This window comes from Pipistrellus hanaki (assembly GCF_964339955.1).
Source record: "Pipistrellus hanaki genome assembly, chromosome: 2".
NCBI classification, from domain to species: Eukaryota; Metazoa; Chordata; class Mammalia; order Chiroptera; family Vespertilionidae; genus Pipistrellus; species Pipistrellus hanaki.
In genome coordinates this window covers 57,261,048-57,326,636 of record NC_140504.1, presented here as the reverse complement: position 1 = coordinate 57,326,636, position 65,589 = coordinate 57,261,048, and the positions used below count along the sequence as shown (strand labels likewise).

At 39.0% G+C, this 65,589-nt stretch overlaps 1 protein-coding gene across 1 annotated transcript; it reads left to right on the top strand.

Annotated features, from left to right (window-relative positions):
• The first annotated feature begins 19,277 nt into the window (after positions 1–19,277).
• Positions 19,278–20,107, top strand: LOC311616239 (small ribosomal subunit protein eS6-like). The gene has a single exon (XM_084871345.1). The coding sequence runs from the start codon at positions 19,308–19,310 to the stop codon at positions 20,052–20,054; it is 747 nt and encodes a 248-aa protein (XP_084727471.1). The 5' UTR covers positions 19,278–19,307; the 3' UTR covers positions 20,055–20,107.
• The last annotated feature ends 45,482 nt before the right edge of the window (positions 20,108–65,589 follow it).

Sequence of the window (65,589 nt, the reverse complement as noted above, 5' to 3'; positions counted from 1 at the left end):
AACTCATTATGGATTTAACAACAGCCTTATAAAATTTACTTAGTTTATATAATACTTAAGGGTGGGGAGTTGCATAAATGTCTCCCTGCTTTGCACAGAATTCCTAACTTTACTCACCTGTTTGCTATCCCCTAACTCCTGTGGCTTTCCCATAGTCATAGTGTTGTGGGATCTGACCATCTCATCTGGGTTTACCTGATATGTACCCTTCATAATTTCTTAGAGGTCAGCATTAAGGAAAATAACCATTTTAATCTGCTCTCATCCAACACCCTTTTTATCCTTATAATCACCTGCCCTTCTCTAGGCCTTCTCTATCCTCATTCCTCTCTTTTAAGGTTCATCAATCAGAATCACATATAGTCCAGGTGAACCAGGTTTTGTAATAAGGGCATTACTCCGGTAGTTCTTGGGGAAAGACAAGGTATTCATCCTAAAAAAGGCAAATCCCAGTCTATGACTTAATGTAGTACAGAAAATACAACGGAAGAGAAGACAGGCACATGAATAAAAACTCATCTTCTCTTCAGTCTTAGTCTATTCCTTTGCCTCTTTATGTCTTAACATCTTAAAAGAAAAGAGTGGGATTGGATGAGGGTATGTTAGAGGAGCTACAGTGACTGTGGAAGCAGAGATGTTCATGATTTCCAGCTGGCCCATATAGAGATGGAAGGGTTCTAGACAAAATTGTCTTTGTTACTGTCCTTCTAATTCCCCTACTTCTGGGTTTCCATCCTTTCCTTTGCCTTCCTCTTTATTTCTTTTTTTATTATTGATTTTTCCAGAGAGGAAGGGAGAGGGACAGAGAGTTAGAAAGATTGATGAGAGAGTACATCCATCAGCTGCCTCCTGCACACCCCCTACTGGGCATGTACCTGCAACAAAGGTACATGACCTTGACAGGAATCCAACCTGGGACCCTTCAGTCTGCAGGCCAAAGCACTATCCACTGAGTCAAACCAGTTAGGGCCTCTCTATTTCTTTAAAGTCACTGCCCAAAGCATACCCCAACTTGTCATCTGCTCCCAAACACTTGTTCTCACTATACTCCTTCCACCCTCAAAAGAAATGTGCAAGTTTGCAGAAATTTTGCTGAGCAGGCAGCCAGCCCTAAGGAGCTGGTGATCTGATTATGTAATTAAAGCAATTTACTGTGAGTGTGAAAGAATCTTAACCCTTCTAGGGAGCATATGAATTTTGGAAGGCACTTGTCAAACCTAAATAATTAAGATTGATCACATTTTTGAAACATCAGAATATGCATAGGTATAGAGGTGAAGGGCTTTGGGTTTTGAATAGATACCTATTTCTCTTTTTTGCATGCTTCTAGGCCAGGGTGTGGTATAACTGTGTGTGTGTGTGTGTGTGTGTGTGTGTGTGTGTGTGTGTGTGTGTTATAAGAAGAGAAAAACAGATCCTGAATTGCAACTGCATACTTGATTCAGGGAAGGCTTGGGAGAGAGATACATGTTCACTGATAGGATCTCCATTTTTCAAAAATTAAATCTCAAAATTGTGGCGGGGTTTCTATATTTTAAACTATTTTCTCTTTAACACCTTTGCCTACCCACAGCATTATTTTCCCATATTCTCCTGTAGACTGCTAATATCTTCCTGGAGTTCATCAGAAATCCTTATGTATGCCCTTTTATTTTTCTCTCCCTGCAAATCTATCTTACTGCCAACTATAAATTGAATTGCAGTCTCACAGAATTTTGGCACTGGAAAGAACCTAAGAAATCCTCCAGTGATATTTGTCATCCTAGTTTGAACAGGCCCCTGTCATTATTGCAGTCGGTTGTCGATTCATCCTTTTTCCTGGTAAACAATTAGCATGAGTTACCTTTCAGAAACGACTCCTCCATTGCCTCAGCCCAGGTAGCTTGTTTGAGCTGAAGCCCATCCTCTATGAGGGATAGTGGGCTCTGATTAACTTATAAGGAAGCAACTGACCATAGTAATTAGTTCAGGAGAGGAGACAAACCAGTTCTGTTAAGAGGAATCAGGTCTGGACTTTCAATTAAACCACTGGTAATAGAGCTCTTCCTGTGAATGTACAACACAGGGTGGAAGGTCTAAAGTGCTGTGGTCATCTTGCCACATGAAACCGAGCTCAGTTCAGAATGAAACCATGAGACAGGAGGGGAAGCTGGTCTGTGGGCATCCTCAACACCATGCACCTAGTCCCTGGGTGACTAAGCCCCCCCACTTCTCTGCCAATAAGTTTCACTTTTGATTAACATCATTTTGAGCAGGGATTTCAATCATTTGCATCAGAGAGAATACAAAATCATAGGGCCAAGATGGAAAAAATCCTTCCAACTATCTTCTTTGAATCATCTGTTCTTTTATTCAGGTCTTTTATTTAAAGCATTTCAGATATAATCAACATTTCTCTCACTGTTATCAGTCTAATATGTAAGCACAGTGAGCCTGGCATGTCCTCCTCTGGGTCTCCAGGTTTATAATTGTGTGGGGTAAATATTTGAGTTACAAAAGTTTTCTTTGCATGTCAGGCTCCCACCCATTGAATTATACACATTGTTATAGTTCTTATTTAAATGTGATTCTTGTAATGGAATACCACAGGACCATGTAAGTTTACAACCCTGATATCCCTCTCCCACTAACCCCATTAAACCTTTATTGTTATTTATGCAACCTAATAATACTATTTTTATAAGCTGCTGTATCACACTGGTGGTAACTCTGACCTCCAAATAACCCAGGAAAATTTTCACATAAAATGGCAGTCACCTCTACTTACATTTTTAGAATAACATTTTTATTACATAATCAATACATAAAGAGTATGTGATGAAAAATTAGAAGACATAGATAACCATAAAGAAGAAAATCTCATTCCTAAAATTATCAACCACATAAGCTACCGACATTGTCTTGAATATCTCTCTATATATTTTGTATATGTATGTGTATTTGCATATCTATATATCCATAAACTTTATTTTATAAAAAATATAAGTGGATAAGAGGAATCACATCTGAACTTTTTCATAAAAATCATATCTGAACTTTTTTATAAAAAATACATTTATGTTATAAAAATAAAGAGTATAACATTCTTGTGTAGTCTTTTTTTCAATCTCCTTTACATTAGCATATTTGCATGTTAAGGAGTAAATGTCTACTGCATAAGTTTTAATGACTGCTTGGTATTCCATTGGGAAAGTGCTATGATTTGTCTGACCATTTGACTATTCACCATCTTTTAGTTGGTTTTGCTTGTCTGTCACTAAACATTTTCCTTAGACTAAGTATCTCAGGTTGAATACCCAGCTTAAAGGTTTTAAATATTTTAGAGGTGCAGTTGTATATTTTCACATTTCCTTCAGGGGGATCAAACCAATGAATAATTCCATTAGCAACATCCTAAACATCACTAGCTATTATGTATTAAGACACACACGCACACACACACACACACATATACACAAACATATACACATGCATACTATATTCAGGAAATCTTCATCACATTGCTTTTGGCCCAGAAGCTTAGCCTCTCAGTATTGTCTTAAATCTTAATTCTTTCATTAATGCATTATTTATCTTCACTTCTTGTCACATTCACATCTACAACTGATAAGTCACATCTATGACATAATAACATTGATAAAAACCTTGACTAAGGCCATGTTAAGACTAGACCCTCTGAGAGGTCTTTCCACGAAGATGGTGCATTGATAAAAATATCAAGCTATACTTCTCTATGGATTTCCCTACCACATCTCCAGCTCTCCCTTGAGATTAGAATTAAGCCCAAAGTAGCAATTCCCCACTGTAACATATTATATTATACCTTCAGAAAGATGAAACTGTCAGCAGAGCAAGTCAGGTCAATAATTTATCAGAGTCTGCTTTTTAGTAGATATTTCAGAGTGAATACCCCCACCTAGAACATTTATAAAAGTGTCAAAACTGGCCCCAGGAGTAATTCCTATGAGTCCTAATTATTAGCCTTTCACTACATATAGAAATGTGTATTTATCTTATTTCTTCTGATTTTTTCTTCTTTTTCCCCCATCCTATCTCCTATTATACATTATTTCTTCTAACTCTATAATGATTCATTTTAATAGTTTTATTTTGTAAAGATATGAATGACTTCTTATGTTCTAAAAATAATCTTATACTTCTCAAGACCACTAGTACACATGTTAGAGATAGGGACAGTTCAGGTATATTCAAATTGGAATGGGAAAGAGACAGAGCTTAGGCAAGTTATTTAAATGAACTGCAATAGTCTTAGTTTGTTCCTTTATCTATCATGTAGATTAATACCTACCATGCACATCTCATAATGGTCCCAAGAATAGCAAATAAAAGAGTGTGTATGTGTGTCTATGTGTATTATCATAAAGCACCAAAGAATAGAATATGATTAACATATTTAATTCTTTGGTGCTTTATGATAATAATGTATATGTAATGTATATGAATCCTCAGTGAAGTTAGGATTATATCAATTTTAGTAAATGAAACAAGGAGACTCCAAGAGTTTGCTACCACCAAGGGTAAGGACCAGGGTTGAATCACCAGTCCCAGCACATAAGATTTCAAATGAATGGCAATTTGACTTTACAAGTTCTGAAGTATGTGGTTGCAAATAATTCACTACTTGTCATAAAATATCAAAGTCTGTGAATTTAACATATTATAATGAATACAATTTAGAATGGTTCAAATTCATATCTTTGGCTATGCCATTCTGATGCATTGGAATTGCATACTCTCCTCCAAGTGACATAAAAGGGGTGGAGGCATGGTACAGCTAGTATGAAATTAATTATTTACCCTTAACATCCAGGGAGCAAAAGATACTGACACCACTTTAATAAGCGTGTTGAATATAAATTATTGCTGTGCCTGACTTCAGTATAAATGTTGTGGTGTTTTATCGAAATCTGGGTAAGCCCATGGGAGTGTGTTGAGCAACTGAATGTCATCTGTTATCTGTGTCACAACAGAGATGGTGACCGGAAATGCTGGATAACATGAGGCTGCAGCTCTGAATGTGATATATAGTCATTGATATGCTTCTTCTGAAAGAATGTCCTCATGGAATATCTGATGTATGGTTTAGCCTATTCCCTCAAGAACAGGAGAATACCATTATTTTAAGATTTGAGCTCATGTAACTAAATTTAGCTTACATAAAGTGGATTCAATTATAATCCCTCAGCTACCTAGATCCCATTTAATTAAGTTCCTTAACACACACAAAAAAATGGATCCTTGATAGTAGAACGAGTACAGAGGCTTGGAATGACTGAGACTTCACAATATATAAACCATTAGAAAAGACACTAGAGTAAGTAAGATACATGGAGGTCAGGACATAGAGAACCTGATGTCCATCTCAGGTCTGTGTGGCCTGCTAAATTAAAAGTCTTATCTAATAAAAGAGTAATATGCAAATTAACCCACTACGTTCAGCTATACCCACCAGCCATGCCCACCAGCCAATTAGAGCCAGTATGCAAATTGAGCCCAACCAAGATGGCTGCAACCACAGAGAGCAGGAGGGAGGCTTGGGTTTCCCCAGAAATAGAGGAAGCCAAGCTTTCTGCACACCCTGACCAGCCGAGGCCTCCACTCAAGGGTACAAAATTTCAATTATAGAAGGTAAATAAATTCCAATAGAAATGGCAGCAGCCACTGAGCTGGAAGAGCAAGAAGCTATGGTTGCCCTGGGTGATGGAAGAAGCCAAGCTACTGCAGCCCTGGCCAGCTCAGCCCTTCACTACAGGCCACAAAGTTTCAATTGTAGAAGATACATAAATCCCAGATACCAGGGCCTCCACTTGGGTAGGGGGGTGTGGGGGGAGCATGGCTGGCCTGCAAACCACCAAAGGCCCCTCTCCCAGGCCACCCCACACCCCAAAGGAACCTCCACCCTCATCTGGGACACCCTTCAGGGCAAACCAGCTGGCCCCCACCCATACACCAGGACTCTATCCTATCTAATAAAAAAATAATATGCAAATTCACTATCATTTCAACACACAAGATGGCTGCCTCCATGTGGTCAAAGATCCTGCTGCCATGTGGACACAAGATGGCCACTACAAGATGGCCACCAGAAGAGGGCAGTTGGGAGGAACCCAGCCTGCAAGGGAGGGCAGTTAGGGGTGATCAGGCCTGCAGAGGAGGGAAGTTGGGGGCAAACAGTCTGGCAGGGGAGCAGTTAGACATCTATCAGGCTGGCATGGGAGTAGTTAGGAGGTGGTCAGGCTGGCAGAGAAAAGCAGTTAGGAGCAATCAGGAAGGCAGGCAGGTGAGCAGTTGGGAGCCATCAATCCTAGATTGTGAGGGGGATGTCCGACTGCCCATTTAGGCCTGATCCCATCACTGGGATAGTCCCATATTGGAGAGAGTGTAGGCTCGGCTGAGGGATAACACCCCCCAGCCCTGTGCATGAATTTTGTGTACGGGGCCTCTAGTCTACATATATAAAAACCTGTCACCTTTAAGGCACAATGGATGAATGACCAGAATGACCAGTTGCTATTATGTGCACTGACCACCCCATCAACTGATTGGAGTCTGCCAGCCAATCTCCTGGTCCCTCCCCCCAGCCACCAGGCACCAATCACCCAAATGGTGAACAGGGAACTGGAGGTGGGTGACAGCACCAGACCAAGATGGCTGCTGGCAGCTGGAGGAAGGAAGGCCCTGGCCCGCCAACCTCCTGATTCCTGAAGGCTTTTGAAAAACCTCTTTCTGGGTAGGCTTTCCTTTTCTTAGTGGCACACAACTCAAAGGTGCCTTCCACAGAGCCAACCAATCTTTCTCCACACCCAGTAGATTGAGTCTGGCATGGCGGGGGCGGGGCGTGGTGGGGGGGGTAAGACACCTGGATGAACTGCCCACAGGCGGGCACCTGGCAGGGATGGGTTGTGGAAAAAGGTCCTTGGAGCTGGACCACCCGGCCCCCCAGATCGCTCTCCACCTGCAGGTGTCTAGCTAGTTAACTGGATCAGTGGCAGGGTGGAAAGCAACCAGGGAGGAGTGAGGAAATGAAACTTGGGGCGATTACCAAGGGTGCAGTCCCCATGACCTTCCCCTCCCAGCAGTTAATACTCTGCTCCCTAACCTCCCATGTGCCACAAAATAAATGTGGATTCCCAGAGGGGTGCCCCAAAGGAGCTTCACTGGGAGAAGGAGAGGAGTTACTCACTTCTGACACCCTCACCCTTTGCTTTAAGGCTGTGTTCCCTTCCCTAATTCATGTTTCTTGAATTACATGATAGTTAGTGTTTAGATACACAATAAACGTGGGGAAAGCAATATTTTGTACTTTAGAACAAAAGAGTCTGGAGTCTTTGCTGGGGGTGGGGGGCTGGGTGTCTCTCTTTCTGTCTCTCTCATACACACACACACACACACACACTCACTCACTCATTCCTTCCTCCCCTCTTTTCTGGCCTGGAGAATCTTCACTTAGAAAGTTAACCTTAGCTCCTCAGAACCCACTCTCACTGGTGTGACCTCTGTTTTGTTTTGGCTTTTTATCTCACAAGTTTTGTTTATTTTTGTTTTGTTTTGTTTTGTTTTTTGTTTTGTTTTTTCTAACCTGTCTAAACTGTCAGTCAGATATCCCCTGAGGGGTCCTGGATTGCAAGAGGGTGCAGGCCAGCTGAGGGACACACCTTGGCCATGTGTGAATTTTGTGCACCAGGCCTCTAGTATTTAAATAATTGAAATGCCAAGTCCAATCTTGTGAACGCCCCTTAAATAATTAATAAACCTGTCATTGGGGTTTCTTAGGTATATTTCTTGATTAGTAATTCTGGATTGTAAGGTACATTTTTAACAATGGGCAGAGTTTAATTTATTAATGGTTACTCTTTCCAGATTTATACATAATTTAAAATATATTATTTGCCCACTTGGCATATTTCCATGGTTGAGCATCAACCTATGAGCCAGGAGATCAGAAGATCCCAGTTTGATTCCCAGTCAGGGCATATGCCCAGGTTGTGAACTTTATCCCCAGGGGGGTGGGGCATGCAGGAGGTAGCCAATCAATGATTCTCTCTCATCATTGATTGCTCTCTCTCTCTCTCTCTCTCTCTCTCTCTCTCTCTCTCTCTCTCTCTCTCTCGTTAATAAAAATATATTTAAAAAAATATTCGGTACTACTAACTACAGAAACTCCCTTAATTAACATCACCAGATAAGGGGGTGTTATACTAAAAGACATTCTCTTCCTAAAAGCTCCACAATGGTGCAAGCCAGGTCTACAGATGAGTGTGTAGGAGTGGGGGAGTCGGGGAGGACTAGCTTTACTTAAAATGAGGCCCAACTATGATGATAAACTTTAACCTTCTATGTTTGCTTTAACAGTAAGCATTCTAATAGCAAAGAAAAGCCATGAGCTGAAAAACCTCATACCCAAGTCTAAACAAATAATATTATGTAAGAGTGATAGACTCTAAAGGAGAGTCTGATGGGAAAATTCCCTGAACTTTGATACAGGCATAGCATATACAACTATTGGTGTGGAAAAAGTTCCTCATAGGTATAGATAAGAAGCTCCATATTTTTCCTCAAATATCACACCATGGCCAGCTCATGGAAATGAAAATTCCTGTACATAGCCTATACTCACTTGGAAACTGACTCTCCCTGCCATGCATAGGTAGGGTAGATAAATCCCACAAGATTTCTCTCTCTTTCTCTCTCTCTCTTTCTCTCTCTCTCTCTCTCTCTCTCTCTCTCTCTCTCTCTCTCTCTCTCTCTCTCTCTCTCTCTCTCTTTCTCTCTCTCTCTCTCTCTCTCCCGCATGTGTGCCACACACAGAAGAGAATGTCACAGGCAGATCAAAAATAAGCAAAAACTCTGGCCAGTAGTTGCATACACCCAACATCAAAGAATGCTCTAAAACAGTCTGGGAATATCAACTCCACAAAAATAGAGAGAAATTAAAATTATCCCTGATCTCTAAGCAGTAGAAGGATAGAAGGGACAATCTAACAGTTCTTCATCCATTGCAGGCAAGGACTCTTGTTTAAAATGATCTGAACACTGAATAATCACAGAAGCTGAGGCTTGAGTTTGTCTGCAGTTAATAACAAGGATTCTGCCTGAGCCAGCAGTCATCCTGGACACACTCTGGGAGACAGGGAAAGAATGAAAGGAACCAACATGATGAAAAGACAAGGGGAACCAGTGTACAGTGCACTGTAGGCATGCTGGACTGAGGGAGAAGAAAGTAGAATATCAGAAATCCATTTCATGTTACTGTACATATTGCCACTGCATTCCATTATGCTTAAATTAATGGTCACAAGCTATATTGAAACTTCAATCGATAGGTTTTAAGTCCCTAAATTGAAAATTCCCACCAAATATTATTATAATCCTATCTAATAAAGAGAGAATATGCTAGTTGACCTTCATGCTGTTGCAAAGATGGTGGTGCCCACAGCCAATAAGGAAGGAATAAGCTAATTGACTACCCCGCCCTCAAATATGGTGGTACCCACAGCCATAAGATGATGGTGACCAGTCCCCTCAGCCCTGCTAGGGCTTTCTGTGCACCTGCCTCTGGAGTCCCCCAATCCTCTTAGCCCTCCAGTCACCCATGGCTGGCCTGAGGCACAGGCAAGTCTCAGATGGTGGCTGCCCAGACACCCGGGGCCCACCAAGGCTTATGCTGCTTGCTCTGGCACCAGCAGCAGAGGTGTGATGGGGGCATCACCTTTTCCTAATTGCCAGGTCACCTCCCGCCCTTGAGGCCTATCAGACTGTGAGAGGGGGCAGGCCAGGCCTGTGAATTTTCATGCACCAGGCTTCTAGTATTATTATCAATGACTGTACTAGAGGGAACTTAAATGACAATTGCAGTTAACATTCTAGCATACAAAGAGGGTAGGAGTGTGATCACCAATTAGGTTATACATATCAATCCACTAAGTAGTAAAATCTATTGTTTTTCTTAGAGAGATTTGCTTACTGAAGGAAAAAGAGATGTTTTTATTTATTTTTATTTATTTTTTAAATATATCTTTATTGATTTCAGAAAGGAAGGGGGAAGGAAAGAGAGATAGAAACATCAATGAGAGAGAATCATTGATTGGCTGTCTCCTGCTGCACATCCCCTAATGGGGATCAAATCCACAACCCAGGCATGTGCCCTTGATCATAATCAAACCTGGGACCCTTCAGTCCTCAGGTTGATGCTCTATCCACTGAGCCAAACCAGGTAGGGCAAGAGATGTTTTTAGATAAGACCAATATTGTCCTACATTTAAAAAAGATAAATAAATTAAAAAAAAAACAACCTTCTGCTTTGAGTACAAGCACTTGTTTTAAAATTTAATTTGTAATTCTGATACACAGTAAAAAATAAACAGCATAATATAGTGATGAAAAGTATCAGAACTTACTATTTCCACAATGACACTATTTCATTTGTTTCTTGTTTCTTTCCTTATTTACATATGTCAGTGATTAAACTGGCTCATACTTTTAGAATGCCAAGCAAATTTAGGAGGAAAATATGTGACTTGTGTATATTGATTTAAGTTTTAAAGTTTCAATAATCATCTTATCATTTAAATAATCATGTCACCAACTCCAATAAAGATTGTGGCTTCCAAGAGTACTACAAAGAAATTAATTCTTGTCAAGGCTCTGCATATATTGAAACATTCAGGAAGATGAATTTCAAATTGTTGCCCTCTTCACTATCTTTCTTTATATTCCTATACCACTTTATGTCTCTTTTTTTTTCATTGTACATCACTTATTTTCTAGTACCTTATCCATAAAACCTTATTTTTCCTAGGCCATTATATTATACATGCTTGGCACTTCTACCCTAGGGAATACTCAGAACAATGCATGTCAAATTAAACCTTTCTTTAAAGGTCACTTATGCCTGTGGGGGAGGTAGGGGGGCGAGGGGAAGACCAGTTATGACAAGGTAGGGGTGAAGAGTTCTATGATATCAAAATATTGACAAAGGGAGCAATGAAAAGCGATATTTTGATAAAATCAAAGCATCACATAAAATAATGAACCACAGCATGTTTTACCCATTACTTACAGCACATGCTTCCTGGGAGCAAGTGCTCATGTATATGCTCAGGTATTCTCTTTATCTGTACTCCTTCCCCTCCTCCTCTGCCCTCTCTTCCATTTTCCTTGGATTCCTTTTCCTGATCTTCCACCTCTTTCCCTCTCCCACATTCTCCTGGGATCAATGGCTTACTAGCTCCCCTCTCCCTTCCTGTCCCTCTTTTCCTTTCCCTCATTTTCTTCTCATCTTTCTCTCCCATTCCCCCTCTCTCTCCCTCTCACTCTTTCCCTGCTTCGCTGACAATAAAGTCATATAGTCTCATCCCCCACTTTATACTCATTTGAGAGTGACATTGGAACACTTCAGTACAACCTAAAATAATTTCAGATTATTGTACACAAAAACACATGCACATATACTGAAGACACCTGCACCAAATTATTGTTATTTATAGTTAGTTATATACTGTTGAAGCATAATAAGGAAAACTTAAAATCAATTTAAAAAATATAAATTAACACATATAGGGCAGAAAGCTATTGGTCAATAGGAAAGATAACATGTTTATGAAGATCAAGTTTTTTTGGATCAATCTAATCACTTTCTATCCATGAGTGACAACTTAATGTCACAGATTATAGGGAGTGACAGAGATGCTCTTGATTGATACCATTAAAGCATCAGTCTGCCTGATATTCTACAAAATGAACTACAATTTAAAAGTGTCTTTACGCTTTCTACAAAGTCTACAAATTGCAAAGTTCTATAATTAAAAGTTGAGCCTCTTTATGAGGAAGATTTCAACTGACTACACATTGTGCACACTACAAACTTATCAGAAAAGATGTGCATCAATGTTAATTAAGCATTCATTAGAAAAGAAGGCTAAGTGAGCCATGGGAAAAAAGAGAAAGTAAGATCTAGCTGTTCATAATTTAGAAAGTCAGAATAACCGGTCTTGATTAGACATTAAGGGTCAGAGTTGTGGGAGGATTACTACGGGGTGGGGGTGGGGGAAAGCAGTGACAAAGGAAATTTTTTTCTCTTGCTTTTTATCTTTAAGACTTCAAGAACAGTTGTGCAAAAAGACTGAATGGGTATGTTCAAAGGGTCAGTACTATGAGAAAGGAAATAGAATGGAGTGTAAGATCTCACAAGGGCTGATTAAGAAGGCTATTGTAAGAAAGCTAATTAAGGCAATTAACCCAGCATCAGGCAGAGCAGCTGGTGGGGATTTTTCAAGCAAAACCAGAACGAGCTTAGATGTCCCACTGTCAATGGCACAGACCAGGGGCTTCTGGCTTTTACAAAAAAGATAAGAATAAATGATAATTTAGGCCTGCGGAGAAATCCAAGGGTTTGATTAAGTAAAGTAATAATTGATAATTGCTGAGGAGGAATTAAAATTGTCTAAGTGTACTTAAAAGTAATGATGTGTACTGAGAGTTCCTCAAAAACTGTAAGATGACAGGCACATTTTGACTTAATTCATCTCAGTTTGACAATAAATCTAATGTATATTACTTAAGGCAGAACTTACCTTTCTTTTGTAAAATATCATAAATGTTTGGGCCCCAAGAATCACATTATTTGATCCCATTGCCTAATTATAAGCCATTGCTTACCCATTGTCACAAACTTGATGGAGAAATAGAGTGAATTTTCTGGACTGTGGCACTTACCTTTCAAATTTGAATTGATTCTCTGCTCATAAACAAGCTTGGAAACAGCAGGTAAGAATGCTTGGCTGAACTTGGGGAAGAAGAGACAGAAATTACTTAAGGAAAATGAACTGGTAGGGACCTATTGTCCATTATCAGGAAATTCTCACTGATAGGATAAACAGAGTAATGAACAAGGATGGGGGTAAGGGAGAGAGATTAGTCAAAGGACTTGTATGCATACATATAAGCCTAACCAATGGACACAGACACCAGGGGGTGGTGAGGGCATGAGTGGGGATAAGGGGGTAATGGGAGGATAAGGAAACATGTAATACCTTAATTATCAAAAAAATAAAAATAAATTTAAAAAAGATTTAAAGCAGAGAACCTGGTCCAAAAAAGCCTAATGAAATTGGAAATTATGAGCTGAGGTGGTTTTAGCTGAGAAAATAGAAGTGTCTCATTTCTGTTATAAAAGAAGAAGAAGAGGAAGAGGAAGAGGAAGAGGAAGAGGAAGAGGAAGAGGAAGAAGGAGGAGGAGGAGGAGGAGGAGGAGGAGGAGGAGAAGAAGAAGAAGAAGAAGAAGAAGAAGAAGAAGAAGAAGAAGAAGAAGAAGAAGAAGAAAAGAATCATCTACACACTTCAAGTCTGAGGGAAAAAAATAGGAGGGTTCAAACGTCAGTTCTGGTGAATGAAATGGAAGTCTATGCTAACAATTTTATTACGGTGAACATGAACTTTCTGGCATATTTAGTAAAACTAATTAAATAGGAATTTGCATTCTTTTAAAAAATGAATGCTGAGTCAATTTTATATATATATTCAGTTTTAATAGCTTATAATTAATAAGTACTTCCTAAGTGTTTAATTTGATATGTACTTTGCAGGAGTAATCTTGCATGAGCTTTTTATAATCTTTATGAGGTTATGTGCCTTTTCACATCAATTTTCCATGTGAGGAAATGGAGGCTTAAGAAACCAAGTCACTTTCCCATAGTTATACAGTAATACTACTGCTAAAAATCTACTTATATGAAAAAAAATTGCAAAGGAAAAAGTGTTTGTTAAATATTGAGTTGTATAATCAACTTTTTAAAAGGCTGATCATTATATTTAAGAATTAGCTTGTTAGAGTCTAAAAAATACTCCCCTGAAATGTTGAATGAAATTGAATGGAATTTAAAATCTAATTCAGAGAGACTTCTACAACTTAAAATATGGAGACTTCTCAACTATACATATTGCACCCTTTATCTTTCTTAAGTGTTTTAAATTTTGCTTTATAAAAGTTGTGCTAATTTCTAATACTTTTTCTAGAAACCTCCTAGTTTTTGTTTCTATTGTGGATTTTATCCTTTTAAATGTTTTCATTTGGAACTGGTTATTGTTTTTTGTGTGTGTGTGTGTGTGTGTGTGTTTTAATATATTTTATTGATTTTTGTACAGAGAGGAAGGGAGAGAGATAGAGTTAGAAACATCAATGAGAGAGAGTCATCGATCAGCTGCCTCTTGCACACCCCCTACTGGGGATATGCCCGTAACCAAGGTACATGCCCTTGACCGGAATCGAACCCGGGGCCCTTCAGTCCCCAAGCTGACGCTCTATCCATTGAGCCAAACCGGTCCCGGCTGGAACTGGTTATTGTTGATGTAGAGAAGCATAATTGATTTTTGCATGTAGATCTTGTTCTAGAATTATCTGGTCATCCATGTCCACTCTCTTTTAGGCAAGCTCCAGAGCCACCATTCATTAACTATCAAATATTCCTTGAGGAAATAATGAAATCCCATTAAGTATAATAATCCTATGCAGAGTAATCAGTAAGAAGGGTTGAATGAAGGCTTTCACTCATCCGTAGTAACTAACCAGTATAAAGATTCAGAGGTGAAGGCATCCAAAAGCACATAAGCAGCAAAAACAGTATTAAGAAACACAACAGAAGAGGCACCTCTGACATCATCAAAGCTATTTTTCATGGAACTCCTATCTACTCCTTTTTATTTACTTAACTAGAGGCCAATGCATGAAATTCTGCATGGTGATGGGGTCTCCTGAGCCCAGACTGCACCCTCTCCAAACCAGAACTCCTTGAGGGATGTCCAATTGCCAGTTTAGGCCTGATCCCGGGGTTTGTGCCTAAACCGGCAGTTGGACATCCCTCTCACAATCTGGGACTGCTAACTCCTAACTGCCCCCCCCCAGCCCCCCACACCCCGTGGCCTGGTTGCCTCTAACTGCCCCCCAGCCAGCCTGATCTTCCCCAAATGCCCCCTCTGATGACCTGGTCACCCTTAACTGTCCACTAACTGCCCTCCCCTACCAGCCTGATCTTGCCTCTAACTGTCCTCCTCTGTCGGCCAATTTGGTTCTGATTGGTCAGTTTCTATGCCAGTCAGTATCAAAAGCAAAACCTTCTAGGCAGCTATTGGTTCCTCGCAATTCACCCAGATTTGGTTCTGATTGGTTCGTTTCTATGCCAGTTGGGTCTCTGGGCCTATCAAGGGGGCCTGATCAGAAAGGCGGGACTGATCAGTAGCCTGGTGGAGACCTGGAGAGAAATGGAGGCATGGCTGCTGGTCAGGCCCTGAGAGAAAGAGAGAGACAAGTGCTGATCAACAACTGCCACAGAGATTACAGATCAGACCCTGATTCTCTCTTCAGGCCTCATTTTGGGCCTGATTTGCAGCCCCCTCAGCAGTCAGTGCTGGGTTACCATTGAAACCCAGCACTGGCTGCAGGACTGACTTCCAGATGGTTGAGCCTCTGGTTGTGATGGACCCAAGGTTTTTATGTATTAGGATTATATGTAAAGAAACGTGAAGAAATCAAAAGTGCACAGCTTGAATTTTCAGGATGTGTCACGGTCTATTAAAACCACAAGCAGACCAATAAACATATATTCATAATTCCCTATAGATCTTTAAGTTCATTTCAGTCTGTCCAATTATCCAAGCCAGAATATCTGAAGACCCTGCTGAACTCCATTTCTACTGCATATCTGCAAACAACTCACACTTTCAGCACCTCTTAATCCCTCATAACTATCACCTTTTTCCAAGTTTTATTTTCACAGCCTACTTCCAGGCTCATATCTCTACTTCCTAGGCATTTGTGACACTTTTATTTACCTGATTTTTCTAGTCTATAGCTCCTCTTACAAACCTCATGTGACCCATGACCTGTGTGGCATCTCCTCCAAGAAGCCATTCTAGAACCCTCAAGATGAATTCTGTTTACTAATTGCCATATTTAGGTAATTGTTTGTCTCTTTCCAAAAATAGTTTTTATTCATAGTTGTACCCACAAAGTACAGTAGAATAGCTGACATCAGTAGATAGTTATCATGTGTCTATGGAACTGAAGGCAACAGGGTATAACTGCCTCTCCTCCTTTTAACAGACAATCCTCAAACTATTGCTGTTTTGTTTTGTGTGTTTTTTGCCCCAGATCAATTACATAGATGTTATGCTTTGAAATTAGTTTCCCCTCATAAGTCACTCTTTGATCTTTATTTCAATTTGATTTTGTCTGGAAAGTACTGCTGTGTGACAGGAGAGCCATAGGGTTGTAAGTTCTGCTTTCAGTCCTAGAGGAGGTATGGGGGTTGATCCTCTATGGGCATTCCTGTAATTACTATTTTCTGAATGTGCACAAAAGAATCTAGGTTTGCAGAGATAATTTTAGTAGTGCTTTATACAGAGATATGTCCGTATTTAAATTAAGAGCTGGAAAAGAGGTCATGTCTGAGACAGGACACTTTTCTGTAGTGCATGGCACTTCTAATACACAGGTTCAGCTGCTTCTACTCTTATTATTGTACAGTTTCACATCATTCTGCAGGTTTTGTTTTTTCTTCTTTTTCACCATGTGCAATGAGAGAAAGAAACACTTCAGAAATGAGAGATTAGTTTCCTAAATCATAAAGATGAGCTTTGTAATCATTTTCCTTTAAGCAAGGAATTAAAGGATAATAAAAGTCCTAATTAAGGACCTCATTAGCTTAACTAGATTTTCATATGCAAAACACTGTTATAAAGAAACTACTATAGAACAGAAATGCCTCCTGTACACAGCAAACCCAAAAAGAAGAGTTCCTGTCAGGACTTCCCTTTTGCTTACATCTTCCTATCCATCCTTCTTTTCTTGGACTGCTAATTTTCTTCACCCTATCCATGATTCATTCTTCTTCTTTTAGTAGTCTAATCTTTCTGCCTTCCTTTGCTTTAAAAAATGTCATGAGTCATTCAGTCATTCATGAAAGTAGCAATTAGTTAATCTTTAATATGAACCACACACATAGGTAGGAGTTTAGGAGGCACAGATTAGCATATGTTCTTTTCTTTCTTGTTCTCTTCTCATTCATTCATCATTAGCCTCCCATGAGATAACCATCTTAGTCTCTTTTTCTCTAAGAGCCAAATGTCTCTTCCAGAGTCAGTTTACCACCTCCATGTTATTTCTGCTCCCTTCTCATATGCAATAATCAATATTATATTAGTCATTTTCAATTTATTAAATGCCACAGTTAATATTACCATATGATGTAATACAGGCTATTCTATTCCCTTTGTTATTGGTGTATATTAAAAATAACAACTGGGTAATTTTTTAAATGCTACTTTGAAACTAAGCAGGGCTGAGCTGCAAAATGATTCTCCCTGCTTGTCTGAGAAAATGGCAATAACACAGATTGACCTCCACTATATGGTATTTGGTGAATTTACATTTAACCTAATATATTATAAGGATCATTTGAAGGGGAGCTAAATATTCTAAACATTTTTATACTAATTATTTGGTTTTAATATCAAACTGAAAATGTAAATGGAGGAATATGTTTCTCAAAGCAAAATCCCAAGATTGTATCCTAGGCTAATTGATTAAGAAACCCCTGCAGGTGGCATCTCGAGTTTGAACATTTAAAAGATATATTCAGAAACCTATCAGAGACTAAACTTTGAGAACCACTGCAGCATGTTTTGAATCCAGGAGATCCTGATGAAAATCGAGCTCTACATTGATTCTCTTCTATAAGCTTTTAGTTTCCTCACTTTTAAAGTGAGATTAATAATACCTAGTTTATGAAGTTGTTAGGATTAAATAAAATAATGTACTTTTTAAAATTACCTAATTCCTAAAGAGCTCAACAATTTAAACTATTTTCTGTGTGCATTAGAATAAAATATCTTCTATTTTTATAGTTTTAAATTAAATGACAACTGGTTTTTATACTTTCCTATTTGGCTTCATGAATCCAAACAATACCATATGGCATTAAGGAACAAAAAGTCAAACGGAAGGTTTCTTTGAAGATAGAGTAAAATGAACTAGAAAAAGTATTTGATCAAATAAAGTGGAAAAGATGAACTACACAAAAAGTGAAGAGATGGATTTTTGTTTGCTTTGACAGTTTCATTCTTATTGCTGTTCATAACAGTTGGGTGCCTCCAATGCATTAGGATCTGTTAAAGGAACAGGTGTAGAGAGAACCTGGGCCCTCAGGAGGCACATTATTGATCCAGGAAAGGCCTCACTGAAGACAGGAGCCTAACCAAGGAAGACAGAATGATCAGGGGGAGCTGGTCAGACCTCATGGTTAGCAAAGAGTTAGAGACTGCTGGGAGTGAGAAAAGGAGAGGATATAGAAATTAAAAAGCAGGCAGAGCTCATTCTTACCAGCACTATTAGCAGGCCAGACAGAGGTGCCAAAGCCAGGGAGGTAAATAGTAGCAGATTAGAAAAGAGTCCAAACCAATGGCAGAAGTAGATGTATGGTCTATTCTAATAAATGTTCTTTAAGGAGAAAAACAAAGACAAGAAAAAGGCTTTACCATCTGTATGGCATGTGGTAGGTACTGAGTAAATATTCACTGAAAGAAAAATGATAAGGAAAGAACGGGGTGATTATATAAATGCAAATGATAATTCCAAATATTCAATATTTAGCATTGAATATATGTAATGTGCAAGATTATGTTATGTGTGTATGTGTGTGGTGGGGAGGAGGGTAAGGCTTGGCTACATAAATAAGAATTCATTTCCTGAGCCCAAGTGTTTAGAATATCAACAATAATAATAATAGTTCAGACATGCAGTGTTGGAAAACACAGTATATTAAATATAAATCTTATTAAACCAAAAAACAACAGAATATATTGGAGCATCCATTTAAGACTTTTATGTCTTGAAATGATAAACCAAATCAATATTAGATTTTATATTACTTTCATCTATTTGGATATTTAATAAGATATCTTATGTAAAAAGACTGTCTCAGAAAATGTATTTTCCTTTTTTTTAGGGGTGTGGGAATCCTTAAAGGTCAATGTACCCACCAAGAATCACTTGAAATAGCACTTCTGCTTCTGCTCTTTAACCAGCCTCCTGATTAAAAATGGTTTTCAAAACCATTTACAAGGTCATATTAATGCCAACTAAGTGTGCTGAGTTATTATTTACTTTCCAGTCATTTAGGCAATATTTTTAAACATTGTCCAAAGAAATATAAAAATATGCCCAAAGAAAATTTACCCATAAAACTCATCTTGTCTCTTTTCGAGGCGCCGCGGAGGCTGTCGGCTACTTCAGGATGAAGCTCAACATCTCTTTCCCAGCCACTGGCTGCCAGAAACTCATCGAAGTGGACGATGAGCGCAAACTTTGTACCTTCTATGAGAAGCGAATGGCAACAGAAGTTGCCGCCGATGCTCTGGGTGAAGAATGGAAGGGATATGTGGTTCGAATCAGTGGTGGGAACGACAAACAAGGTTTCCCCATGAAGCAGGGTGTCTTGACCCATGGCCTAGTCCGCCTGCTGCTGAGTAAGGGGCACTCCTGTTACCGACCCAGGAGAACTGGAGAGAGAAAACACAAATCTGTTCGGGGTTGCATTGTGGATGCCAACCTCAGTGTTCTCAACTTGGTCCTTGTGAAAAAAGGGGAGAAAGATATTCCTGGTCTCATTGACACCACTGTGCCTCGTCGCCTGGGGCCCAAAAGAGCCAGCAGAATCCGCAAACTTTTCAATCTCTCTAAAAAAGATGATGTCCGAAAATATGTTGTGAGAAAGCCTCTAACCAAAGAAGGTAAGAAACCTAGGACTAAAGCACCCAAGATTCAGCGTCTTGTTACTCCATGTGTCCTGCAACACAAACGCAGGCGTATTGCTCTGAAAAAACAATGCACTAAGAACAAGGAAGAGGCTGCAGAATATGCTAAACTTTTGGCTAAGAGAACAAAGGAGGCCAAAGAAAAACGCCAGGAGCAAATTGCGAAGAGACATAGACTGTCCTCTCTGAGTGCTTCTACCTCTAAGTCTGAATCCAGTCAAAAATGAGATTTTGTAACTAACAAATAAAGGAGAGCAAATGTGAAAAAAAAAACACAAAACACCTCATCTTGTGTAAAATTGAATAAACACTTATTAAAGAGTAGTATTTATAAATACTCTTAAATGATAAATAAAACTTATTGTCCACTTGTTTTATGAATGGATATGTTTATTTCTTCTAACAGCCCAGTGAGATAGATCCTACTAATGTTTCCATTTTACACATGAGAAAACTGAGGTACACAGAGGTAAGTGACTGGGTTGCACAACTATATTGCTTATTTTTATCCAGTTTCAAACATTAAAATTAAGTGGTTGTTTGAAAATTTTATATTCTCATGTAAGAATGGAGATGCTAATTGTCATCCCCTGGATACTCTTCCCAAAATTTACAACCAGATGAATCAAGAGGGATATTATCAAAGTGAAATGTTATCCTCACTGTCATTCTAAGAGAAATGAGTAATATATGCATTGTGTTCTTTTATAAAATCAGAAATAGATTGCATTTTAAACCCCAATTACTCAAAGAAGGTCTGTATATCTCTTAAGATAGTTCTCTCTAGAAAATTCTAAAAAAAAAAAAAATAAAAATAAAAATACCTGAGTCAACATTTTTCTTTTTTGGAGAACTAGTATGCTAAAGGGACATAGGACAAGCAGCAGAGAGCTGTCCAACAAATGTGGTGTTGGTGACAGCAGCAGATGGAAAGTAAACCATTGGTGTATTGGAAATAATCAGACATCATCCTACAGCTGGGAAATCAGCAAGAAATGAAGATCGGGGTTTCTCCTCATTAAATCTGTAATTAAGGTCTCATTCTGCTTTGTTGAAATCCTGCTGTGTTGGTGGGTAATACCTTCTCTGCACTGGAGTGAGGGAACCCCTACAAATGTCAGAGTGATAAGTTAATCAAAGGGCTATATGGAGATAGAGGAGGACTGCTAAGACTTGGGAAGAACCACAAATAATAATAAAATGATTATAGTTCTCTATCTGAAGTGGGATTTGAAGGATATAGGAAAATATTGAGGATTCTGTGTTTGCCAATATGAATTTTGATGGCAGGAATCAAAATCAGAAACTATTCTTGAAGCTTAATAATATATTTCTCTGGCCTATATAAAATTAATAATGTCTTTAATATACATTAGAACTTTCACTGAGGCCATAAGAAGTACCACCAAATCAGATCCCTGAATATTTAGCCAAGTATTAATTTTGATAGAGGCAATTCAGAAATGATTTGTAGAAAAAAAAAATTCTTGCCCAGCATTTGAATGCGAGATATGTATCCAGATTTATTTATTATTTATAATCCAATCTTGACTTGTTGCCAATGTTATCATGTTTAATTATTACCATCATACTAGGTTGAGACTCAAAATGGCAGTGATCCTATATAATAAAGATGTAATATGCAATATGCAAATATTCCTTATGCCATGAAGCATAATAACCCACCACATAATGACTGGATTGCGAATCAGCAGGAGAGTGGGGCAGCCAGCTACAAGCGGGCGGCGGAGAGCTATAATACAGGTTAGCTATTGGCACATGGATTTGTGGGCAGAGCTACTAGTGGAAGAAGAAGAAAAGATTATCAAGAGCAACAATGTATCATTAGAGACCAAGGCTAATACCATCCACACCCTCTTTTTTCCACTTTCTCTGTGTGGGTGCTTAAGTTGAACAGTGAAGAAAGCTGATATGTGGGGGGATGAGAGGATGATTCTTTTGAAACGTGGTGTTGGAGGAGATACCCTGAACTGCCAGATAGATGAGCAAGTGGGTCCTAGAGCAAATTAAACTTGAAACTTCCCTGGAGGAAAAAATGACAATATAAACCTGTCCTTTGGTTACATCATGAGAAGTGAGAGTTTTTCAGAAAAGATAATAATGCTTGGTAAAAGGAAGGCAGCTGGAAAAGAAGAGAAAATATGAGATGGGTTGACTCCATAAAAGAAATTATAGGCAAGGTCTACAGGAGCTGAGCGGGGATGCTAGGGCAGGACAGTGTGGACATCACTTTAACCATAAGAATCCTCAGAAGTCAGAACCTATTCATGGCATGTCACACACATCATAGTCACCTGTGTAATTGCTTCAGGTGACAACTTCTACAAGTATATTCACTTTTACATATATATGTCTTCTATTTATGGACCCACACATTTCTTCTTTTAGACTTAAGAGCTTGCCCAGCTTTGATTTTCCTGAAATTGAATATACCAACACTGACCTTTCATAACTTGCCAAATTAGAATTAGATCCTTCTGAGTTTTTCTTATGTGGAAACTTATAGCACCTGTTGAATAAAATGTGATAAACTTTTGAAATAACTTTTGATACATGTCCTTCCAGTGTGGCTGACTGGTTAAGCATCAATCCATGAACCAGGAGGTCACGGTTCCATTTCTGGTCAGGTCACATGCCTAGGTTTCAGACTGGATCCTCAGTAGGGGACATGCAGAAGGCAGCCAATCAATAATTCTCATTATTGATGTTTCTATCTTTCTCTCCATCACCCCTCCTCTCAGAAATTAATAAAAACATATTTTAAAAAGTAGCATATAACATTTTTTGTCTTCATATGAGGGAGAAAAGTGACTTGTAACTGAATATATGTAAATGAGATGAAACCCAAATGTTCATAGCAATTAAAACAGAAGAAAGAAGGGCCTATAGTCTTATATTTTTTATGGCTTAGACATTGGCTTAAAATTCTCTCATCCAATAGATTCCTAAATTCTGTCACTATGAAATTTTCAAAGAAATGTGGGCATATTTCATCATGCTATAGATTAGAAAGCCCCAAGAAGCAGAGTGTCTGGATGTGGACTGTATATCTGTCACTCACTGGTTGTGTGACTATGTTCTGTAACTATATTCAAGTGATAAACTTGCCAAGACCATTTCCTCACACCTCAAGTGGGAATAAAAATAATACTCATCTAACATGACAAACCTAAAAGTGCTTTGTAAAAATGGTAAGGGACTGCACAAATGTTAGCTGGTTGATGATGTGGTTTTGGGAGCTGAATAAATCTCTAATACTTTCCCTAACAGATTTCAATTTTCATTGAAGTACCATCATCACTGCTTCCTCAGATACCAAACCTCAATTACCATGTACGTCTTTCCTAGACACACAAAAAAATTGACTCTATCATATTTTAGAAAGAATATTTTTTTAAGAAGTGAATAACCAGATGATGTTAGAAACATTATGCCATTGGTGAAAACTATCAGATTTAGTATATTCTGATTTCAATACACGTTCCAGAGCAAGCCTTCTCAAAATTTAATGCTCTCACAAGTCACCTGAGAGGAATTTCATAAATACAGGATTTGCTATAGAAAGTCTAAGGTAGTGCCTGAGATTCTTCATTACTCATAAGTCCCAGGTAATGTCAATGCTGCTGGTCTTCAGGCCACACTTTGAGTGGCAAAGCTCTAAACCATCTAGATCAGGGGTGGGGAACATCTGTCCTGCTGGCCATGTAAGGCCTGTGGAATTTGGTCTGGCCCTTCCAAGGCAACCACAGGCAGTACTGGAAAAATCAATAAATCTAGGAGCTTTTTTTCATAGTAACATAAATTTATATTAAGCAAATGATATAAATATCCAAGTAGCCCTTGTCAGAAAAAAAGGTTCCCCACCCCTGCTCTAGTGGTAAGTTCTCCAATATGGTAACTAATAGTCACATAGGGTCATTTACCTTTAAGTTAATTAATTTCAAGTTACATTCAAATTCATTTCTCCTACCGTGCTAGCCACATTTCAAGTGTTTACTACCACATGTGGTTGCTGGTATCTCAGTGGACAGCACAGATGCTTGACAATCCCATAATTGACTCTAGACCACAACAATATTGCTTTGACCTAACCAGTTTTCCAAACTCTCTAAAGTCATATGCCCTTGTGCATACTTTGTGTCAATGGCTTAATCATCTGTACCTTTTGCATAAAAGAAAAATATAAATGACCTCACTCTGAGACACACACTTGGGGCAGTGATGATGGAAGATGGAATTTCTTTGAGTTTAAGCTTTTAGATAAAGAGGAAAGGGACTAAATGATAGTTCCTTAACAGCAGGAAAGAGAAGAGGGTCCAATAATTCCCAATAAGAGAATGACGAAGAGCTAGCCTCACTCCTCTCAAAGGAATAGTGAAGTGATATTAATCAGCACACTATTGTATACAGAGAGGGTTCTCTCAGGAGAAGAGCAGTGCATCTGTCCCACTCACTCATCAAAGAGGCCTAACAGCTGAAAATGCTTGTGTCAAATCTCCACTCAGCCTCTTTTTCTCCCTGCTTTCCTTTCCTAGTTCATTTGCTATTCTGTGGGCTGTTTAGCAATAAGCCTTTCATCAGATTAACATTTCAAACCTATTGTTGGTCTGTGCTGCCTTAAATGAACTAATCATCATTAGTACTTCAAAACCTGTCTGGCTATGCCTGCAAAGGGAGGAGGGGTGGAGAGAGAAGGAAGAGAAGAAAAGGATTAAAAAAAATATGCCTGACTCATTAAATAAGTCATCCATAAGTACTTGGTCAAGACTGAAACAAAATCAGAATCCTTTGTATTTTAATCATTAATCAAGTCACAGACACAGATAGGAGGTAGAGAATTAGAGTGGTATCTTAAATGTATACATCTATCTCTATCTCTATCTTATCCATAAATATCTAGATCTACATCTGTATCTCCCCATCAAGCAATAATGGAAATAAAGGAATCTTTTGCAGAAAGATAAGCAGAAGAAGCCCAGAATCTCATTAATTCTCTTTCCTCTGGTTTTCTTTCCCTGTGGAGAATTTTAGTTATGACTGATTTCAAAGCAAAACTTATTACAGAACTGATTTTCTATTTTTTTGTGTGTGCTTCTATATTAGTGGGTTCAACTTCTAAATCAAAAACTGTATTCATGATATGATCTTTGGAAATAATGTTTCATAAAAACTGTAGGTGGGACAATGAGGGAGAAAATGTCTAATGCTTTTATAGAGTGAATACTGAGGGCTGAAGAAAGTACCAGAAAGTTCACGGTAGCAGGAGTAGCAGGAAATGACAAGCAGAAAAGCAGTAACAGCAGAGGATGTGCTAAGGAGCCAAAGAAAGAAAGTAAGGAAACTCCCTCATCCATTTTCACTTAGTTGTTTTCAATATGGTGAGTTGATTAGGGTCTGTCACAAGCTTTTTGCGAGCTTTTTTAAAAATATATATATTTATTTATTTATTTATTTTATAGAGAGGAAGGGAGAGGGATAGAGAGTTAGAAACATCGATGAGAGAGAATCATTGATCAGCAGCCTCTTGCTCACCCCCTACTGGGGATGTGCCCGGAACCAAGGTACATGCCCTTGACTGGAATTGTACCTGGGACCTTTCAGTCTGCAGGCCGATGCTCTATCCACTGAACCAAACCAGTTTCAGTGCAAAGGTGAGCTTTTAAGTATCTCTTGCTTTCATTAGGAAGAGAGAGGAACTATATCTAAAAATCCATCTACAATTAGAAAACAGTAGTTGTCCCCCCACTTCAGAGTGCAGTGATGATTTCAAAGCAAAGAGGGGATAGAATGACACATGTCATCTTAATTATGTAGAGAAAAAGCATGCTTGACTAGAGTGAGGGAAACCTGCTGGGGATTTGCGGGAAATTAGACCCATAGAAAGTGTGGTGGGGCAGTTCTGACAGTCAGCCAGGGGAGTTGACTTTTCATACCAGAGAAGTATAGGCTCTCCCTGAAAATATGCAGACCAGGAGGTCACAGACTTAGTGCCAGTCTCTGGCACATAATAAATGATCAGCATTTGTGAAATTGACTTGGTTAAACTCTGTGTCTAGGAGTGATTAGTCTAGCCCTACAGTGGCTAGGATGAACCAGAGGGGGGAAAGCCAGGGTGCTGAGGCTATAAATAGTTTTGGTGTGAGATCTGAAGCTTTGATTAATGTGTGTTTAGTGAAAGATAGGCAAAGGCCCTAAAAACAATAATTATGTGTTAGAGACTAATATAGTTAAACCACTGTATCACAATGACTACGCTGATTTGAATTTGCCTCAATTAAGGAGCTCTTTCATTGAAGTAAAGTTTCTAAAAATGTTACTTAATGGCACTACTGCACTTCTGTTCAATTCATTCAGCTGAAACCCATGTGCTCACTACGCTTCCTTTTATTCCCATGTTTTATTGTAGCCAAAACAACAAAAGTGAGTACAAACTCTAGTGTTTTGATTCAGGAAGCACCTTTTATTTCAAATGGAAAAGCACAGTGCACCAGCAAAATCTTAAACTGCAGCGCCACACTTGAGTTTGAAACATGGCTAGGACACTTTCTGGCCAAACATGGATGCTGTGTGACATTAGCATGTGGCTTATGTCCTTGATCTTCAATTTCTGCATCTTTAGATGGAAGTAAATGTTATCCACTTCACAGGATGTTGGCACAAGGCCTGGTACCTAGTTAGATTCCTAAAATAGATGTTGCTATTATTAACATCTTAATCATCACCTTCCTTCTCCTCCTCCTCCTTCTCCTTTTTATCATTGACTAGAAACCCAATGCAGGAAGATTCATGCTAGCATGGGCTTTCCTTTCCCTGGATGCTGGCACTGCCTTTCCACTCAGGCCCAGCCCCAAGATAAGTTAGAGCCAAACCCATATTTCAGGCCCTGGAGCAGCATATTTCTGCTTTGGCCCTGCCTTTCCATGCTGCCCAGAGGCCATGAGAGACCAAGGGGTGAGAGGGTGGGGCAGAACTCAGAAAGTTTGCATTGTCACTGGACCACACAAGTATCCTGTCCCCCTCAGTCACTAGGTGCCAGTGTATGCAAGTTAACCTCCATCTATGTTGGGATAATTTGCATATCACTCCTGATTGGCTGGTGGCATAGTAGAAGTGCTGTCAATTTACATGCTTGTCTATTTTTAGGTAAAATGATGAGAGGATCATATCCAAGGCAACATATAACCATGCTCCTTTTAAATTTAAGAATATAACTCTGCTTTTAGATCACACCCAGTCTCTGTATAGTGATTATGTAGTTAAGCCTGAAGTCTTTTGAATAAAGAAAAATTAAATAGCCAAAACCGGTTTGGCTCAGTGGATAGAGTGTCAGCCTGCGGACTGAAAGGTCCCGGATTGCATTCCGGTCAAGGGCATGTACCTGGGTTGCAGGCACATCCCCAGGGGAAGGTGTGCAGGAGGCAGCTGATTGATGATTCTCTCTCATCGATGTTTCTAACTCTCTATCCCTCTCCCTTCCTCTCTGTAAAAAATCAATAAAATATATTTTAAAAAAATTAAACAGAGAAAGGGAAAAAGTGAGTGTTCTGCAAAGTATATACAATGGCCAGTGATATGCTGATATGGAAAATCAGATGTGGGCAAGGGCATGAGCACCTAAAAATCCCTTTCCCTGACTCCTTATGCTCAAGTTAGGCCCTATCTTATAAGTCCCACCCACCTTTACTCATCCAGTTTTCTGGCTGTTCTCCTTCACCTCCTTCCCTTCCCACTCTTTCCTCTCTAAACTTAAGTTATACAGGCTACAAGCAAACAAGCCCTCCCATCACTCCTCTTTCCTCCTCTAACAGGAACCCAAATGGCTAGGGAGTATTTTTTTTTTTTTCTATCCTGAAGAAAGGAGAAAATGCAGGAGCCAAATCAACTGAGTCCAGGCTACATAAACTTTCCTCAAACCACAGGAAGTCCAGAGATTTTAATTGTTACCCACTCTTCAGGGATCACTGAAAGCTTCCCTTGAGAAACCAACAAGCCTTTTGACTCAAAATGATAACTGCTTCTGACACTCCCTGTCTTATCTTTTCTCCAGTACTTTTGGTAACTGACAGTGTGTGGATATGTACTCACTAGTAAACAAAGAGGAAGTTCTTAGTTCATTGGTAATTGAACTTGTTTTTATTTGGAAGCCATCTGTTTGGGTCAGGAGTACAGCTGGTAAGAAGGACCTGAGTCTACATTATTGGCATATAGACGATTTAATAGGTGGCAAAGTTCCTTATAATGACTTTCAAAGCTCAGACATTTTCAAGGAGTGGCTCTATAGAATCAGAGTGCCATTTCAGAGCCCAGAGAAATATCTTCCCTTTTCATGAACCATACATGCCCTATGGAAAATCACTGAATACTAACTAACATGACCATAAATTGAATATCTAGTCCCCAAAATTCTTATTTTCAGTGGGCAGAGAGACCCAAGAAATGACTTAATCAAGATAAGTTAGAGCCAAACCCTTATTTTGCTGTCACAGAATCTCAAATTTCAAATTGTATCACAAAAACATGGGGGGTTTGTTAAGTCACTCAGATTTCTTGATTCTGTACTCAGAGTTCCTGACTCAGTTGATGTGGGGTGAGGTCAAAGTATCTGCAAATTCCCAGGTGATGCTGATGTTGCTGGCCTGTGAACCACACTTTGAAAACCACTTCTTATCGTACTGCCTCTCAACTAGGCAGAACATTATTAAATGCTCACTAGATAATATTTTAAATATTCTTGTTGTTTTAATTTTTATTTAGTGGTTTTTAGAGAGAGGGGGACATTTATTTATTGTTCCACTTATTTATGCATTCATAGGTTGATTCTTGTATGTGCCTTGACAGGGATCAAACCTGAAACGTTGGTATATCTGGATGACACTCTAAACAACTGAGCAGGGCTAAAATATTCTTTTAAATATCACAGTTTCCACTTTTTAGAGGAGAAACATTTTTGAAAAACTGAATTACTAAGTTTTATCATCCTCTTCATCTCTCCATTCCCCGGCCCACTCACTTGTCATAATCTTAATGAAATCCTATCTTTTCCGTACTTACTGGCATGTTTTTAGCTACATGTCGGGTTGACAAGATCATGCTCATTGATATATAAAATAACTAAAGTAACCATTGCTCTCTTTAAAGGAGGAAGCTTTATAAAATATAGAAGGTAATATTGTTTGCTTGAAAATACCATACTATGAACTCTCCTATATTTTCCTTAGGGTGAATGAAAGATAAGTATTTATTAAACAAAGTGGCTTTTAGGAAGTAAAATGCTATGGTGGGAAATTAGGGAAAAAGCAAATTAATATTTTTGAGTCCCTACCATGGGTCCAATGCCGGAGAGGTACTTGCACAATGTTTCACAAGAATATCCAGTCAATCTACAATGTTCCTTTTGCAGCAGTTTGCGTTTTTCTTCTAATGATAAAAGAGCTTATATTTAACTAACTTATGGTCAGGAGTACAGCTAGTGAGAAGGACCTAAATCTACATTATTGGCATATAAAAGATTTAATAGGTGGCAAAGATTCTTATGACTTTCAAAGTTCAGACATTTTCTAGGAGTGGATTTGTAGAATGAAAGAGCCATTTCAGAGCCCAGAGAAATATTGTCCCTTCTCATGAACCATATACGTCCTTTGGAAAAATCACTGAATATTAACTAACATGACCATACATTGAATATCTGGTCCCCAAAATTCTTATTTTCAGTAGGCAGAGAGACCCAAGAAATGACATAATCAAGATAAGTTAGAGCCAAACCTATATTTTGCTGTCACAATACACCCTGCTCTCCCCATATATTACATGATCCCACCTTTACAAACTCTACCTATGCAACATGTATTACCTGGGCAGCACCCCAATACCTCTTGACAGTAACCCTTTATTGAAGTAATAGAGAGAACATTTCCACAATGAAGCAATAAAAAGGAGACAATTTACTCTAGGTCACATTGCTATTGAGTTGTATGGTAGGAACTAAATCTGATTCTAAGTCTGTTGTAATTTTCAAAGTATCAAGGGTATTACAGAATGCTGTTTCATTTTCCTATTATATTAGACACTACATGAGTATCTACATATAACCAAAGACCCTACATAGAGCAGGGAGGTCAAACATGAAGTCAGGGATGCATAGATCTGACATACATTTCTGCCTCATGTCCTCTCTTTAAGGTTCTTTCAGTGTGTCTCTAAGATTTTACTTGCTGGGGCAGAAGCAGAAGAGTGACAGGATGTGAATTCAGGATGGGAGGAGGGGAAGCTCTTTGGGTGTCCTCCCCCCAAGTGTGGTTTATGTGCACTGCCACAGCTTCTGAACAGCTTTTTGGTTTTCCAGATGCATTTCCCTGAATATCATGAATACTCATTTCATTCTCTGAGCTGGTCAGCACAAAGAAAAGCAAAGAAAGCTAAATAGCTGCTATTGAATGGCAGGCCGCCAGAAATCTGAGACAGCACACAACAACACAATACCTCAAGTCTAAAGGGGGAATATCAAGCCAAGATTTCTGCATCTCACTGCATTGTCCATCCAATCTGCATGCGGGTTTCCACTCTCTGACACGTGACCTTTTTACTGGGGCACTTAGCAGTCATCCTACAGATGCTCCAGGTGCAGGTTGAAAGCAGTTGCTTCCCTTTTTTTGGGGGGGTGCTTACGGCCAGTTTGTACTCTATTATCTATTCCCAAACCCCGCCTCAGATGTACACGTAGAGGCCAGTACTTACAGATCATGCAATAATAATAGAAGAGTATCTTTCTCTGCACTTGTTTCTTAAAGGAAAACTCATGCCAGGAAGGTCGGATTCAATAGCAGAAAGAGCATGTAGGTGCACAGGAGGAGAAACCTGCTCAGCTGTTTGATATGAGTGCTCTGTGGCGAAGCTGTATGTGAGCATTTCCTCTGCTCCTTATGGTGTTCAGGGCAACTTGGCTTTTGGCTACTGAACTGAGTTCTGAATGGAACTAATTCACCTTTGACACAGCCAGTATGGCACAGTGTGAGTTGAAGCAGATGCTGATTTTATGGTAACATGATGGGTCCCTGGGTCTAATATCTTTATAATAAGGAATATGGCTGTCGACATAAAGGAAATTATATTTCTGTGTGCTCACACCTTATGCAGGCCCAAACTAGAGATTCAGAGTTTATAAAGTTCAATGATAGATCGAAGAGGAACACAGTTAGGGTTGTACAAATATTATCAAGAATGTTTACCTCATCTTTAAGTGCAAAGTGCTATAGATTGTAAAAGACTAGAAGAAGAAGGAGCAAGTGATTGCTACCTTTGCTATACCTAGCAGAACTGATCACAAACCACAGGAAATAGGGATGACAGCTGAGAACCAATAGCCTTGGCACTGACAGATTGGCCAGATGGCAAATGTCATAAAGAACATGTCATATTTTGATTAGGATTATCTCTTAACACCCTTGATAACTCTTTAAATTCTATAAAAGAGACAAATCTACCTACATTTGCCATTTTTCATTAATAACATAATAAATCACTTAGCAGAGGTAGAAACATTTTATTTATAGTCAGTAGACATTTTACAGCCCACGGTCAAACTGCACAATAATACTCAACTGTCTTCCAGATGGGAATTCTAACATATTCACTGTAACCCATGCTTGTCTTTCTATACCTTGTTACAATCTTCTCCTCAGGTCACAATTAAAGTTCAGAGATCATGGCATGTTTTTAAAGGATTTTTGCCCCCTCATGGTCATTTACAAAATAAATTTTCACTATACTTCAGTGTGTTAACTTAATTCACACTATAAATTCAAAAAATTTTTTAAATAGCTGTCACATTTACAGGATGAGATTGTAAAGGAGAAAAAAAAAAGATAAAATCTTGTTATTTAAGCAACTTTAACTTGTACTCAGTTTCAAGATTGAAGTTAAGTCTTTTCTATTTATCATTATTTTTTCAGAAACACTCTTTCTAAAATTAGACTGGTCTTTTCACTCCACTCCAAGAATAACATTCTAGTTGCTTAAGTGTCATTTTTTCTTCTCTTTGAAAGCCTGCTTCTACCTGTCTGTATCAGTCAGGACAGACTAGTTTCCATTGCAGTAACAAATGACCCCAATATCTCAATGTCTTACTAAACAAAGCCCATTATAGGCTGGCTGTCCTTCTATTTCACTGGGAAGACTTTATTGGAACAAGGCCCATTGTGTGGCAGAAGAAAAAGACACCAAAACAAAGCATGACTGATCCTTTAAGTTTCCTCTTAAAATGACAAACATGTTATTGGCCACAGCAAGCTACCTGGCCAAGCCTTATGCCAATATACCAGTAAAGTGAAATCCTTCTCAAGGGATAGGCAATGAATATTTGAGACTCACAATTCAGTCTATTCCTCTGCACCAAACTTACTCACCTAGCAACTGTCAGCTCAAAGCCCACTATCATCTGTTCCCATCTCAATTCTTACTAAACCTTGTAATGTTCTTCAACAGAGTTTATGTGCCAAAAACATAAGCATTTATCTATTATTTATTATTTTCCAAGACTTTTAAGTAATCTCATATTTTGTTGCACTTGTATTTTTAACTCACTTTTAAATTCTTTAACGACAGGAAGCATATTTGAAGTATCTTCCTTGCATAACCACGTAGTTGACAGATCTCAGAGTTGTGTACGGTAGAGGTTCTAGCCTTATATATTCCATGTTGATTGACTTTAAAAAGAACACATTCTAATGCATGAGCTGTGTTTCCATCAAGGCAAGTAGAAACAGGAAACAAGACTTGGCCCTCTGCAAGTATTTGAAAACTGAGTCCTTGTAACACAGCTTACTTTTATGGCACACAGGAAAATCAGGTTATATGTAATATCACCAAAATCTCATGTCAAATATCAAAATACATTTAACCTTACAGAGCAAAAGGAAAGGTTGCCATTGTTTTACCAAATATAGAACCTTTGGGTTACATTTCAAGACTACATTGGGGTAGAAAAAATACAAAGTTTTCCCACAATGATCTAGAAAATAATTAGGCCAAAAGATTAAAAAAATTTAAGAAAGCATCACTAGTCTTCACTTACTTTTAATATTGTTGGAGAAGAATTGTTTCATGCACATGCATCTCTCATTAGATTATATATTACTAGAGGCTCATTGCAGGAAGATTCCTGCAACAGGGCTTCCTGCTGAGGTCTCTCCTGCCCCACCTGCTTCCCTCCCTTCTCCCCCAGCTTGCTTGCTTCCCCGCAACTTCTCTCCCTTCTGCAGCACTTGCCTTCTTTCTAAGCCGTCTTCAGTCTTTGCTCTAGCCTGGATATGCAAATTAACCATCATCCTGGTTGGGTTCATTTGCATACTCACCCTGATTGGCTTGTGGGCGCATGGCTTGTGGGCATAGCGAGGGTACAATCAATTTGCATGTTTCCTTTTTATTAGATAGTATATTTGTCAAAGCACTCTGAGTATTGGTTTTGATTTCCCTGCTTGCTGCTACAGAGGCATTGGGCACATAAGCTTATATACAATTTTACTTTTTGAGAAACATTTCAAGCATTGGAAAAACACTTTGGTGGATGCTTCATTCAAAGGGAATACAGGAGAACCTGCTACAAATGTGTTGACCAAGTGTGCCTCCAAGAGGATGTACAACTAGGAAATGGAATCATCAGCAGGCAGACAACATACAACTCCAGGACTGTAAGGATCCACTTAATAACAATCAAGTAAACACGCCAGTTGTATTTAGCTCCTTGAAATTATTTCATTAGTCTAAAAATTAAGCATATGCTGCTTCTGAGTGAAAGATCAAGAGAGACTGGTTTACACAGGAAACTGCTAAAAAGCATTCTAGGCTATTTATCTAGAAACTATAGGTCTGGTTTCAGCCAAGAAGCTGAAGACAGTTATTGCTACTTTATGGTACAGATGGAATGAACTATCTTTATCAGTTTAGATGCTTATTTCAGTAGGCTGTCACCATACTATGGGTTTGGGTAACCGTAATGGCTATGTGAACATGTCTGCCTCGAGAGGTAATATAGCACATTGAAAAGAGCCTTTGGCTGGGAAACAGGGGAATCAGGGTCTATTCCTCCTTTGCCTCTGCAGAGGAGTAACATGGGTGTCACCTCTCTGGGCAGAGTGAGCAGTGAGAGAGGGAAGCAATGAGGCAAACTCCCAATTCATTTCTAGTCTTAATAGTATCTTGTGTAGGAAAGTTCCTTTTGGCTCTTTCTAATAGGGACTTTGTCCTTATCTTCCCCAAATCATCCCTGGACTTGCTTTTGGATCTTAGTCCAGATATTACTGCCTTCTCCTGTATATAAAAGTGAAAGAATGTGATCTTCTCTCTTTTCCCTCCCAATATGTAATCTCCAAATTATCCCCTAATCTAGAAGAGAGTCTCAGGCTATTTATATGATACATCTCACTCATCAAGCCTTGTTCTTTAATCTTTATAATAAACCACCACCTACTACAGAAGGCATAAGGATACTGACAAAAACACATTGGTTTCAAATAAAATTTTAAATAATGCTATATTGTCCCTGTGAGTCTTCTATCACTCCTTTATTTTTTTAATTAATTAACTTATTTTATTGATTATGGTCTCACATAATTGTCCTTATCCCCCCATTCCCATCCCAAACCCCTTCCTACATATGCTCCCACCCCCTTGTGGTCCATGGCCACTGGCTAGGCCCATATGTATGCACACAAGTGCTTTGGTTGATCTCTTCCCCTTACCCCCACCCTCCCTTACTTTCCCACTGAGGTTTGAGAGCCTGATTACTGTTTTTCTTTCTCTGGGTCTGTTTTTTGTTCAGCAATTTACATTGTTTATTATTTTTTCTAGATGTGTGAGATCATGTGATCCAAGAAATATCCTTGTAAGAAACTATACTGCAACAATCCATAATGATTATGCTGAGAGGCAAATGAATCAGTCTGTAGTGAGTTCCTTTCTGGGCCAACAGTTCTTTTGAGTCTCAATTTCAATGTCAAATAGTTCCTTATGTGTACATGTCAGCCATGATATTTCAGATCTGTTTGGTGGACAAATGATGGTAATGCAGGTCTGCCCATCTCTGGTTTGGTCCTGGGCATCCTTCGGTGACACACAGCTGCTGTCTGCTGGTATGCTGAGGTGTCATCAGCGTTCTATCACTCCTTTAAATGAAATACAGCATGCTGAGTTTTGAGTGATGCAGATTTGTCCTCAGCTCTTTGAGAGGCTTGTCGTTATTAAAAAAGAACAGCAACAGGACAGAACTGCACATCAGTAGCTTAATTACAACCTACCCCTGAGCCTCCCATTCATTTGCTATTTCTTGCTGCTTTCAAAAAAAGCTGCATGTTGATTTGTGAGAGAGGACAATATAAGTGCATATTATTTTGTTCCTTTTTTAAATTTTGTATTAAATTTATTGGAGTGACATTGGTTAATATACAGGTTTCAGGGATACAGTGTTATAATTCATCATCTATATATTGTACTGTGTGTTCACCACCTCAAGTCATGTCTTATTCTATCACTATTTATCCCCTCTTCCCCCCCTTTTTTTTTTACCTCCCTCTCTGGTAATTACCATTCTGTTGTCTGTGTCTTAGTTTTTTTCCCCTTGCTTATTCCTTTCACCTTTTTCACCCAGAACATCAACCCTCCTCCCCTCTGACAGCTATTAGTCTGTTCTCTGTATCTATGAGTATGTTTCTATTTTATTTGTTAATTTATTTTGTTCATTAGGTTGCATATATAAGTGAAATTCTAAGGTATGGTGTTCATTTATGTTCATTTTCTAGTTTGAACCTTGGAGTTTGGTATGCTCTGAAAGGGAAAACATTTATGCTTAGGAAAATTGTGAACAGCCTATGTCACTTTCTTTAAAAAAAAAAAAAAATATATATATATATATATATATATATATATATATATATATATATATAATTTTTTACAGAAAGAAAGGGAGAGGGATAGAGAATTAGAAGCATCAATGAGAGAGAAACATCGATCAGCTGCCTCCTGCACACCTCCTACTGGGGATGTGCCTGCAACCAAGGTACTTGCTGTTGACCAGAATCAAACCTGGGACCTTTCAGTCCACAAGTTGACACTCTATTCACCGAGCCAAACTGTTTAGGGTGGCACTTTCTAAATGGGATTTAATCTGGATGGATTTTGAGGAGTGAGGATTGAGGGTCTCATTTCAGATCTTTCTCTTACCAGTTGTGTCATCATGACTAGTGTACGTAGATAGGTTTCAGATTCTACTTTTGTAATACGAGGACACCAGGCATAATGCAAATGACTGACTTTCATTATTTCCCCTTATATACAGGGGAAGGCAGTAATATCTGGACTAAAAATGGTAGAAGCTATTGTTTAAATAATATCTGAGGCCCAAACCTAACATGTGACAAGAATGCACATGGCTTACTCTGGGTGGCAGAGGATCCACTACCACCCCTCCCCCACACTGTGCCAGCAAGGTGGCTGGGACTTGACAGTGCACAGGAGGAAATACCTGGCTTTTGCCCCTTAGGGTGTCTCTGAGCACCCCTGCCGCCAACTTTGATAGCCTATGAAAGTCAGGGATCCCTTGAGGAGTATCAGGAAACCTACTATTTGTTAATAAAAACTTTGTTGTCTGCTTTGAGGTGTTCTAATCATAAACCTTGCAATTACAATAGTTGCCTTTGAATTACAGATGTGATTTATTTAGTTTTAAACACACTACAACATCCAGCACTTTAGACAGATTTACTCATCAGTTCAGAGGAATGAAGAACTGGACTTTGATCCATTGCCCCAGTGCCAGGAATTGATTTTTGGGAAGGATATGTGATTATGGTATAGAATGTGAATGGGGCTGGTTTGGGCCGACCTCAGCCCTGATTTTCCATTTGTGTGTGGTGCGGCTTGAGTGACATGGGCGTGAGGAGTGTTTCATAAGATGTAAAAAGGACTGATTGATTTATCGATCTAAGGAAGACAGTCTCCTTGACAGAGACATGCTGTCAAACAGTGGCAGGATGTGCTGCTAAAAGCCCTCAAGATTGATAACCCTACCTGGCACCTGATGCCTCGTCACCTTGGCAGGTGGAGAGTGCTGGAAATGTACTCACAGCTGCATTAGTAAGATAGCAGAACAAACAAGAAAGCCTGTGTCAGGCAAGGCTCTCAGACTGAGAAGAGGCTTCCCCCTTGTTCTGAAATTCCTCAAAACAGAAAGTCTCTCAAATGGTGTGAAACACAGTGCCTGACATGAGACAAAATAGCTAATTCAGCTGAAAACGTGTGTGGCAGTAAGGGCACCTCTGGCTTCTGAAGCTCTGTGACTCTGTTCTCCCATCTGAAACTGCTTCTAAAATTTGACAATTCTCATTTCAAACCTTATGTAATTAGAAAATGCTTTGGAAGTAGTATAGTAAGACACACACCTGGTGTAATATGCAAAACACTTCTACTTTTAACCATGCTAGAGAATCTCCTCCACACATAAACACTGCCAAATCCTACCAAGTTGATCAATAAAATAACTCACAAGGTACACACCCAGGCACTCTCACAGAAGTTATCTCTAACCCAGACCATTCTAGACAAATCATAGCCAAAGATCAAACATGAGTTGATCAGGGAGGGGATCCAGCTAAGAGTACCCTTGTAAATGAAAGTAGTGGGGGGAAAATAACCATAAAGGTATTGGATGCTGTTATCTCTCAGAAGAACAGTATAATCTTTGACAGGTAGAGTCACACCCTTCTCCAAGGAGACAATCCAAAGTCTTGAAGTGTTAAAAGAAAAATTAGTCAACTCCAAATCCAGAAAGAAAATTGGAGTTTTGACATGACATTTATGTGTTCAAAAGATGAAAAGAGCACCTACAGATGGGAAACATTAAAAATGTTATTGCGGTATTTCTAGCACTAAAATTTAAACTGTAGAATTATATAATGTTTGATCTGAAGAGACTGGAGAATTCTCAATCATCTTATTTTTCTTAGGAGAAAACTGAGGTGCAGGGAGGTTAGTGAAATTGTCCAAAGTGATACTTAATATTACTGGAGATGGAGCTGGGATTTAAATGCAATCTGACTTCTGGGTCCAGTGATCTTCCGACTATATTACCAAAGTACAGCTAATTTCTTCTATTATCCATATCCTCCACACCTTTTAAGTATGTGTAAGTCTCTCCTCACTAAAAACAACAATAGCAATAGTCAAAACAACAATACTACTAAAAAAGTACTGTCCTGTAGCCACAATATCAACAAGTGTTCTTTTACTTTTAATTTAATTCTACTAACATTGCCTGGCTGGTGTTACTCAGTGGTTGAGCATCCATGTATGAACCATGAGGTCTTGGTTCCATTCTTGGTCAGGGCACATGCCCAGGTTGCAAGCTCAGTCACCAGTAGGGGATGTGCAGGAGGCAGTAGATCAATTATTCTCTTTCACATTGATGTTTCTTTCTCTCTCTCCCTTCTCTGAAATCAATAAAAATATATTTTTTAAAAAAAATCTACTAACATATATATTTCCAGATAAGGTCTAATAGAAATTATTATTTTGGGGGGAAAAGGGGGGCGAGCTGGGAAGCGTTAGCCAGCTGCTACATATTCAGGTAATTCCTTCACATCTTTCTGCAGAAGAAGAAGTTCACCAGGATCTTGGAAAATGCCATTTCTTATACAAGCCCTCTTGGTGATAAATAGCTCAGTTTCTATAGCAGAGATGAGGAGGGGAGAGAAAGTAAGAGAAAGAGGTAAAAGGATGGGTGTGTTAAAGCAGAGGGTGAAACCTGTGTCAGCCAGGATGACACCTGCCATGCTGATGGATGCTCTGAAGCCCCCCAGGGGAATCTACTGGCAGCCTTCACATTCTCAAGTTTTGAAAATGAGGGTATGATTCAAGAAAAATATTTATCGATCTCAAATGTAGAGGGTGTGAGATTTATGATTGAGAAATTATATTAAGTAATTAATTTATTTACTCGCACAAGTGCTGATCTTGGATTCCTTGTAAATTAAATTAACTACAAGGACAGAGTCATATAGAGGAGAACAATGCATCTCTGTGAAGTTAGAATTAACTATGTCAGGAAATATCTGGGGCCTGGAAGTTAGACCACCTGTCTTGGTTGAATGACTACTCATCTGCCCTGTGTGTGTTTTTTTTGTTGTTTTTTTTTTTTTTTTAAATATATATTTTATTGATTTTGTACAGAGAGGAAGGGAGAGAGAGAGAGAGAGAGCTAGAAACATCGATGAGAGTCATCAATCAGCTGCCTCTTGCACACCCCCTACTGGGGATATGCCCGCAGCCAAGGTACATGCCCTTGACCGGAATCGAACCCTTCAGTCCCCAAGCCGACGCTCTATCCATTGAGCCAAACCGGTTTTGGCTGCCCTGTGTGTTTTTTAATGATGTGTTAGATATGATTGAGATGAAGAATTGTCCAAGTAGGAGAAAGAACACTGGGAATGGAAAAGCATGAGACAGATGTATAATTATTCTCCATGCCCCTCTACCTTGGGCCCTGGAATTATTTATACTGAGTAATTTGAGATGCACTTAAGATTCAAGCTGTCACTTTCCCTGAATACAGGCAAAATGTGGCTACAATTTTAGACTTCAGCTGCAATGCATGAATTTAGGTAACAAAGGCACTTTATTTATTTTTAAGATATATTTTTATTGACTTTAGAGAGGAAGGGAAAAGAAGAAAGAGACAGAAACATCAATGATGTGAGAGAATCATTGACTGGCTGCCTTCTGCACACCTTACACTGGGTATCAAGCTCACAACATGGGAATGCGCCCTGACCTGGAATTGAACCATGCCCTCCTGGTTCATAAGTCAACACTCAACAAAGGCACTTTAAATATAAGGGCAGGATGACCCAAAGGAAAATATGACAAGTTTCAATTTACTAATTTTTCAGAGAAGAGGTTTTACATATTCTTATAGCTCTTTTGGGTACTAGCTGATTACAGAGACACTTGAACCCCAAACAATGTAATTTGTATTGCAGTGGCTCCAACTATAACCTCAGGCTCAAGTGACTACAGAGTGAAAGTGAGTGGATGCGGAGAGAAATGGAGTGGCAATGCAGTTGTGAGTATGATAACAATAATGACCTTTCCCCCTGTAGCCTGTGCTCATCATCGCTCTGACCTCCATCTAGACTGGAGATTGCAATGGGAAGTCTGACCTCTCTTCCACATTCCTTTAACCTCTATTCTAACTCCAAATAGCTAGGAAATAATAAAGTGAGGACAAGAATGACTTCTGAAAAACATTACTTGAGAAAATGATTGCGTGAAACCGATATGCTGAAAATGGTACTGGAACCATGCATTATCCAATCACAAAGGAAGGAGCAGCCTGTGGAGCTATCCTCTCTCACTCTGTGTTTGAATGATAGAGAATATTTAAGTGGCTGGATGAGAAATGAGTGCCTGAGACCCAATATAACTACTTCTAGCTTGCTTTAAGATATCTTCAAAACTAGATAAGTATATGATAGGCAATTGCTATGACATACACCTTCAGCAAAAGAGAATGATCAAAATACTAGCCTCTGCATTTTGATCTGAATACTGAATATCCTTCATTCTCTTTGTACATTGGGGGCACTGGTCTCAGGGTGGCTATCTCCCCAGCCTCTCCTTTTCCTTAAAGCTCTGGCAATATCTCAGTAAAGCAACCACTCTTTCACTGGCTTCTAGACTCCACCCTTCAACAAACAGTGGGGTGGGAATGTGAAGGGAGGAAGAGGACAAAAGAATGACAGAGTGAGGGAGAATAGAACAAAGAACCTTTCACTCAATCAATCTTCCCATTATTATTGCACCCTGGAAGATTCTCTTTCCAAGGCTCTCGTCAGTGTACAATACTGGGAAAATAATAGAGCCAGGAAATCCAGAGACTCTGAAACTCTAAAAAACATAGTATCATCAATAATAGATACCTTCCCCACAGCTTGGTGAAAATAAAATATTAATATCCCCAATTTTAAAGAGGAAAACAATGCTGTGAGCGAGAAGGTTTCTCATCTAATATCGATGCTCTTGTTCATACATGCCTGACCCAGGGAATCCCATGGTTCCTATCCTGTCATCCTCCCTGACTTGAGTACCTTCTACCTCAGCCAAGAGAGAAGCCATGGGCTCCTGGGCTTATTAACAACAGGATGGCTGTTCAGAGGGGCACATGGGATGTAGTTATTTTTATTTTGGATATCCTCCAAGTGCTTTCTTTATCTTCCTCGGGGCATTTTTTTTTTCTTGTCTTCAGACTCAGCTCTGGAGTCAATGTGTGGGCTTTGCATTGCTCCTTGGCACCCCAGCAAACAGGCTCTTCACTTGCTCTAAAATATAAGAGTAGTTATTGAGAAGAAGTTTTTTTAAAGCCAAAGGATTGAGGTAAGTTTCATAGCATCCCAGCCCAAGGGAAATGTTAATGTGACTTGATGGGACATCGTTAAGTTTATGACAGTATAAAAGCAATAGCAGAGCCAGTAAGAAAGACATAATACCCTTCAGATCAAATCCAGAAAGCTGGTGTTCAGAAACTCTAAAACTGAAGCTACATGCTCTGCACATGCAGAATCATTTATCACATTTTTGTTACAGAATTCCAAAAAGTGTTAAGAAGAAATCCTACCCTAAATAGTAATGCCAAATTTCAATTTAGTAACAAAATTTGAAAGTATTTAAGAGTTCATGGTCATTTAATATGCCTTTTTAGTCACTAGGAAAAAAAAAAAGTGCAGGTAATATTTCCTTAAATATATTTGCTGATATCAAGTTATATCACAAAAGAAATACAAATATAAGACAAATAACATCCAGATTTACAAAATATTGGTCTAGAACACCAGAAAATGTCTAATCTACTGATTTCAAACAGATTTTCAAACAGTAGAATACTATTGAGTTACCTAAAGCTCCAGGAATCAGCAGGGAAGTGGTGAGTAGATTCCAATAAACAGGACTCAGAGACCTTTAGTTTGGTTTAAGTAGGGAACTCTACTTTTTATGTTTTGTGGGGTTTTTTTGTTTGTTTGTTTTTTGTTTTTAATACTGTGTCGTAGTCTGACATCCAAAAAGACAGTTAGGGATATACTCATTAGAAGTATCCCTCTCATTTATTATAAAACAAACAAACAAACAAATAAAAAACAACACATCATTTTCCTTGAATTGGTGGGGAGGATTACATAAAATGCCATATGTGAAAAAAAATAATATATAAATTGTATATGTAAAAATAATAAAAGTAATATAAGTGATGTGTCTTGTATAATTGAGAAGTTATTTTTGGTAAGGTATATTGCATATGTGTATCACTGAATACTATGGATTCCCAACACTGCCAAATTTCTATGTTGTGATTTTTCTGAACTTAAAATTGCATTATCATATCTGTAAAATTAACACTCTCAATTGCCTAAAATAAATATGCATAGATGTGCACCTGTGCATTGGCCATGCAAATGAGCACATGTAAATATGCCTATAGATTAAAATGAATCAGAGTGTAGAACTAAATGAAATCACTTGGTCAATTTAAACTTCACTAAATCCTACCACGTTGGTATATTTAGGGTAAGTGCTCATTGTGATTTCTGAGAACTTACCACCTCACAAGGCTTCCCATACCTTGTTCTTTAAGGAACTGCCTGGGAAGGACAATTACAAACTCCTTGCTGATAGGGTTGCTAAAAAAGCTGACGAGGATGGCGTTTTAAAATAGACATAAGAAAGAAAGCATGTCCCTGGAAATCAAGGCAAAGCTTCTACACCAGGTATTATGATGGCTGTGAGATCAGCATTGTGATGCACAAAGCAAATTATATATGCACTGCCCTTGCACCACAGAAGTTTAAAACCTGGAAAGACCACAGATGAGAAGATGATTACTAATGGGATTATAAACAGCTACATAGGAGGAAGGATCTCTCAATATCAAAGGGTAACAGTGGTTACAGTTGAAAACGGTAGCAGTCATCAGAGGAGGTATTAAAAACACAAATGCATAGGAAAGGCAGGGTAGGTGGGCTATAGAATAATACCTAGCAGGTTGCTATGACAGACTACGCTATCCTGAGCAGGAGGACCAAGGCAGTTCAGTGTAAAATGGATAGCTTTGCAGCAGGTCTAGCTCATTGTAACTATTCAAAAATGAGATTATTAAATGACAAAATGATTAATTTTGTCAAGGAAAGTTAAACACAAATCTCTTGTTGTGTTTGTTTTTTTTTTTTAACTCAGCACTTAATTCCATAAAGTAAACAAAATAATAAGGACCAAGCAAAACATAAATTTGATGTACAGTCACTGACCCCTATGCTAAATTATAGTTAAGGAAATTGAGTTCTCAAGAGGTGCATGCCCAGAAGCTTCTAAGAGGGCACTTGCAGCTTAGATTTCAACTCTTCCAACCTTTAAACAAATACTCTGCACCTTGAAGATTATAAAGATGAGAAAACGTTCCTCCTTCCTTTCATAGATTCTGCTCAGTTGATAAGAGTGTTGGCCTGAAGACTCAAGGTTCCCAGGTTTGATTCTGGTCAAAGGCATGAACCTACATTTCAGGCTTGATCCCTTGACCTGGTCAAGGCACATTGCTGGAGGAAACCAATCCATATGTCTTTCACACATTAATGTTTACCCCCACTGTCTCTCCCCTTCCTTTCCATTCTCTCTGAAAATTAATAGAAAATACCCTCAGGTGAGGATTAAAGCAATAAAAACACTTTCCTCTGTCACACTTTTCATATATTCCTTTAATTTCTGGAACCTTATATGACTATCATTTGTAAATATTGGCTCCTTGCTTTCATCATAACAATGTGTTCTGCAACTCAGAGGTGGCCATACTATGAATAAACCACTGCCTTCCTCCTTCCCACCCCTGCACAGTCCCCTTCTGTTGATTGCTGTGAGATCAGCATTGTGCTCAGGCCAGAGGGGCAAGAGCCTACCTCTCCCTGCCATCTCCCCACCAATTCTCCAGGACAGGATTTCAGGAAAAATCATGTTCTCCCTGTCACTGAAAGACCTGCAAGTTATTATTTATTTAATATATTTTATTGATTTTTTTACAGAGAGGAAGGGAGAGGGACAGAGAGCTAGAAACATCGATGAGAGAGAAACATAGACCAGCTGCCTCCTGCACACCCCCCACCGGGGATGTGCCCGCAATCAATGTACATGCCCTTGACCGGAACTGAACCCAGGATCTTTCAGTCCACAGGCTGACACTCTATCCACTGAGCCAAACCGGTTTCGGCAGACCTGCAAGTTATTTAAGAGGTTTTAGGTCAGCACATATTTAAATTGTATTCATTTTTCATTTCCCACCCATGTGCCCAGCGTTGCAATTGTTCCACTTTAAAAATAGTTTTACTTTGCTATTTTGGTTTCCACTTTCTTGGCTAGCATTCATTTCTGTCAAAGGAAGGAAGCAGAAAGGCAGTGTTGTACATGTCAGATGGAAGAATCTGCTAAGTGTCATTGAAAGGAAAGACAACAGCCTATATTCTGCAGCTGTTATGCATGAGCACGCCATCCTGAAGAATAGGGTTAGGGTTAAGGCAAATTATTCCTAAGAAATAGCTTGTGCAAACATAGCAATCACCAAATAGTGTCTAATAAAAATTAAGCAAACTTCTTATTCGATCTCATTTCTAAGTAAATGGGGGTCTTGCCACTTAGCGTTATCTCTCTAAGTGACCTTGTCATAGCTGGCCAACTGAAATAGCTTGTCAAGGTGGATGGCAGAGTTCTACAGCAAGTTCTTGTTGCAAACAGAAAACACACTGGTTGACAAACAGAAAAGAGTGTTCTCTGCATTTATCAGGAGAATATCAATCAGGAATTTATGCCTAAGCTAGGAGATGAATAAACAGAATCATGTCTTCTAAAAATATCTGTAAGTTTACCCTTCTAACTCCACATAGGATGTGGGGTCAAGATAAGATGCTCAACTGAGCAAAAGTTACACTTTTTACTCATTTGGAGTCCCCCATAAAGACTTTAAGAACTGACAAGCCCACAGTCATGTTAGGTACCAAGGAAAGTAATGTAATATAATCTTCCACTTTCAAGTGAAATGGTCAAGCACAACAATATAAGAGAGTTTTTTGACAAGGCAAAATAGTCTTCAGGATGGAATACTCATGCATAACAGCTGAAGATTATAAACATTTGCATATTAGATATTATCAACTATGATATTCTTTGATTGGCTGTGCCTGAGGACACCCTGAAAAGAATGAAGACATAGAGAAGAATTTGGTGCAGAGGGCATTCTTTGGTGAGGTTGGGGAAGGGAAGTGAGGGCCCCAGACACAGAGCACAGAGCAGGCAGTTTCGGTCAGTCCTGGCCATATGTGAGGCCTCATGAGTTTGTATAAGGCTTCAAAGAGGAATGGGACACTCTACACCTAGTCCTATTTTTGTCCACAAACTGTTATTCCTCATTGGGGAAACACACCTAACATTTCATATTGGAGGGTGAAATTACGTAGAAAAGTAAAACATGAGCTATAAAAAGTCCTTACTGAGAGACAGATAAGAGTGTTAGAATATAAGCTTTTTTCACAGAGACAAACATAACCCCAGTCTACTGAGTGGTCATTTGATATGTTTTACTTTACCCCTCTCTTCAACATGATTCCTCCATAGGTGGGCAAAGTAAGATTCAGGACAAATTATTATTGAGGCCTTAATAAAGAAAATAAGGCCACACATCCTGCTCAAGTGGGAGCAGTTCCATTTGAATAGTGTAAGACACCTGAAGGGCAAATAGTCATCACTGGCTCTCTCCAGCCCAGGCTCCCAAAGGGAAGTCACTCTGGCTTGTCTGGCCATGGCTATCCTGCCTTTAGTCTGCAGGGCCCGTCTCCTGTCAGACAAGCAAGTTTCTGGCAAGGAGTTGATTTCAGACACACAGAAAGAGATATAGAACCTCAAGCAAGAGAACAGAACTTCATTGATATCTCTGACTTTGTCTGTGACCCACAGGTAACTTCTGGTAAGTTTGATTGACATCCATTAGGAGCTGCCACACAAGGATGGAAGTTCCCTGAGAGCCTGGGGTTTCCCACCCAGTCATTGTTTTATACCCAACTAGAAGCCTGGTGCATAAATTTGTGTATAGAAGGAGGCAGGGGCAAAGGTGCTCTTTAGCCTGGCCTATGCTCTTTCTCAATCCCAGACCCCTCAGAGGATGTAGCAGTATGCCAAGCGGCAGGCAGCCAGGGAGGAACCAGATCTGAGGCTGGGTTTTGCCCATTCCTATCCAACTGTGCCTGCCAACGCAACTTAGTAGCATTTCCTTATGCCTCTGTGGCAGCTGCACTTGCCAGCTGTGAGCCCAGCTAATGGATTAGTGAAACTCCCCCTACAGGAGCACACTGACCACCAGGGGGCAGCTCCTGCATTGAGCATCTACCGCTTGGTGGTCAGTGTGAGTCATAGTGACTAGTCGACCTGTCATTCCAGTTGTTCCAGTCATTTTGTCTTAATGGTCGCTTAGGCTTTTATATATATAGATAGAGCCAAGAGTCAGCATATTGTGCTCATTACATATTTATTAAACTAATACAAAATGTGAGGGATGTTTATTTACATTAAGATATAAATAGGACACAAATCCATAAATGCATTAATTAATTGAAAAGTTTAAACTCCAACTATGAGCCAAGCATTATGTTGTGTAGAGTAAAATAGACATTTTTTGGCAGTTTTGAAGAGTATTTGTCAGGTATTTTGCAGAATATCATCAGACTGGGTTTGCCTGCTGTTCTCTTCTCGTGTTTTTTTCTGGAGTTATAGACGTGGGGAAGAGCACCAGACAGGTAGTATGCCCTCCTCAGCATAACATATCAGGGTTATTGATACCAACACAACTCATTACTGGTGATGTTAATCTTGGCTACCTGATTAAGGTAGTGTTTGCAAGATTTCTCCACTGTAAAGTGACTATTTTCCCTCTCCATACTGTATTCTTTGGGAGCCAGTCACTATGTCTTGAACACATTTAAGGGAAAGAAAAAAATTTAGATTTTATTTTTAAAGGCTAAAGGAAAATAGTCTTCATAACATATTTACCTCTCTATCTGCATATCTTTCTAGTATTTTTACTACTGGCCTCACCCACGCATCAACACTGAACTGAAATAGCTATCTAAGTGTGATCCTACTAGGTAAGAGCAGAGCTTCTGAGTGCTAAGTGTTGCTTTTAGGTTGCAAGAAATTTACTAATGACTGAAAGGTAATGTGGAATTTGCAAGGTAAGTATAAGATCAACTGGAAATGTTGGGTAAATTAACTGCATAAAAATAATTTACAAATTTTGCCTATATACTTAGCAGATACAATTCAGTGTATGTTCTTAGATGACACAACCTTCAAATAAGGTCAGGAAGTTTACTCAGTTGTGACAATCTTGGCAAGTCACAGCATAATTGCTAAGGACAATTAATAATAGTGGTGAACAAGAAGCATGGGTCCACTAATTTAGATGGGTGAGGAGGTTTCCATCACTATCGACCTCTCACTGAGGTTGTATTTTGTATCCTGTCACAAGTGATTAGCTGTGGTACCTTTAATAGTTGAAACTACCTAACGGTCCAGCACAGGATGGGTCCTTAGATATTGCTCACTGCAAACATCTCATGATGAAAGTTGAGAACACCTACCTAGCATCCTCAAGTTTATAAGAATACCTTGCAGCCCATGAGAGATTAGAGTGAAAGTTCCTTACTTTTCTCAAATTTTTATCCAGCTGCCACTTCATTCTTCTTATATCCATCTCTAGTCTGAAGCCAGGGACAAAATTGTGAGCATGATATAGCATCTGGCCCAGATGAATCACACAGACTGAGTGACTATAGCTTGGACTGATAGTGAAGATATGTTAATTAAACTCTTTGTATTCTCCCAGATTGCAGAACTATATTATATGGCTCAAAATTACAGAATTCAGCTTCCTCTTAGGTGAAAACTATTTCTCACATTTCTCGCAAAGTTAACAACTCAAAAAATAAGAAGCACCAGAATCTCCAGGGGTCTTCAAACTACGGCCCGCGGGCCACATGCGGCCCGCAGAGGAGTCTGATCCTGCCCGCCAGGTTTTTTGGGCAGTGAGCGCAGCCGAGGTGTAACAGTAGGAAATAGTAGTTCATATAGTCTGGCCCTCCAGCTCTCTGAGGGACCGTGATCTGGCCCCCACTTTAAAAAGTTTGAGGACCCCTGAATAATCTACTTAGAATATATTTTGTTTTCATAAGATTGCCCCTATAAACCCCCAAAATGATAACAACTATTCTTATGTTATAGTTTTACATTATTTTTCAACAGAGAATCACTGAGGAAAGTCTTTTCCACGTTAGCACTCTTGAAAAACATACTTAACTTTAGACTATTAAAGTCACATTTTAAAAATAAGACTAGGAGCAAACAAAATAACTAGCACATATTTGGAACAAAAAAGTATCTATTTAGATGATTTGTTAAATTAGCAAAAATAATGAAATAGAAATTGTCAGATATTTCAGATATTTAGGTGAACATTTTTTTTTAAACCACATCAATTCTTATTTTAGTCTGGTAAATAGGGCCATATTCTGAGCTCAAAACACTGCCTAGATGTCAGAAATTGGCTTAGGCCTGAACACCTAGTGATGCACTAAATGGGTTATATTTCTGTAACTCCATGTTTGCATCCACTTATGTAACTTGAACAAGGGAATTTATAAGATATCAATAAATAATTCCCAGCTTCTTGCTGGTTAAATTAGCTTGATGTAGAAAGTACTTTACTTCCTTCTATTCCCCTGTCTGCTTCCCTGTCATCTCCATTATCACTGCATTTACCATCACTTCCTTCCACTGATCCTCCTCTATTGCCATCCCCTGTATCTTTTTATTCCTGCTAGTGTACCACCTTCTCCTCTTCCTTCTGAGGAAAACAAATGATACCCTTTTCAAGTTATCCAGTACTGGAGTTAGAGGAGAAATGGAATGAAGCCACCACATTTGAATGGCTTGGGAAGAGAGTGGCATGTGGAGGACACACCGGGAACTCTGGAGCTGTTCTTTACAATATCCTACCAGTGAGAAATGCTGATCCTTCAGGTTTTGTTCAATGTGCTTTAAAGTTATCTTTAGACTTCCTTTTAATTTTTTAAAAGTGTAATCATTTAGAAGCACATTCTTGAAATAGACTGTTACGATAATTCTGAAATTTCACATAATACCTGTTGCCAAGGTAACATAATATGGACTGATAAAGGGAACAGGGACCCCATTGATTATTTTCAAATTCTCAAGTTGTATGAACAGTGTGTGATAATATAGCTCTAATTAAAGCATGTAAGGGCCTTGTTCCATGTTTAATACTACTCAAATGTTTCTCCATACACAGTAATATTTAATAACCTTTAAAAATATTTTTTTTAAGTTCTCTGGCTTAAATCAATGTTTGTTTCCTCCACTTACTTATGTACAACTTGTTATATGATCTCTACAAGCTTTACCTAAGGCCTTGTCAACTTTTATTGGTTTTCCAGATATTGTGGTGGAGCCACTCAATCCTGGGGATATGCATCATAGGGAAGAATAAACTCCCTTATATTGCTGAACATACCATGAGTATCCAGAAGCCACAGGTAATCAAACAAACAAACATGGGTCACACAGTCAATTCATCGCTGCATCTGGCCCACAGGGGAGAGGAATGCACTCCAGAGCCTCCAAGTTGTGTCTTTCCACACTACAAAATGCTAATAACATTCAAGGATATTCTATTTTGTTATTTTTCAATAATTATACCAAATAGTAAATATGACTATATACCCCAGTTCTCGGCACAGTTTAAAAATGAGAATTAATGACATTTCCTCATATAAAATGTGATAGAGATATTGTAATTTTAACAATAAACTACTGTGCACTTGGCTAACTAGGTTCCAACTGGTCTAATGAGTATATAACAGATAATACGAATTATGAAATGTATTATTATTATAATTGTCACCGATTTACTGAATATATCACTACCAATGGCCTCATGGTGCACTCAGAAAAAGCATAAAAGCTCATGGCTGTTCAATTTTAAGATATACAAAATCACAGATTTGGGAATTTTAAGGAATTATATCAAAATAGCGTATAACAATGCTTGTATATATTTACAGCATATTTGTCCTCAGATAGTCAACAAAGAAAATATGTATGTCCAAGAAAACAAAGTGATTCAAATTGTAATACATGACTAAAATCCTGGAAAGACATATAAGTAGAAAGGCAACCACTTCATCTGACAGAAAACCATGATTTGATAATTTGTGTTTCCCGTGTTTATTAATTGAATTCAAGGACCTAGACAGTTGGTGTCCCAGAGAAGAGTTACGCTGGGTGGATACCACCTAGAAACATTGCCAGGAGGTGTCAGTGAAGGAGCACTCAGCAAGTCCACACTGGCTCCCATGGGGACTTCCTGGGTCTGGGGCCACTCTGATTAACATAAGACCCTCTGAAGCAAGCAGGCAGGGGCCCCACCCTGAACATAAATAACTCTTAAAGCCCCCTTCCTGTGAGCAGAGCCACCATGTTTTCTGTGATCAGACTATTGAACTTTGAGTTTTTTTTCAGGAAACACCAGAGTATGAGCACTGTAAAAACACATGTGGAGGTCAGAGGCGATTAAAGGCAATGACTAAGTAGCAGCCTCTTAACTAAAGAGAAGAGGGGAAAACTGTTTCTGTAAGGAATTAGAACAGATTTCAACTCTCCTCAGACATAGGAAGTTAAAGGTAGAGTAAAAAAGAGCAATGAACTTGGAGTTTGAAGGTCTGTCAGGACTTTAGTTTTGATTTTGCAACTTACACATTTGCTAAAAATGTGCAAATTATACCACCTTTCTGTGCCTTGGTTCTCTCATCTGGGAAACTAAGAGGTTTGAACTGTAGGCTATCTGAGCTTTCCTTTGGGTCTACTATTCTTTGATTTTAAAATAAAAATAGCTGGAAAAGTCTGTAAGGGCAGCTGTCATCTTTCTTCTTTCTTTTTTCCCAGAAGGGTCCCCAGTAACTCCTGCTCACTGAGAGCTGCCAAATGAGTGAACAGAGGAGCCAGACGCAGACCTCCTACAAAGCCATCCCATGACTTGAATTGCACACTCGCTCATACCCTCCGCTTTTCTTTCCCTCCAACGTTGAAGGCCATTTTACCTCATTCTCTAATCTGTATATGTTTCCTATGACCCATCTTCTGTACAGAAACATGTTTCATAACTAGATTCCCTTTACTATTATTAAAACAAACAACAAAAAAGCCATGTAGCTAAGTAAGTCCAGAGTTTCCATAGTTTCCACAAGTCCAGAGTCTCCAGGCTCCACAAATAGTGCTTCCCATCCCTTGCTTAAAATACTTTCAACGTGTCCCAAGTGATCCTGAGACCTTCTAGCCTCATAGGGGAGAAGTTAGTGGCCTAGAAAGGCAGATGCTCAGAAAGTGAAATAGTTTGTGGATAGAAGAGCAAATGTAAGATGCCAGAGCTAATTGCTATGGGTAGTCCCTAGGGACTCCTGTCTAGCTGGTACTGCTGACAAAACTTTTCATCAGACAGAAATGAGGGCTTTAAGATTATCCCAGAATTCGGTTTGGGCAGGCATGACAAAAACAAAAAAAAATCCCTAAGATCCCTATTATAAATGCATCTCAAATTAATCCTTTAAACACTCAGTGACTCACACAGGTTGGAGGTGTTTTCCCCTCCTGAATGACTATCTTATGGGCTGGCCTTAGAAGACAAGAACACTCTCTCTCTCTCTCTCTCTCTCTCTCTCTCTCTCTCTCTATATATATATATATATATATATATATATATATATATATATATATATATATATATATGTTGATTTTTCACAGAAGAAGGGAGAGGGATAGAGAGCTAAAAACATCAATGAGAGAGAAACATCAACCAGCTGCCTCTTGCACACCTCCTACTGGGGATGTGCCCACAACCAATGTATATGCCTTTGACCGGAATCGAACCTGGGACCTTTCAGTCGGCAGACAGATGCTCTATCCACTGAGCCAAACTGGTTTTGGCAGAACACTTTCTTGATTAGAACTCAGGACTAATTCTTGGCTCTGTCTGATCTCTGCTGCCTTCAAGCTGGGTGTCGTGCTGAGGAAGGAGCACAGAAGGAGAGTAGGTATACACTCGAGTTATACCCTGTAATCAGTGGAATATAACAAGTGTGAGATTTCTTGAAGGTGCCCAACCTTGTTGAGTCTCCAGCTCTATTCACCAGCCCCTGGAAGAAAATGAACTTCCAGCTGTGATCATGAATTAATAGACAGAACATTCAAAACCAGAAGTTAATTTCCTTGCTTATAATTTTCTACTTTCCTTTTTTGCTGTTAATGCCAGTAATTAATGAAAGTATTTCTTTTTGAGTGAGATTTCTGTCCCTCCCTCTGCATTGTCAGTGTTGGCTTTGGGATCCCACAAGCGTCTCTTTCTATTTGTGAGTCAAGAACTATACCCCAAGGTGCCATGGCTTGGAGGAAAACCATGAATTAGGCCAGGGGGAAAGGCAAAGTAAAATTAAAAGAACCTTACCTCTAGAATAAAATAGACTTGTTTCAACTAGAAACAAGGAAAATAAGGATTATTTAGTCAATAATACTACTGTCTCTTGACTTAACTGAATTTATTATTTCAGTGTCAATATGTGTATATAAATTAATTATTTTTTAAAAGATGCTTTTTTCAACCAAATGTAAGATCCCTTCCCACACAAGGACATTCAAGGACATATTATCTGAATTGTAGGGGGAATGCTTGCAACATGTAGCTCATAATCAAATATCAATATGGAGCCTAATGTCATTGTTAACATTTGTAAAGTGGTCTCTATGCAAGCACTATCATATAATTTTATTTGATTCTCATAACAGAACAATGATGGGGTATACTGTAATGAAACTTAGACTCAAAACATTCATGTAGCCTTTATAAGGCCATGGAGCAGTTAAAACTATTGAGTCCACCTGATTCCAAAGCCAGAGATCATAAGGATTACTTTACAGTGTGAAACAGAGGCCTCTGGGATTTTCTGCAGGTGAGAATATGTGCAATGTGTGTTCATGAGTGGAGAAGTCAGTAAGTCTGAATGTGAATCTGGATTCCATTGTGGAACCATTATATAATATTCACTAAGTAATCAGTTTCCTTATCTGTGAAATGGACATAATTAAGTTGTTGTTGTTGTTTTAAAACACATTTTTTTTTTATTGATTCCAAGAGGGAGAGAGAGAGAAATAATAATGATGAGAGGGAATCATCTATTGGCTGCCTCCTGCACACTGCATACTGGGGATCAAACCTGCAACCTGGGCATATATATGCCCTGACCAGGAATTGAACCATAACCTCCTGGTTCACAGATTGATGCTCAACAACTGAGCCACTGTGGCCGGGCAGGCATAATTGTTTGACAGACTGAGGCCTGGTTGTCCTGAAGGCCAAATGAAAAATAAATAATCATTAGCATTCAAGAAACTATAAAGGCTCTAAATATGAAGTTTTATTTTTCCAACCTTATAAAGAGATACATTACCATCTTAGTTTCTTAAATGATAATGAATCAAATAAGAGCAGAAAAGAGTTTTGCAGACACAAGAAGTAAAAGAAATAATGCAGAGTAAGAGAAACAAGACCCATTGGAGGGGAAAACATATGAGAAAGGTTGGTGGGCTCCCATGGCAGATGGAGCTCAGGGAAACTACACACAGCCCAGAGGTGGCGTCTATCACATAAAATCCAGAGCAGCCCACCTTCCCAGGCCAGACAGAAAAGCAGATCTGTTGGGGCAGAAAATTATTTGACACCCTCTGGACTCTCACAATCTATTTCTTAGGATATAGAGAAATATAAATCTGATCATTAAATCTTAGACAATAAAAAATAGTGGGTGCAAATGAAAAAATGAAGTAGACATGGGATGGAATTTGAAATAAGCCAGCAATCCAAATCTTGTTCCAAATAGGAAGGCTTTATGTACATCCCTGGATGGAGTTAACTTCCTGCTCCTGAACATTAGCCAATCATAGTAGCCTCCATTTTTATACCTTTTCTCCCCTTAACCCCCCATAATTCACATTTTATTCTCTGTAGAATGTGATTCTGAATTTTCCTCCATTTCCTAGACTGGTCCATCTCTGAAAAACTGTATGATTTCCTCCTGAGCTTTGAGGGAGGTTGTAACATAGGCTCATGTCTTGGCTTTCTGTCCTTTGTTCTGTACATACTCAACTTTCAACATGTTGGGTCAGTTCATGATTTCATACCTGTGTATAAACAGCTATAAACCTTTAGCTCCAACTGGCCACCTTTGCGGAGGAGCTCTGGTTCTGTATGAGCACCACAGCCTTCTATAGTTCATATTCCACCATTGCATACAACTCAATATTCATCCTCTCAATTGCCCTATATAATATCTCTGCTATTTGGTATTTCTTCATATAATCAATGTTTCCATTTTCCAAATGAGTCAAGGTCAAAACCTCTGAGTTCATCACATAAAAAAAATCAACTCCTTTGACACAACTGGGAGAATTATGTAGACAGATGACTCTCACATCTAACCTATTCATTATACTTAGCCCCTTCTTCTTGATCCCACAAAGTAAATAGATATGCTCCATTTTTTTCTGTGCAATATTTCTCCCATCTACTCAACCAACCCATCTTTACCTTCCTTTTTCATTGGACCCTAATTTAAGTCCTTTAACTTATGACAGTTTGCAGATTTTTTTTTCTAATTGAAAACAGTGTCTCTCACCTTTAGTCTTTCTACTGAACTGTTTACATGTTCCAGATTAATATTACTAAAATTTTAAAGTCAAATATTTTCCTAATACATGTTTTTATTGGTTTACAGATCTTAAGAGGAGAAACCTCATAAGAGGTATGCCATTCTTTTCAAAAATTTATTTCATTACAACCTACCAAAACTCTTAGGTTCTCTCAAAACAATTATTTTGTTTCATTGCCTTTACACAGGACTTATATTTCCCTGCCTTTGTGCCATCCATCTTATGGTATGTCCTCACATTTTTTGTGTATGTGCCTATAACCTTTTAACTCTGAGGCATTATGCCTCATATAAACTTTAAGTCCTGCTTTCATTACCTTCCATTTGCTCTTCTAAAACTATAACTGTCACACATGTTCTATATTTATCTAATTTAATGTGTAATTTACAAAAGTAAATGCATATTATTAAACCAGAATAATTTGTCCCAAGGAGCCCTATCATAATGTAAATTCAGGTCCTCTGAGTTTCACCTTGTAGTTCACTGTCAGTATGAGAAAACATGTAGACATTTCATGACCTGAAGGTCAACACACACAGGTTCATGGACAATAGTCCTATGTAAACAAACTCAGTGTCTCATCTTATCTTCTTGCCCATCTATCACGCTGAGCATCCTTAAGCTGTCACACATGCTCCCTGTGGCCACCTCCCATGTCTAGCATTCCTAACCTTGGCAGCAATACCCCCTTTTCTTTCGTGTTGTGAGAATAATGCTGGTGGTAGATCATAACCTCGAAGCAGCAGGAAGACAGTGTTGGACTTCTACCTGCCTCCTCTGAGACACAGCTACAGAGCCAGGCACCTGCTGTTGGATGAATGCCCAGTGCCAGGGAGTGCTCGTCAGCACATGAGGCAGAGCTCTGCCAGAAATCAGTGAGGCTCCATGTTTCCATGCATAAGTTAAGTTGCAAATGCAGCAGAAATAGGAACAAATATAGGACTAACCCCGTGTGTTTGGGAGTGTTGGTAGGATGAAAAGGTAAAGGAAAAGAAGGACATGGCAAGCTACAGGAAGGATGACCTTGGATGCTGTAGCAGAGATCTAAAAGTATAGGCTTGAGTTCAGTTTCTCAAGAACCAAGTTTCATCTGTTAAAAACAAGATTGCTTTAGATGATTTTCTGGTTTCCCTCCTCTTTATATTTTTTATAATTCTAGGAAGGAAAGTATCTGAGAAAAGAGGGGAGGAGAGAAAATGACTGCAGTATGACTGGAACCAGGTAGATTTAGCATTTAAACAACCCAATAATCTTCTGCCATCTTCCACATACCCTATCTAATAAAAGAGTAATATGCAAATTGACCATCACTCCAACACACAAGATGGCTGCCCCATGTGGACACAAGATGGCCATCACAAGATGGCCAGCAGGGGAGGGCAGTTGGGGGCAATCAAGCCTGCAGGGGTTGGGAGTTAGAAATAACTAGGCTGGCAGAGGAGGGAAGTTGGAGGCAACCAGGCCTGCAGGGAAGGGCAATTGGGGGGGACTCAGGCCTGCAGGGAAGGGCAGTTGTTGGGCACCCAGGCCTGCAGGGGAGAGCAATTGAGGGGACCAGGTCTGTAGGGGGAGGGCAGTTAGAGGTGACCAGGCCTGCAGGGGAGGGAATTTAGGAGCAAACAGGCTGGCAGGGGAACAGTTAGGCATCAATCAGGCTGGCAGGGAAGTGGTTAGGGGTGATTAGGCTGGCAGGCAGAAGTGGTTAGGGGCAATCAGAAAGTCAGTCAGGAAAGCAGTTGGGAGCCAGCAGTCCTGGATTGTGAGAGGGATGTCCCATATTGGAGAGGGTGCAGGCTGGGCTGAGGCACACACACACCCCTACCCCCATGCACGAATTTTGTGCACTGGGCCTCTAATTAGGAAATAAATGAGGAACAGTTATAGAAATTCACCACTCCTTTTCTTCTTTCTTCTATTATCCCTTTCTTCCTTGCTTGCTTCTTTTGTTCTGCTTCTTTTCAATACCAGCCTCAGCTGCCACCAAAGCCTCATTGGGGCCCTATGGGAACAAATCTTGTAGGGCTCAGCTCTCTCTTGCCAAAGGTAAACAGAGTTCTGGTTGGAACGTCAGCCAGGAGGTTGGCACTGGCCAGAGTAAGGATCAACGAGAGATGAGAACAGTAAATCAGGGCGCACCCTGCTACCCGGAGCCAGCTCTTTTCACATCCCTCATTGTCCCCATATTATATTCTACCAAGTCTTGGGGCTGAGCCTGGCAGTGATAAGCTGTGGCCAAAATGCCTTCAAATGATCAGGAAATCAACATTGCAGTGAGCCAGGCCTGTGCTGCTTGCCTAATGCCTTCTGCTCATCTCCTCGCATTAGAAGCATCCAAGCAGAAAAGGGTGACCTCACAAAACCCCTGCATCTTAATGATCTTCTGATCTTTCTCTAGATCAGAGTTGCTTAAGCCTCAAACATGACACTTGAAAAGAAAAGAAAATCCTAACCTTAGTTCATTAGCAAATCAGTGCTTCTCTCTCCCTTTCTGCTCACGTTTCAGTGTCAGTCTCTACTTGTTTAAAGTATGTGCTTTAGGAAGAAGCCTTTCAAGGTGCTCCCAAGCTAAAGTAAAAATGACAGGAGATTTATGTTTCAAGTTGCTTTGTGAATGATGGTTGTGTATAACTTGAGGTTAATGTTGAGAACATAAGGATATCAGCAGAATTAATGAAGGTTGCTAATCATTATGATCTAGTTTCTGCCATGGATCCTTGCATGCAGTATATTTGTGCTTCCAGAAGAGAAAATGTGGAATATATATATGGATACACACACACACACACACACACACACACACACACACACATTTCCTTAATGCACCCTCACCCTTGTACCCACCTTCAGGTAGGGAGCAGATGACAGTGATGAATAGAGTCCAGGAAAGAAATTTAAACAGGATCTTGGAAAAGCAGATTTTGGACATCTTGCCAACCAATCTGTTACTTAAGTCAAAGATAAGTCTACTATTTTCCTCCAGAATTTCTTCCCTACATTTTCCAAAGTTTTCTTGCATAATTCCACAGAGAATAAGAAATTGCATAGTTAAAGGGAATTTATTCATATATCAAACACCATGCTGAGTACCCGCAGGTAAATTATTTACCCTGTTAATGTATCCTTTCTTTAAGGATGAGATAGGCACATGACAGGATGCCCAGGATAGGTGGTTGAGGAATGAGAAATGGAAACACACACTATGGCAGCCGATAATGATGACAGTAAAGATAATAACATACCAGAAACTAAAAAGTTATCAAATATTTACCACATGCTAGGCCTTGTGCTAAAAGCATTGCATGTGCAGCTCTAACAATCTTAAAACAAAGATTCACAAAAAAATATATGATATGCAAAACCATGTTCACTTCAATCCAGTGAACCCAATCTTTATATTTCTCTTGTTTTTCATGCCACTAGCATACTTTGCAGAATAAGTGGCTGGGAGGTATTGTTTTAGGTTTGGGAAAACAAAGTTAAAATTCTAGCACTGGTCCATACAGTTTATACAAACCTGGAAAATTATTTAACCTCTCTAAGCACCCCATTTTTATTTTATAAAATAAAATATTAACACTTTTCTTACAAGGTTATTGTGAAATTTGTATTCATTACCTCATAGACCTTGATTTCAATGTTATATTTGTGTGCTTAAAAATGTTGATTATTACCTGACACCAAGATCTACCCCTCCCCATATCTTGATTTTTAATACACTCCTCCAATCAGAGGAACCAGGGCTCCTTGAAAAAATGGCTCAAACTAGGACTGGGGCAGGCAATAGTCAAGATGACCCAAAACATTTTACAGTGCCAGAAAGAAAGGAAATTCTCACAAGCAAATATTCCAGTGCCCCACAATGATGAAAAGGTGTCAAAGAGACACTGGAAACAAATGACTAACCTCCCATTAGCTAAAGCTACATAATTTGAACAACAAAATAAAATAGTATTAGATTATAATCCAAACTATAAAATAAATGTATATGAGTCTATACTGTTATAAATGACTAAATTATTAGCAAATGGGGAAAATGGATAGATTTTATGTTCAAAACATAGCTTCTTTTCTTTCCTTATGTGTAGTTTGCAGATAGTGATTTTCTTCCAAAAAGTATAGTGTGGAGAGAGGAAATAACAGTAACTTTACAGTGGAGAAACCTGACAAACACTCCCTCAGCCAGGTGATCAGGGTCAACATCAACAACAATAATTCATATTGATAGTCTACACCCTTGATATGATGTGTTGAAATGGTACTTTACCTCTGTGGTTTTCTTCCCCAAAACCCATAACCTCAATCTATGAGAAAAATATCGAACACATTTCAGTTGAGGGATTTTCTATGAGACAACTGACCAGTATTCCTTAAAACTGTCAAGGTTATCAGGAACAATGCAAGTCTGAGTAACTGTCACAGTCTAAAGAAGCCTAAAGACACATGACTAACTGTAATGCAATTTCCAAATGGGATCTCAGAACAGAAAAAGGACATTAGGTAAAAACAAGGAAAAACTGAGTAAATCATGGACTTTAATTCATAATAATGGATCAACGTTGGTTCATTAATTGTAATAAATGTACCATACTAATGTACCATGTTAATGATAGAGGGAAATAGATGTGGGATATTTGGGAAAGTCACTATACAATCTTTGAAGTTTTTATGTAACTCTAAAGCTGCTCTAAAATATCCCTGTTAGTGTTGCTCAGTGCTTGAGCAAAGATCTATGAACCAGCAAGTCACTGTTCCATTCCCAGTTAGGGCACATGCCCCAGTTGTGGGCTGGATCCCCAGTAAGGGGTGCACATAAGGCAAAGATCAATGGTTCTCTCTCATCATTGATGTTTTCCTCTCCCTCTCCCTTCCTCTCTGAGATCAATATATTAAAAAATAAAGAAAACTGCTCTAAAATAAAAACCTAAAAGTTTAAAAGTATTTTGAAATGTTGAATGAATTCTTTTCTTTTATAATGATTGATGGGTAATTGTGAATGCAGGGGAAGCATTCACAGCAGAGGTGCTATAATTAGGCAGTGAGGGTAGCTGTGTATTTCACGAGGCCTTCTCTACATGTTTTCTCTTTACTTTCCTGAGTCCCTAACAGGCCCAGGTAAGGAAACCTCAGTTAAAAGACAGGTCTCTTTAGGCTTGAACATGGAAAATATATGGTGGCAAAGTGGGTTTAAGAAAGATTTCTAAAGAGCTGAAATAGAGGAAGTGTGTTTTGTTGTTGTTTTTTAAAGCCCTGTGCTCAGGACATGAGTTGCTGTCACTGACTGCAGAAGTGTTTGGTGTTTTGTTTTGTTTTTTGTTTTGTTTTGTTTTGTTTTGTTTTCAAACAGAAGTGATTGAAGGCCACTGAACACTCAGTAAGGAAGATACTTGGGGACAACTTCCACTCACAAGTGTACAGAGGATTGCCTGAGGTTGGCCAGGTTAAAGGGAGGGTACAGGGAAACTGCAGGGGCATGGGGGAAATGAGTTGTCTGAGGAATAGGGAGAAAACTGATCTATACTTCAGCAACAACAAAGTGTCCCAGCTCAGGGACATCCCTGTGCTGGGGTCCCAGCACAGCCTTGTGCATTTCCAATTCGCTCATTTCCCAAGTCTTTGTATCAGTAAAAGACAGATGGTCTATGACTGCCAGGCAATCAGAAAAACTGCCAACTCAAGGAAACTTGGTGGAGTGAAAAGCTGTGGTAATCCCTGTTAGCTGAAGAATGAGGACAACTTGCAGAGCTGGGGAGGAGCGTGCTCTACACACAATAGCTCTTTTTTATGAAAAGGTATGTTTACAAGCCTGCAACTAGCACCTTTCCACCCCAGGCCTCCTCCTGCTCCCACTTCTGGAGCTATGAGTCAGGGAAACCCATCTATTATATCTCAGGCATGCGAGCTGACTATAAAAAATGCAGAGCTGATTTATTTCTGTTGTGTGGAACACAAGCTCTATTGGCATCTGCTTTTCACTGAAAAAGCTGAGCATTCAGATCTTAAAGCTACATCTCAGAGAAGTTACACTAACTTCTACAGTTGATTTTTTTTTCAGGGACCATGTACTCCACAGCTATCAAAACTGTCATCTGCATCAACTAACTGGTAATACCTTCCTCCCAACTTCAATGTCACATGGCTCTATAGGAATGGTTAACATCTAAAAAGAATTAAGTCCTAAGTCAAGAGAGCTTGAAAAAGTTGGTAGTAAAAGCAGAAAGGAGTGGGAATTATATCATAAGACACTGGAAATTCATAGTACAAATGCCATATTATGGCAGACCAGAACTATAGAGTTGCAGAGTGTAGATATAAAATGCCTCATCTGACACTTAATTCAGTGGTACCCAGGGGAGTGATGCTCTGGCTGTGAGTTCAGAGCTGTTAAAAATGTGAGGGCCTCCTATATTTCTGCTTGTTCAAGTTTTGTAGCCCGTGGAGGAATGCCAAACTCCAAGCTCCAAGTCTGTATGCAAAGCCACGTATAATGGAGCAATGGGAAAATGGACAAATGAGGAAAGAATCTACGTAGTCATACTGGATTCCAGCCTGTCCTCTGTTAGCCAGATTTCCATCATGAATCATTTGAGTCAAAATTCTATTATTGTTGCTTACTTCACAAATAATACTGATTATTTTTTCATAGCTGTTTTGGCTCAGTGCCCTTGATTCTGGTCAAGGGTATATAGCTTGGTCGCAGGCATGATCCCCAGCCCTGATGAAGGCTGGTGAGGGAGGAAAACAATCCATGGGTCTCCCATTGATGTTTCTCCCCCTACCTTCCACTCTCTCTAAAAATCAATGGAAAAATACCCTCTTGTGAGAATTAACAACAACAAAAATAATTATTTTTATATATGATCTCATTCTAAAAAAAAAAAAAATTAGGTACTTTCATGTTTTCATATTTCTTTAGAAGTTCAATATTGTTTCTCAAGTAACAGAAAGTATGACTATATTGAACTGTTACCTTAAAAATCCTGGGTTCCAAAATCAGGGCTCGGAAGGGTATGGACTAGTTGATAATTAATGGGAATCCTCTGTGGTAAAGTGAGGGAGTTTTGGAGTCAACCCTACTGTCAAATATCTTTGACGCTTTCTAATCACCTACTTCATCATATTGCTCTAAGGGCTAGAGGAAATGTCACAAGAAGCACTTAAACTGTGCCAAACACAAAGCAAGCATTCATTAAGTGGTATTTGTTTTATTGTTCCTGTTGTGACTGTTATCTTTATCTCTCATGTCCAGTAATAAATCTCATCAGAGCATGAATGTGCGCTAGATCTTTCTTCCATCATAGATTCCTTCTCATCCTATCTCATACCATGGCTCTCCACTGATGTTTCTCCTGAGAAACACCACAATACAAGTACGATACTGTCCTGTCTTTTTCTGCTCTTCCCCCATCTTTTTTTTTTTAATTGTTTCTTCTGAAAGGCAACTTTGCTGGACTTCCCCAACATTCTCCTTCGAGGCATAAAAACACTGGCACTAGAAAAGAGTTGTATGACAAGTGGCAGGGAGATTCCTGGGTAAAGATGCTTCAACTCAACCACCTGGTGATTTGGCTGTCAAAGCTACATGCTATCTAGGGAGGCATCCTACAGGTAGACATATGTATACCTCATGGTGGAAACAGTAATGAGCACTGCCAACTAAAAATTAACATCTTGGATTGTTTTAAAAAATGCCAGAAACAATCTCATTCAGTCTGTAGTCATCTCAAACATATCTATTAGGCCACCATCCCTCCTCTGGATGGACATATTGCAGTTATTGCCCAGAGCCTCCTGGGGGGTCCATGGTGAGCCATGGCCTTAAGTACCCTTTTGCCAGCCATCTTTTCTGTGTCTGTCCTTTGACAAGGCGGTGTTAATCAGGTTGTCCTGTTATCAAAGTGGACACTGGCTATTTCTCTCTGCTTGATCAACATTAACCTCCAAAATGTTACAGACGAGTCATTCACAGCCACATATAAGGTCTTCTATTATCACCGCCACTGTATTGGTCTAAACTTTGCCACTTAACCTGTCCTATTTTTCCTTCTCTCCCCCTTCTCAGTCCAGCTCTTATTCTCCTGTCAGACAGATTTGGAGACCTGCAGACCTGAGACCAGCCCCTGAGGACCACGTGAGCAGGAGGGCCATCTGGAGAGGCAACTCTCTCCTTGCTCATATGCTCTCACTCGCCCCTCCCTCTGCTCACGCTTTACCCCCAGTGGATTGCGTTGAAGGCCTAAAACAATCCTGGCAAGGTCACACTGTTTGATTCTGCTGTCAGTTTAAATTATGTCCCAGCTTTTATATCTAAATCAAAATACAAGAGAATTAAAAAAGAGAGAGACAGCAAAGAGACATGGCAACATAGTGAGTGGAGAAATGACATTTCAATTGGCCCATGATTTGTTTCCTTGCCAGTTGCCCCCCTCACGCACCCTAAGAGGTTAACATACACAGATTCTGAGCCCACGTCAAGCCTCAGATAGAGGCTTGTATCTGGATGTATCCACATAGATTGAGCATACACCTTCTTCTGGAGTGTAAGAGAATAAGATAGTTTCTATGATGACAAAAATAATTATTTTGAGATTATTTTAATAAAAAGTTTGATCATTTATGTTAAATTAAGCTATTTTTTCTAAGAATTTATTTTTTTGCATTTTATTTTTTTTATTAAGGTATTACATATTTGTCCTCATACCCTCATTTCCTTCCCAATAAAATGTCTTAAGTTCTTATAGAATACGTGTGCTTTGTAGTGCCTATATTTTGTTCAATTCAGCTCAGCCATTACCAAGACTAGATTTTAAAGCTATATTCCATATTCCACTATTAGGCTGTGCCTAATAACATTTTATGAAGCCAAGGGTAGAAATGGCTTATTTGCTGCATGTGGCAGCTCTCCTTTGGCTCTGCATTTGATATGCCCTATTCAACAAAAGGATAATGCTATTTGTTTTACAAGGAGTTTGCTTGGAGACATTCATTGAAGCATACCCACGGAGAGTTAAGACCATCTGTCCATTAGTTTCTGGGTTTGTTTTTTAAAAAACTTCAAAACAGATTGCAGTGGTCATAAGAAAAGTTGGCAGAATTAGGGACAAACACTGTAAAGTACTATACAAGTGTGAGATAGCACCCCATTTAAACATGATGTGAACTGGTATTTTACTAACAATATCACCATTTCATTAAAAAGAAATTACAGCTTTACTTATTAATTCTGTGATTGTCCTTCCTACACTAGAAAAATGGTCTACCAGTTTTATAATCTTTCCTGAGTCTATTTTACACTGAAAATGTTTTTAAGCCCTTATATTGGCCTCCAATTTTCCTTGCTTATCCTCGTGTGGTGTTTGATTTATTCTGATCCGACCATGACACATAACCAGAATTTCTGACAAGGGGTTTTCATTACAATTAGTAAACAAACATTGAAAAACAATGACTGCCCTCAAATCATTTACAATTTCTTAAAGTTAGAAGTGCTAGTCTATGTCTACTCTACTATTGTTTGATCACTAATGGACAAGTTTCAAAATTTCTCTGAGCCTCAGGTTTTGTTTTTTGTTTCTGTTTTAATCTGTAAAACAGAGTTACCACTACTTACACAGGTACTTTACAGAGTGTTTATAAAGGCTGAACATGTATGGCATTGATTTTTAATTGTCAAGCTCTATTTGATCGCAAGAGATTATCAGGCTCTAATAATGATTTTGACTTTGTTGTCACCAAGTACTAACCCTCTATGTCAGTGATTTTCAACCTGTGTGCCACAAGAAGTTTTAAACATTCAGTACCTGCCTATTTAGTCAGGGGCACTGACCTCTTTTCCCTTGGGTTGTCAAATAACAAAACTGACAGTACCAGCACAACAATAGCCAACTGGTGTGAATAAATCAAAATTATATTTCTATTTTTTGTCAAATAAGTGAAAAACACAAAATAGTTTTTGGTGTGCCCCAGAATTTTAAAATTTGAGATGAAAAGGTTGAAATTTGATTCTGTGCATTAATAGGCACTTTGGGTCTCAAATTCTGCAAAGAAAACTTTCTTTACTAGGTAAGAGAACATTACAATATTTTAATTAATCATATAAACCCATGAATTATATCTAGTGAAATGGCCAGTGGTTAGATGAAACCTGGTGATACTGTAGATAAGAAACGGCTGGTCTTTACTTTGAAAACACTCTTTGGGGCAATAGGTTAAAGTGGTAGTTTCTTACCATCCTCCACTGGAGTAGTAACAATTGCAGAGTGTTAGCAGAGTATTGGTAATCTTGCTTCCTCTTTGTGCCAACAGCAGTAGAAATACTGACTTAATACCCTACATATCCACTACCCCAATTTTGGGCTATGATAATAAAATGGCCAATTGTAAGACTTTGGTACCAAATATCTCAGGAGCATTATGCTTTAATTTTCTTGTCTCACTGAGACTGAACTATGTTTACTACTTTAACTATTAGATGATAAAATATAGATGTCTCTTGAGCATAAGTACCAGAATACAATGATGCTATTTCTTCATTCAAATGTAACCTTATATTTATTTGGTTTATTGCAACTAAAATGACATTATATTTATTTTTAATATATTTTTATTGATTTCAGAGGGGAAGGAAGAGGGAGAGAGAGATAAAAACATCAATGATTGGCTGCCTTCTGCACACCCCCTATTGGGGATCAAGCCTGCAACACAGGCATGTCTCCTTGACCAGAATCAAACCCAGGACCCTTCAGTCCACAGGCTGATGCTCTGTCCACTGAGCCAAATTAGCTAGGGCTATATTTCAAAGAGGTTTAAAGTAAAATATTTTCACAAGTTTCTGATGTTACCTCATTC

Excerpts from the sequence above, each read along its gene's own strand:
- LOC311616239 (XM_084871345.1), top strand. The coding sequence starts at position 19,308 with ATGAAGCTCAACATCTCTTTCCCAGCCACTGGCTGCCAGAAACTCATC.